The sequence below is a fragment of the Carettochelys insculpta genome, chromosome 22 (genome assembly GCF_033958435.1).
Source record: "Carettochelys insculpta isolate YL-2023 chromosome 22, ASM3395843v1, whole genome shotgun sequence".
Lineage (NCBI taxonomy): Eukaryota > Metazoa > Chordata > Testudines > Carettochelyidae > Carettochelys > Carettochelys insculpta.
In genome coordinates, this window is record NC_134158.1 from 10928882 (window position 1) to 10989829 (window position 60948).

At 69.2% G+C, this 60948-nt stretch overlaps 6 protein-coding genes across 7 annotated transcripts in view; 4 read left to right on the forward strand and 2 right to left on the reverse strand.

Moving 5' to 3' along the window:
* Positions 1-5954, reverse strand: part of LOC142024702 (antigen-presenting glycoprotein CD1d1-like) — a 20819-nt gene extending 14865 nt beyond the window's left edge. Inside the window, exons 1-2 of the mRNA XM_075016853.1 lie at positions 5835-5954; positions 3051-3136 (exon numbers count right to left, since the gene is read on the reverse strand). Of these exons, the coding sequence (XP_074872954.1) occupies positions 3051-3136; positions 5835-5954 (206 nt within the window). The remainder of the gene's footprint in view (positions 1-3050; positions 3137-5834) is intronic.
* A 327-nt stretch (positions 5955-6281) lies between these two features.
* Positions 6282-13666, forward strand: LOC142024703 (major histocompatibility complex class I-related protein 1-like; the record flags this gene model as incomplete). Its single annotated transcript, XM_075016854.1, has 11 exons — positions 6282-6363; positions 8244-8504; positions 9462-9737; positions 10366-10626; positions 10779-10880; positions 10999-11025; positions 11282-11314; positions 11719-11757; positions 12362-12385; positions 13072-13104; positions 13434-13666. Coding segments are annotated over 11 exons (1248 nt in total), but the record flags the coding sequence as incomplete, so codon positions are not given.
* An 8516-nt stretch (positions 13667-22182) lies between these two features.
* Positions 22183-28924, reverse strand: PSMB9 (proteasome 20S subunit beta 9). 2 transcript variants are annotated; one of them, XM_075017701.1, is made up of 6 exons: positions 28863-28924; positions 26299-26366; positions 23964-24095; positions 23759-23888; positions 22876-23017; positions 22183-22362 (listed from the first exon to the last, which is right to left on the reverse strand). In XM_075017701.1, exons 1-6 carry the CDS (start codon positions 28899-28901, stop codon positions 22235-22237), a joined length of 639 nt encoding a protein of 212 aa, XP_074873802.1. In that variant the 5' UTR covers positions 28902-28924; the 3' UTR covers positions 22183-22234. The 2 variants fall into 2 exon arrangements, with proteins under 2 accessions (XP_074873802.1, XP_074873801.1); XM_075017700.1 differs by having other exon boundaries at positions 28851-28909.
* A 700-nt stretch (positions 28925-29624) lies between these two features.
* On the forward strand, positions 29625-41976 carry TAP1 (transporter 1, ATP binding cassette subfamily B member). The gene is made up of 11 exons (XM_075017725.1): positions 29625-30369; positions 31085-31199; positions 32386-32516; positions 33017-33222; positions 33354-33551; positions 35314-35442; positions 35718-35906; positions 36044-36217; positions 37197-37356; positions 39786-39922; positions 41047-41976. Exons 1-11 carry the CDS (start codon positions 29865-29867, stop codon positions 41287-41289), a joined length of 2187 nt encoding a protein of 728 aa, XP_074873826.1. The 5' UTR covers positions 29625-29864; the 3' UTR covers positions 41290-41976.
* Positions 41977-43905: 1929 nt separating this feature from the next.
* Positions 43906-47979, forward strand: PSMB8 (proteasome 20S subunit beta 8). Its single transcript, XM_075017689.1, has 6 exons — positions 43906-44105; positions 44433-44580; positions 44870-44981; positions 46702-46831; positions 47313-47517; positions 47793-47979. The coding sequence occupies exons 1-6, from the start codon at positions 43965-43967 to the stop codon at positions 47879-47881; spliced, it is 825 nt and encodes a 274-aa protein (XP_074873790.1). The 5' UTR covers positions 43906-43964; the 3' UTR covers positions 47882-47979.
* Positions 47980-49082: 1103 nt separating this feature from the next.
* On the forward strand, positions 49083-60734 carry TAP2 (transporter 2, ATP binding cassette subfamily B member). Its single transcript, XM_075017631.1, has 12 exons — positions 49083-49161; positions 49531-50061; positions 51238-51352; positions 52318-52448; positions 52682-52887; positions 54458-54655; positions 55144-55272; positions 56915-57103; positions 57790-57963; positions 58242-58401; positions 59449-59585; positions 59659-60734. Exons 2-12 carry the CDS (start codon positions 49551-49553, stop codon positions 59848-59850), a joined length of 2142 nt encoding a protein of 713 aa, XP_074873732.1. The 5' UTR covers positions 49083-49161; positions 49531-49550; the 3' UTR covers positions 59851-60734.
* The last annotated feature ends 214 nt before the right edge of the window (positions 60735-60948 follow it).

Sequence of the window (60948 nt, forward strand, 5' to 3'; positions counted from 1 at the left end):
GACCAGCCGAAACCTCCTGTCCCCGCCGCACGGGCAGGGGTGAAAACCCATCGCACCAAATCCGCACCGGTTCTTCCCGCCCCGGGGCGGCTCTTAGCACAGACCGAGCACGCTGCTGGCCTCGACCAGCCGAAACCTCCTGTCCCCGCCGCACGGGCAGGGGTGAAAACCCATCGCACCAAATCCGCACCGGTTCTTCCCGCCCCCGGGCGGCTCTTAGCACAGACCGAGCACGCTGCTGGCCTCGACCAGCCGAAACCTCCTGTCCCCACCGCACGGGCAGGGGTGAAAACCCATCGCACCAAATCCGCACCGGTTCTTCCCGCCCCGGGGCGGCGGTACCTCAGCCCCAACCCCCCGGGCAGCTCTTAGCACAGGCCGAGCACGCCGGCCTCGACCAGCCGAAACCTCCTGTGTGAGGCCGGGTCCTCGGCCTCCAGCCAGCTCGCAGCAGCGCCGGGGACGGAGCTGGAGGGACCCGAAAGGGAGCCTGTCTCGGGAGCAGGGCACCGGCCGCGGCCTCGTCAGGCTGCTGGGCTGACCATACCCAGCACCGTCTCTCGGATGTGGCTCAGCACCTGCCCAGGCCTTGTCTGGCTCCTCCGGCCTGGCCTGGCGCCCCCAGCGGGCTGCCCACCCACCCCCCGAGCTCCCAGAGGCAACATCTCAAACCCGCGCCGAGGCGATGCTCAGCCCTTGCAACGCAGACTGGGGACTGGGGAGCCGGCGCGATTCCCCGCTCTGGGCTCTGGCCGCACGGTCCCCCTACCGTCCCAGCTGGGCTCTGGCAGCCTTCAGGGGACCCCGCACTAGGCCGGGGCCCTATGGCCTCTGCTGTTGCTGTGGGACTTCCCTGGCCCCCCCAGGCCAGCAGCTGGCCACCCCCAGGCAGCTTGTGCTGCAGGAACACCAGGGACAACAGCCCCCATGCACAGGCTGAGGGGGAGCTGAGCAGAGATTAAACGACATGCCCCAGGGCGGGCAGCTGGTCAGTGGCAGAGGCGGGGACAGGCCCCTGCAGCGCCCTTCTGCCCACCGCCAGCTGCGGGTCCCCCCGCAGGCCCTGCTGTGGCATCTGGCGAGGGGCTGCGGGTGCCCAGGGGCCTGGTTTCCTGTCTCCGGAAGGAAGTGGGGTGTGGGGACAGCTGGGTGACATGTGGCATCAGGGGCTGGGCCCTGCACCCGGGGGCTATTCGGGGCTTTCCTGCCACTTGGTCTCCCGGCCCCAGAGCCCTCTGGCGGGGGCGGAGTCACACCAGAATTGCTCGTTAGGGGTTTCTTGGTGACACCGCGTCACCGCTTGCTCCTGTGACCCCGGCAGCCTGGGGGTGGCTGTGCTTGGCACCCCCCCACTGCCCCCAGCCCCCTGCGTAAGGGCCCGCGGTGAAGTCAGAGGGTCTCTGTGTTTTACGGAGCCACGTTTCTTCACGTCGGTGTTACTCTCCCACCCCGCCAGAGTCAGTGTTTCTCAATGACAGGAAAAAAGCACACACGCTTGTGCACGTCCCCTCCTGTGCACACCCACACTCGTGCACGCTCACCCCCCACGCACATGTAGGCATGCCCCCCACTTGTGCACATATCCTTGTGCACACAGACTTGTGCATGCTCACCCCCGCTCATGCACAGGTAGGCATGCCCATGCACACACACTTGTGCACGTACCCTTGTCCACACACACTCGTGCACACACAGACTTGTGCACGCTCACTCCCGCTCATGCACAGGTAGGCATGCCCACGCACACACACTCGTGCACATACCCTTGTGCACACACTCATGCACACACAGACTTGTGCATGCTCACCCCCGCTCATGCACAGGTAGGCATGCCCATGCACACACACTTGTGCACACACAGACTTGTGCATGCTCTTCCCCGCTCATGCACAGGTAGGCATGCCCACACACACACACTTGTGCACACAGACTTGTGCACACTCACCCCTGCTCATGCACAGGTAGGCATGCCCACACACACACACTCGTGCACGTACCCTTGTGCACACACAGATTTGTGCATGCTCACTCTTGCTCATGCACAGGTAGGCATGCCCACACACACACACTTGTGCACACACAGACTTGTGCACACTCACCCCTGCTCATGCACAGGTAGGCATGCCCACACACACACACTTGTGCACGTACCCTTGTGCACACAAAGACTTGTGCATGCTCACTCTCGCTCATGCACAGGTAGGCATGCTCATGCACACACGTGTGCATGTACCCTTGTGCACACACACATGCACACACAGACTTGTGCACGCTCACTCTCGCTCACGCACAGGTAGGCTTGCCCACGCGCGCACACTCGTGCACACACACTCGTGCACACACAGACTTGTGCATGCTCACCGCTGCTCATGCACAGGTAGGCATGCCCACGCACACACACGTGTGCATATACCCTCGTGTACACAGACGTGCACGCACAGCCCCGCCCACGCGCAGGCCCGTGCACACACGCAGCCCTGCCGCGCTGTTTCCCTCGGGAGAGCCGGGCTCAGGGACTGCGCAGCCGGGGTCTCCGCGGGGGTCACTGACGGGGCCGGGGCGGGGGAACCGGCCCTAGCGCGTCTCACCCCAGGCCCGGCTGCGAGGCCCGGGACGCGGGGCCGAAACTCCGCCCGGCAGGGGCGGGCCCGGGGGCGGGATCGGGGCCTGGGTTTGCCCTTCCTGGGTCAGCGCCGCCCGCAGCCGCGCCCGTGGGGCCGGCGGGGGAGCCGCCGAGCCAGGGCCGCAGGTGCGGGGGGGGCGGGACGAGCCGAGCCGGGCCGGGCCGGGCGCCGCGAGGCAGCGTCAGGCGGGGGGGGGGTGACTAAGGTCTGGGGGTTCCCCCTTCCCAGAGCCCCCTGCCCCTCCGCCCTGGTACCCCCGGGGGTGTCCTGCCCCCCGGCTCAGCCTCCCTGCCCCCCAGGCCAGCCGCCCTGCTTCGCTCCTTCCACCCCCCACTTTCAGCCCCACTGCTCCCCAGGGCCGCGTTAAAGCCTCTGCTGCGGTACCCCCCTGACCCCACCTGTCCCTTCCCCCTGCAAGTTCCTCACCCCGTCCCGCCGCTCTCCGGGATGGAGCCAGGGGCGGAGCCATGTGGGTCAGACCTCCGGGGCCAGGGGAAGGCCCCACCGGACACCTGCCCAGGTGAGGGTCGAGGACACTGAGTTGTAGGAACACAGCCCTGCCCCACAGCGCCCCCTGGCTGTGTCCGGCGCTGTACAAACACACAGCCCTGCCCCACAGCGCCCCCTGGCTGTGTCTGGCGCTGTACGAACACACAGGCCTGCCCCAGGGCGCTTTCTGGCTGTGTCCGGCGCTGTACGAACACACAGCCCTGCCCCACAGCGCCCCCTGGCTGTGTCCGCCGCTGTACGAACACACAGCCCTGCCCCACGGTGCCTCCTGGCTGTGTCCGGCGCTGTACGAACACACAGCCCTGCCCCACGGCGCCTCCTGGCTGTGTCTGGCGCTGTATGAACACACAGCCCTGCCCCACAGCGCCCCCTGGCTGTGTCTGGTGCTGTACGAACACACAGCCCTGCCCCACATGCCCCCTGGCTGTGTCTGGTGCTGTACGAACACACAGCCCTGCCCCACAGCGCCCCCTGGCTGTGTCCAGCGCTGTACAAACACACAGGCCTGCCCCACATGCCCCCTGGCTGTGTCCGGCGCTGTACAAACACACAGCCCTGCTCCACATGCCCCCTGGCTGTGTCCAGCGCTGTACAAACACACAGCCCTGCCCCACATGCCCCCTGGCTGTGTCTGGTGCTGTACGAACACACAGCCCTGCCCCACAGCGCCCCCTGGCTGTGTCCGGCGCTGTATGAACACACAGCCCTGCCCCACAGCGCCCCCTGGCTGTGTCCGGCGCTGTATGAACACACAGCCCTGCCCCACAGCGCCCCCTGGCTGTGTCTGGTGCTGTACGAACACACAGCCCTGCCCCACATGCCCCCTGGCTGTGTCTGGTCCTGTACGAACACACAGCCCTGCCCCACAGCGCCCCCTGGCTGTGTCCAGCGCTGTACAAACACACAGGCCTGCCCCACATGCCCCCTGGCTGTGTCCGGCGCTGTACAAACACACAGCCCTGCTCCACATGCCCCCTGGCTGTGTCCAGCGCTGTACAAACACACAGCCCTGCCCCACATGCCCCCTGGCTGTGTCCAGCGCTGTAGGAACACACAGCCCTGCCCCACATGCCCCCTGGCTGTGTCCGGCGCTGTACGAACACACAGCCCTGCCCCACAGCGCCCCCGGCTGTGTCTGGCGCTGTACGAACACACAGCTCTGCCCCACATGCACCCTGGCTGTGTCCGGCGCTGTACGAACACACAGCCCTGCCCCACATGCCCCCTGGCTGTGTCTGGCGCTGTACGAACACACAGCCCTGCCCCACATGCCCCCTGGCTGTGTCTGGCTCTGTACGAACACACAGCCCTGCCCCACGGCGCCCCCTGGCTGTGTCCAGCGCTGTACGAACACACAGCCCTGCCCCACATGCCCCCTGGCTGTGTCCGGCGCTGACTAGGCCGGATGGACTCGGTGGGTGGGAGAAATGGGCCCAGGGAGGGGACGCGGCTGGCACAGGGTCACCCTGCAGCGAAGTGTTAATTTCCCAACATCTGTGGAAAGCTGCGCAGTGGGGGCCATGGGGCGGGGAAGGGCAGTAACACCCAATGGTGCCAGTGCCCGGCGCAGGGCCAGCAATGCCAGACGACGGGGGTGAGCTCTGGCTGGGGGTGCTCACAGAAGCAGCAGAACGTGGTACCACGGTTGCAGCCCATGGGGCGCAGGGCCGCAGCCTGACCCGTGGGGCGAAGGCTCCTCCCTCCCGTGGGTCGTTCCCAGCCCCGGCAGAGGCTGTGGGGCCAGACGGGACCCATCAGAGCACAGGCTGTCCGTGTGAATTCCCGGCGCCATCTGGCAGGAAACCCGCCGGCGGCGGCACCAGCCGTGCGGGTGGGAAATCGGCCCGGCCGTTGGCGCGGCCGCCGCTGTGGCACAAGCGTAGGCCGCTTCCCACGCTGACTCCCGGGGGGCTCGGCTGCGGGGGGAGGCCTGGGGCTGGGGCTCGGGCTGGGGGTTCGCGCCTGGCTCCAGGTCCCGCAAGCGTCGGGCTGTCCGGGGAGGGAAGAGCCCACCCCCGTGTGTGACTCGAAGGGCTCAGACCTTCGTGGGGTCCCGCTTGGGGCTCAGGGCACTGGGTGGTGTCGCCTGTGCCCCCAGGAGCACAAGCCCTCTGCGGGCCGGCGCCGGTCACGCGCTAATTCTCACGTCTGTCGCACGCGCTTGTGCAAGGCTGGCGCCGCCCCCCGTGCACACACCGAGGCCGGGGCACCGTACCCGACTAACACGGTTACCTCGGCCGCGGCCTTGCTGGGCTGGGCCCCCGCGCCAGAGAAGTGCCCGGCTGTGCGGTGCCCCGGGGCACCGTGGGGTTTGCTGAACCGGCCTCGCCGGTTCCCCAGTGAAACGTGCCCCGGCAGCGGGGGTGGGTGGGGGGCCCTGCCGCTGCAGTGCCTCAGTTTCCCCTCCCGCGCTTGCTGGCCTGCCTGGCTCCTTGGGGCCGGCGCCGACGTAACGGACACGAGGGGAGACGGTCGGGAACAGCCGCGTTCCCGGCGGCGAGGACCTGCCGAGAGGCCGGGTTTGTACCCCGAGAATAAAGGCTTGTCTGTCGCGGCGGCTCGTGGTTATTCAAACACCTCGTCCCCTGGGCCTAATCCTGCAGCTGGTCGCCCCCAGAGCTCCGAGGTCTTTGGGCGCTGTCTGGAGAAGGGAGCGAGCAGGGAGGTTTGCAGCTGTCGGAACTGTTCGGACGGACACACCCAGGCAGTGCGCAGAGAGCGGCCAAAGGCAAACAGCGTGTTAGGAAGTATCAACGAAGGGCTGGAAAGTGAGACAAGGGGCATCTTCCTGCCCCCGGAGCAATCTGTGGGACGCCCCATCTCGAGCTCTGTGCACGAGGGGGTTTCCTCGCCCCAGAGCACGTCCTGGCGCTGGAGAAGGTTCAGACCAGGGCCGAGCGGGGGCTTGGAACGGGTCCCCTGGGAGGAGAGGCTGAGAAGAGTGGGACTTTTCAGCTGAGAAAAGAGGAGGCCGAGGGGGGACGTGATAGAGGGGTAGAAAATGACGACAGGTGTGGAGAGGGTGAATCAGCAGACGTGATTTACTTGTGCCCAGAACACGAGGACTAGAGGGCACCCAATGAAATTAACGGGCAGTAGGATTAAAGCTAATCAAAGGGAGTTTTTCTTCCTGCAGCGCGCAGTTAACCTGCGGAACTCCTGGCCGCAGGCGGCTGTGAAGGGCGGCACTCGAGCAGAACGGGAGAAAGCGCGGGGTACATTCCTGGAGGTGAGGAACAGCCATCGGTGGCTGTGAGCCGGGGGTAGGACGGGTGTCCCTGGGCTCTGTTTGTCAGAGGCTGGAGGTGGACGGCAGGAGACAAATGGCTTGATCGTCGTCTTTGGTCCCGTCCCCCCCGGGACACCTGGCATTGGCCACTGTCGGCGGACGGGACGCTGGGCTGGATGGGCCTTTGGTCTGGCCCAGTGCAGCCGTTCTTATGTTGTGCTCCTCACGTGGGGGAAACTGAGGCACCGGGCGGGGCTAGCCCAGCTCCCTGGTGCAGGCGCCTCTCCCCGAGCTCTGGCAAGGCTGTTTATGTGGCTCCCCCGCTCTGCCCCCCAGCTTGCACGAGCCGGCCCCGCTAGGCTGCCTGCAGACATGGGGATGGGGCTGGGGTGTCCCAGTGGGAGGGACGACCCCGCCCTCGGCTGGTCCCTACGGGGGAGCCCCTGAAATACTTGCGGGTCTCTAGGGCTCAGGAGCTGCTGTGAGGGGTCTTCCCTCCACGGGTGTGCAGGGAGCTTGGGGGTGAGGACTGGGGCCCAGCAGGGAAGGTGCCCAGGGCCCCCTCCCTTTGGTGGGTCGGGGGCCAGGGAGCCGGAACCAGCTCTGCCCATTGGCCCCCACACTCCTGCAGCTGGGGAAAGAACCCAGGAGTCCTGGCTGCAGCCCCTCCCCCTCCCAGCCAGGTGTTTGCCCCCGGGGGGGGGTGCCAACCTCTGCTCTGCGTTCACTTTCCCGCTGGCGGGCGGCGCCAGTGCCGGGTGTGGGGCAGCCGCTCCCCGTGGGTGTCTCCGCCTGCGCCACCGGGAGCAAAGTCCCAGGGCAGCGCCCAGAGAGCAGGGCCCCGAGGGGCCTGATGCGGCTGACGAAGGGGGCGACCACGGGGCTCCGCATGGCTGTGCCCGTCCCCCTCCCCCTGCTCCTGCTGGGGGTCTTCGCCGGCTGCTGCGGTGAGTATCGGGGGAGGGGCAGGATCGGGCCCCTTCGGGGCAGGGTGACCCATGGTGGGGCTGGGCTGGCTGAGGGGCTTTGAAGCTGGAATCCAGACCCACCCCCCCCACTGGGCCCGATTCTGCCCTCAGCTGCCTGGTGAGGATCAGGCTGGGACGAGGGGACGTCGAGCTAGAGGGAGCCCAGAATCGGGCCCTGGCTGGACTGGCACCCCCTGTCCGCCACAGCCCGGTGCGTCTCCTGGGGCAGGCGGGGGGCGGGGAGCCCTGCTGGGCGTTAATGGGGGAGGAGGCGGAGGGCAGAGTCAGCCATTCAGGGTCAGCTCTGCCCCACGGCACTGGGCAGGGTCCGCCCTTGGTCTGCACCCCACAAAAGCCAGGCTGGGGCCCCGGTCACACCCAGTGCTGCACAGACCCCTGACCCCAGAGAGACTGAGCCCCATAAGCCCTGCAGTATGGGGTGGAGGGCTGGGGTGGACCCAAGGGGCGGCTGGCTGGTGGTGGGGGTGTCTCTCCCCTGCAGCGTTCATGGGGTCCTCGCCCCCCTGTGGCAGGGGCTGGGCGGAGGGGGGTGCTGGCTGATTTGGTGTCTCCCTTGGGGCTGGGGGTGGGCCTGGGGGGTGGCTGGCTGGTGGGGGGGTCTCTCCCCTGCAGTGTTGGGGGGGGTGGGCGTGGAGGGGTGGCTGATGGGGGGGGTCTCCCCCGGGGGGTGGCTGGCTAATGGGGGGGGTCACCCTGATGGGGGGGTGGTTGGCTGATGGGGGCATCTCCCCTGGACGGTGGGCACAGGGGTGGCTGGCTGACAGGGGGTCTCCCCTGGGCACGGGGGTGGCTGGCTGACGGGTGGTTTCCCCCGGGCACAGGGGTGGCTGGCTGACGGGGGTCTCCCCGGGCATGGGGGTACAGGGGCACCTGACGGGGTCTCCCCCCCAGGCTCGCACTCGCTGCGCTACTTCTACACGGCGGTGTCGGAGCCGGGCCCGGGGCTGCCCCGGTTCTCTGTGGCGGGGTACCTGGACGAGCAGCTCTTCCTGCAGTACGACAGTGGGGGGCAGACGGCCCAGCCCCGCGCCCCCTGGATCCGCAAAGAGGACCCTGAGTACTGGCAGCGCCAGACCTGGATCGCCCGGGGCTGGCAGGAGGCCTTCGGCGGCAACGTGCGCATCGCCATGGAGCGCCACAACCAGAGTGCGGGTGAGCGGGGGGGGACCCCGGCCCCGGGCACAGCGGGGTCACAGCGCTAGGCTGAGCAGCCGGGGGGGGCCTGGCTGGGCGGGGGGACCCCACCCCCATGGGAACCCCAGCCCTGGGCACAGCAGGGTCACAGGTCTCAGCTGAGCAGCTGGGGGGGGCCTGGCTGGGCAGGGGGACCCCACACCCATGGGGACCCCGGCCCCGGGACCCTGACCCCTAACCCCAGCACTGACTCCTAATCCTGGCACTGAGTTGTGACCCCAGCCCTGACCCCTAACCCCAGTGCTCAGCTGTGACCCCGGCATGGCTGTAACCCCAACCTTGACCCCTAACCCCGGCACTGAGCTGTGACCCCAGCACGGCCCTAACCCCGACCCTGCCCTGGCCCACTGAGACCCACCCCCCCGGAGTCCCATGCTACAGCGCCACAGGCAGCTGGCCTGGCGGTACCTGTGCCAGACAGGCCACGGGGGGTGGGGGTGGGGTCAGGGACACGGCCCAGCCAGGGCGAGGGGGTGGCCGCCAAGCCAGGTCTAATGAGTGGTGCTGGAGGGCTCAGGCGCCCCTGTTCCATCGGCGCCCCAGGCCTGCACACCCTCCGGTACAGTGCAGTGCAGTGCAGTGCAGTACAGTGCAGTACGCCTATGCCTGTGCGCGGGGGGCGGCTGCGGTGGCTGGGCTGTGGGGGGCCGTGGGGGGCCATGGGGGGGCCGTGGCTCAGGCGCCCGTTCCCCAGGCCTGCACACCTTCCAGTACGCCTACGGCTGCGCGCGGGGGGCGGCTGCGGTGGCTGGGCTGTGGGGGGCTGTGGGGGGGCCATGGGGGGCCGTGGCTCAGGCGCCCGTTCCCCAGGCCTGCACACCTTCCAGTACGCCTACGGCTGCGCGCGGGGGGCGGCTGCGGCGGCTGGGCTGTGGGGGGCCATGGGGGGCCGTGGCTCAGGCGCCCGTTCCCCAGGCCTGCACACCTTCCAGTACGCCTACGGCTGCGCGCGGGGGGCGGACGGCAGCGCCGAGGGCTTCCGGCGGTACGGCTACGACGGGCGCGACTTCCTCTCCTACGACACCCGCACCCACACCTGGGTGGCCCCCAGCCCAGCCGCCGCCCTCACCAGGGCCAAGATGGAGAGCGACTCCCACCTGCGCCGGCAGCAGAGCGACTACCTGGAGCACAAGTGTCTCCAGTGGCTGCACAAGTACCTGGGCTACAGGCAGGACGAGCCGCCGAGGACAGGTGTGGGGTGGGGCCCCGGGGGGGGCACCTGAGTGCCGAGGGGAGGTGTGGGGCGGGGCCCTGGGGGGAGCACCTCACTGCTGAGGACAGGTGTGGGGCAGGGCCCTGGGGGGGCACCTGAGTGCTGAGGGGAGGTGTGGGGCGGGGCCCTGGGGGGAGCACCTCACTGCTGAGGACAGGTGTGGGGCGGGGCCCAGTGGGGCAGGCAGCCCACTGCCAAGGGGAGGTGCGGGGCGGGGCCCCGGGGGGATGGGACACCCCACTGCAGGGTCACCCCCGGCCTGTGGGAGACACTCCCCTGCAGGTGTGGGGCAGGGCCCCGGGGGGGGGTCACCCCACTGGAAAGACCCCCCTGCAGAGGAGAGGTGCAGGAGTGGGGGTGGGGGGCCGGGATAGCCCCCTGCAAAGTCACCCCCTCCTGGAGAGTCACCCCCGGCCACCGACTCCATTGTCCCAGGCCCGGCTCCCGACGTTAGCGCCCCAGAGATCTCCTGAGCCGTCTGGGGGGCCCGGCTGTGCCATGAACCCCCAGCCGGGGCCCATCCCCACGGCCTCTGGGCGCCTGGGGGGCTGTGCTCTGGTCTCTCGCTCTCCGAGCCCTGACCCCGCAGCTCCCCTCTGCCCCCAGAGCGCCCCGCGGTGCGGGTCACCAGCAGAGACACCCCCGGCGGCCCCTCCACCCTCTGGTGCCGGGCCCACGGCTTCTACCCCCGGCACATCACCCTGAGCTGGCTGCCCAAGGGGGACACCGGGCAAGGGGGGGTCCTGCCCAACGGGGACGGGACCTACTACGCCTGGGCCACGGTGCAGGTCGACCCCCAGGAGAGAGGCCGGTACCGGTGCCGTGTGGAGCATGACAGCCTGGAGCAGCCGCTGGAGGCCGCGTGGGGTAAGGGGCTGGAACTGGGGCAGGGCCGGGGGTCGCGGGCGGCTGGTCCCAGGGTGGAGGAAGGGGCTTGGGCCCTGGCGCGGCCGGGAGTTCCCTGGCGTGGTGGGGTCCTTAACGCAGCCTCGGGGCGTCTCTCTCCTGCTCCCTTGCAGAGCCCCCGGCCTCCGCTGCCCTGGTGGGGACCCTGGCCACGCTGGGCACCGTCCTGCTGGCTGCCGTCGCTGGGGCCGTGCTGTGGTGGAGACGGCGTGCAGGTAACGGGGGCCCCCGATGCTGATTCCCCCTGAGCTCGGGTCTGCTCGGTGCTGAGACCGGGGCCCAGAGCCGGCCCCTGCCCCAGGCCGCTCACTGCAACCTGCCCTCTCTCCGCAGGGAGACCTGACTACGCGAAAGCTCAGGGTGAGTGGAGCCCCTCGGGCGTGGGGGGCACGGCCCAGCCTGGGGGCCTCCCTGGGGCCGAGTACCCCCAGTGCCTCCGATTGTGGGGTACAGCCCCCGGCTCTGAGCCGGGCCTGGCAGGGCCCAGCGCTGGCTGTGCCTGGGGCCGGTCCGGGGGTGCTGTTCCCAGGCCGGGTGGGCAGGGGGTGAGGGCGGCTCGGTTCCTAGGGGTGTCCGGCTGGTTTCGGAGACACTAACCCCCTTCTCCCCCCAACAGCCAGTGACGGGAGCTCCAGCGCCACACTGCCAGGTGAGGGGTTAATGCAGCCGCCCGTCAGCCCCTGCTCTGCCCCAGAGCCCCTGCGGGGACGGGACGCTGGGTGGTGGTGGGGGCTCTCCTGGGGGGGGGCTGTGCCGGGGGCTGGCAATTCACCCCACACGCTCCAGGGGTCACCTGTGAGCGGAGCCGGTACCTGGGCCCTGTTCTCCCTACACCAGGGTCTGGACCCCCTGGCAGAGCTGCCGCCTCGGCCCCCTCACGCAGCCAGGGGGTCAGAGCCCCCAGCCGTGGCCCGACTCCCAGGGCGCCCCCGGGCAAGGGCAGGTCTGTCGGGCCGGGTGGGTGGAACCCCTCCCTGGGGGGTGGGACCCCCGGAGCACACGGACCCCCCCGGGGCTCAGAGACGGTGACCCCCTCCCCTTCTCCCCCCACAGGCAGCGACAGCGACAAAGGATCCAGCTCTACGCTGCCAGGTGAGGGGTTAATGGAGCCGCCCCTCAGCCCCTGCCCTGCCCCAGAGCCCCTGCGGGGACAGGATGCCGGGTGGTGGGAGGGGCTCTCCTGGGGGGGTTGTGATGGGGTTCGGGGTCCCCAGGCTCTGCCCCTGTCCCCAGGCAGGAGAGTCTCTCACTCAGCAGGAGAACAGCGGGTTTATGAGCCGACAGGACACAGCGTCGTACAGAGGAGTCAGTACAGCCGGCAGAGACAGCCAGTCCCATCCATGCTGGGGAGAGGAGGCCCCGAGGGGCCCCCAGAGCTGGGGCCTGGCCCCCTCCTTTGTCTCTCTCCCACCCAGCCCAGACTAACTGCTCCCAACTCCCAGTTCCAGTTCAAACCCCTCCGGTACCTGGGCCCTGTTCTCCCCACGCGAGGGTCTGGACACCCCCCGGCAGAGCTGGGCGTGAGGGTCCCTTTGGGGACCTCCCACCTGGGCCCCCTCACCCAGCCTCGGGATCTGTCGGGCTGGGTGGGTGGAACCCCTCCCCGGGGGGTGGGACCCCCGGGGGGTGGGACCCCCGGAGCACATGGACCCCCTGGTCTCAGAGACGCTGACCCCCTCCCCTTCTCCCCCCACAGGCAGCAACAAAGGATCCAGCGAGAGTAAGTGCGGGGGGGCGACCAGCCCTGGGGCGTGGCTGTGGTCACAGAGACCTCAGCAGTGAGACCCCTGCTCCCCAGGCCCTGCCCTGGGAATGCTGCAGCTCCCCCCAGGGCAGGGGGTCCCAGGGCGCAGGGTTGTGGGTCCTGGGGCGCAGGGCTGGGGCTCCCTTCCGAGGGGCGCAGGGTTGTGGATCCCAGGAGCGCAGGGCTGGGGCTCCCTTCCGAGGGGCGCAGGGTTGTGGGTCCTGGGGCGCAGGGCCGGGGCTCCCTTCCGAGGGCGGCTCCAGGCAGTGGGACACTAGGTGTGTGGGGGGGGCAGGGTCTGTGTGGTATTTTGAGGGCTGTACAAACTGGGGGGGGCTGCATAGGACCCTCTAACCCCCCATATCTCAGCCTCCCCCTCCCCATAGCTGGGCCAGGACCCTGAGATCCCAGCCCCTCCCGCCCCATGGAGCCCTGAGCCCTGTAGCCCTGGGGGGGGTCATGGGGATTATCCCCCCGGAGCTGGTTCTGCCTGGCCCCACCCCGGCCCCCTCCGACTGGTCCCTGCCTGGGCTGGGCTGGGCCGTTTCTGGGCCTCCCGGCTGTTCCGCTCGGCCTGGTCTGAGCCCGGCTGCGGGTGGGGGTCGGCCCGGCTGCGGGTGGGGGTCGGCCCCGGCCCGGCACTAACCCCCCTGTCCCCGCAGGCAGCGACCCCGGCTACGACAGCGTCTCCCAAGGTAAGTGCGCCGTGTGCACTCAGGGCGGGGGGTCCCCGGGCCATGGACCCCGAGTCCCCCAGGCGCTGCCCCCCTGGCAGGCCGCCCTGGGGCAGTCTGAGCACCCAGGGGCCGGGGGTTCAGTGAACCAGCCGGGGGGCTCCCTCCTGTGCCCCCGACCCTGCCCCAGGCACCGCTGGGAGCCACCCTGTGGGATGGGGCGTCTCCCCTGGCTGCGGGAGGGGCTGGAGAAAGGCCTGGGGTGGGGGGAGCCCCCTCCGGTGTCGGCCCCGATCCCTGCGCACGTGCGAGGCCCTGACCCACCTGACTCCCCCCTTCCTCTCCCGCAGAGTCGGAGACCGGGCAGCTGCCGGCAGAGGAGGCAGAGACCGGCCACAACCCAGCAGCTGAGCAGCTCCTGCCGCAGCCCCCTGGGGACACCCGCCCGGAGGCCGTCTAGTCCGGAGGCCCTGCTGGGAGCTCGGCGGCTCCTGGCCCGAGTCCGCCCCGTCCCTCTGCCGCAGCCCCCTGGGGACACCCGCCCGGAGGCCCTGCTGGGAGCTCGGCGGCTCCTGGCCCGAGTCCGCCCCGTCCCTCTGCCGCAGCCCCTGGCCTGGGCTCCGGCGGGTGCGGTGCCTCTGCTCAGGTCGGCGCCGTGCGTCCTGTAGCGCCGTAGCTTGTCGTGTGGCCGCAGCTGGGTCCGTGGGGCGGCTTCGCCGTCGGCAGGACGTTCTCCGGAGCAGCAGGTCCCAAACTTCGGCACGACGCCCCCTTCCGATTTCTGAGAAACCCTCACGGCCCCACCTGCTCTTCGCCCTCACCCAGCCCCTTCCGCAAATCAACTGCTCGGTGCAAACCCCCATAAACCTTCTCTGGAACTGAAAACCAGCACAAAGAGCTTTTCTGGGCCCCTTGCGGGTGCCGGCTCCAGCCCCAGCTGCCTCAGACCTGCCCGCACCAGCTGCCCGTCTGCCTGAGCCCTGCGCCAGCCTCAGAGCTGCTCACACCAGCACCCTCCTGAGACTGGTGTCGCCAGAGCCACCCGCTCAAGCCCTGTGCCGCCAGGGCAGCCGCCCGAACCACCCCCCCTATCCCCCATGCTGCTGGGGCCAGCTGCCCGCCCACCATCCCCAGCCGCCTGAGCCCTGCGCTGCTGGGGCCAGACACCTGTGATGGGGTCTGGGGGTCCCCAAGCACAGCATCCCCCCCCCACAGGCAGGAGTGACTCTCACCCAGCAGGTAGCACAGGAGGTTGATGAGGCGACAGAGCCCAGCTCAGCACAGAGGGGTCAGTGCAGCCGGCAGAGACAGTCATTGCAACCCGTCCTGGGGAGAGGAGCCCGAGGGGGGCCCCTCTGGGGTGCAGCTTCCCCCCTCGCCAGGCTGGCTCCTTCCAGCTCCCTCTCCCCCCAGCTTCCAACTGCCGCCCCCGATTGCAACCCAGCTCGGCTCCTCCCTGCTCTGTGCTCAGGGCAGAGGTGTTACCTGCCAGCCCAGGTACAGCCCAGGGGTCATCCTTAGCCCTGGGAGCTGCTCTGCCCGTCACACACACCCAGCCTGAGTCTCACACGTGCACCCCCCTCGCTCCATCACACCACCCCCCTGAGCGCTGCGCTGCTGGGGCCAGCCACCCAAGCCCCATGAGTCCCACAAGCCAGCCGGCCGCCTGAGCCCCACAAGCTGGGCGAGCAGCCCCCTGAGCTCCTTCTCTCCCACAAACCCAGGCGCCCCAGCCCCACTTCTATCCCCATCCTCCCCCCTACTCACTCCCCTTCGCAGGAGGCAGCCAGCTCGGCTGCCTCCTTTTTACAGCAGCTGCAGCGGGTCGCCCAGTAAAAGGGCCGGGCTGAGAGCTGGAAGCGAGGGTCGGCTTTCCTGGGGTGGGGGAATCACGGGGGGCTGGGTCGCCTCGCGCCCCCCCTGGAATTTCTTCACGCCCCTCCAGAGGGGCCCGCCCCCGGGTTGGGAACCCGCCGGCGACCCGTCTGCCCCACCGTGGGAGGAATGGCTCGCCCCGGGGCGCCCCGTCTGCGTGGGAAGGGTGACTGGGCGTGGGTGCGTTGGAATCAGCCCTGCAGCCGGCCTAGCTGGGTGACCAGCTGCCGGCAGCGCCTGGGTGGCTGGAGAATAACGAGCTGAGCCCTGCAAAAGAACCCACCCGAGCCGGAGCCGGAGCCGGAGCCGGAGCCGGAGCCGGAGCCGGAGCCCCCCGCGGAGATCAGAACCCCACCTGCTGGCAGCTGATGACTGCCGGGCCGCGGGACAGGCCCAGAGCTACGGCCTGGCGCGGGAAACGGGGGCCGAGCTACAGGGGTCGAGCCCTTGCCATCCCCACACTCGGCTCGGCCCCGGGGGTCGTGCGCTCAGCTCCCGGCCCGCAGCGGTGACTGCAGCCAGACCCCCGGGGTTCCCCCCGTCCCGGTGCAGCGTGAGCCCGTCTGTGCGTGGGCGAGCGCAGGCGGGTGTACGCTCGGAGGCCAGTGCCCCCCGGCGCTGGGGGCAGTCCCCCGGTGTACGTCGATGTCCGTGGGACAGGCCGGGCAGCGCCGAGGGCCGTCGGGGTGTGATGGGGTTCTGGGGTCCCCCAAGCTCTGCACCCTGTCCGCAGGCAGGAGAGGCTCTCACTCAGCAGGAAAATAGCAGGTTTATTAGCCGACAGGACACATCATCGTACAGAGGAGTCAGTGCAGCCGGCAGAGACAGCCAGTCCCATCCATGTCGGGGAGAGGAGGCCCCGAGGGGCCCCCAGAGCTGGGGCCTGGCCCCCTCCTTTGTCTCGCTCTCCCTCAGCCCAGACTCACTGCTTCCAACTCCCAGTTCCAATTCAAACCCCTCAGGCTCCACCTCCTCCTTTGTCTGCAGTACAAAGGTGTTACCTGGTCGTCAGGGTTACCCTCAGCAGGAGCCCCACACCCTCTGTGAGCCCCTCACACACACACAGGTATTCCCCACTTCATCACACGGGGTCAGCGCACATGGGCGGGGGGAACTAGTCACCGCCCTGTGCGGCGAGCGACGGGCCCGAAAGGCGCCGTTCTGCTGCAGGGGGTCTTACCCCACCGGGGAGACGGCTCAGCCGCGCTTCCTTTGCCGTTTCACATCTCTGCTCTGGCCTGAGCCTCGGGGGTCGTAAGGGTCCATCTGCCGCCTGCGCCAGCCGCTGCGAGCCGGCACCCCGCAGTGCCAGGTGCGCCCGAGGCAGCAGGGCTTTGCCCACCAACGCTCATGCCCCAAAACCCCCGGGGGCCCAGACGGTCCGAGTTCCCCCAGCCGGGCTCCCGCCCACCCGCCACGGCTCCCACTTGCGTTCTCCAGCCACGCACGGAATAAATGTCCTGCACCTCGGGGGCTGAGCCGTGTGCACCACCAGCCTGCGGCCCTGGGCGCTCTGCCAGCCAGCTGGGCGGCGTTTGGCTCTGCCCTGGCCGGCCGCCCAGGAGCCCAGCCTAGAGGGAACACAGCCCCCCGGTGGTGCCGCTCTGTCTCTGGCTGTGTGGCACAGGCCCAGCATCCAGCCCCCCAGGTTCCAGCCAGGTGTGGACCTCACCCGCCAGCGAGCACAGCCCCCCGGCTTGGAACGCACCCACTCAGCATTGGGGGGACCCCTGGAGTGCAATGGGCTGGGCTGGCCATGTTGCACCCACGGGCTGGATTCCAGCTCCCCGCCCCGCCCCGCCCCGCCCTGCCCCCCACATCTGCACCCCCAACTTCCGCCAGCCACAGCGGCTGGGCCTCCCAGCACCCGGACAGGTGAGCCCAGGCCTGCAGGAGGGGGCAAAGCCCTTTCTGGCCAAGGGGCAGAGCTGCCCCCCCACCCCACAGCCCATGACAGCACCTCCAGCACTCTGCAGCCAGCCTAGCGCCTGCTGGGGGACTGGGGGTCAGACCAGGGCAGGGCAGGGCAGGGCTGCCCCCCTCCCCGCCCATGGCAGCGCTCTGCAGCCAGCCTAGCGCCTGCTGGGGCCAGGGGCACTGGGGGTCAGACCAGGGCAGGGCAGGGGAGAGCTGGGTGCACGCGCTGCTCCGAATCGCTCTGCACCCCGCATGCAGCTAATCCAGATCAGCGCCGCGTTCACACCTGGCTCGTGGTCGTCACCCGGCTCCAGGGTGGCTCGGCCCAGCCGCTGGCACAGCCCTAGCCAGCCTGGGGGGCGGGGGCAAGGGGGTCAGTGGGTCTGGCCAGCCTGGGCCAGGCCGCAGGTCCTTGTGGCCTCAGCCCGAGGGTGCGTTCCCCTGCCAGGGCCCAGGCCAGCTGCGCAGACACCTGCCGGCCGGGCAGCGAGGGCAGCTGTGGGCCTTGGGTGCCTGCCAGGGGAATTCACCACCCGTGGCCCCAGCAAACGCCCCGCCCTGCGGAGCCGGAACAGTCGCCACTTCTCGGGAGTCAGGCGGGTTCCGGGAAACCACCGGGCAGGGGCGATCCCCGCGCCCGGCTGCAGAGGGGGCTGGTGACGCGCCGAGCCCGGCCCGGGCACTCGGCCAGCGGGAGGGAGGGAGCTGGGCGCTGGCAGAGCTGCCCTGTGCTGGGCACGGCCCATGGGACCCGCCTGGGCCCCTCCGCCCCCTGCGGCCCTGTGCCGTGAGCCCTGGCAGCCTGGGGGGCACAGCCAGGCCTGGCACTCGCTGGGCACAGCCCGTGCAACCCGCCTGGGCCTCCTCCTCCTCTACCCCTGCGGCCCTGTGCCGTGAGCCCTGGCAGCCTGGGGGGCACAGCCAGGCCTGGCACTCGCTGGGCACAGCCCGTGCAACCCGCCTGGGCCTCCTCCTCCTCTACCCCTGCGGCCCTGTGCCGTGAGCCCTGGCAGCCCTGGGGGCACAGCCAGGCCTGGCACTTGCTGGGCACAGCCCGTGCAACCCGCCTGGGCCCCTCCGCCCCCTGCAGCCCTGTGCCGTGAGCCCTGGCAGCCTGGGGGGCACAGCCAGGCCTGGCACTTGCTGGGCACAGCCCGTGCAACCCGGCTGGGCCTCCTCCTCCTCTACCCCTGCGGCCCTGTGCCGTGAGCCCTGGCAGCCTGGGGGGCACAGCCAGGCCTGGCATTCGCTGGGCACAGCCCGTGCAACCCGCCTGGGCCTCCTCCTCCTCTACCCCTGCGGCCCTGTGCCGTGAGCCCTGGCAGCCTGGGGGGCACAGCCAGGCCTGGCATTCGCTGGGCACGGCCCCTGGGACCCGCCTGGGCCTCCTCCTCCTCTACCCCTGCGGCCCTGTGCCGTGAGCCCTGGCAGCGCTGGGGGCACAGCCAGGCCTGGCACTCGCTGGGCACGGCCCCTGGGACCCGCCTGGGCCTCCTCCTCCTCTACCCCTGCGGCCCTGTGCCGTGAGCCCTGGCAGCGCTGGGGGCACAGCCAGGCCTGGCACTTGCTGGGCACAGCCCCTGGGACCTGCCTGGGCCCCTCTGCCCCCTGCAGCCCTGTGCCGTGAGCCCTGGCAGCGCTGGGGGCACAGCCAGGCCTGGCACTCGCTGGGCACGGCCCCTGCGACCCGCCTGGGCCCCTCCGCCCCCTGCGGCCCCGGGAGACAGGCCTGGCTGGACGGTGCCGGCTGCGCTGACGCCTCCGCGCTGTGCCCCTAACCCCGTTGGCGCTGCTGAGTCGGGTCTGGGGCCGGGCCAGGGACCCCCACTGCCTGCCGGGGAAGGGGCAGGAACCGACCAGCTCCCGCCCGGGGCAAACGCTGCTGAAGGGCCGGGGTCGATGGGCTCTAACGGGCCCCGGGCAGGGGAGCCCCGCAGCCTGGGACCGCCGGGGGAGGTCGGCCCGGCTGGGCCTGTTCAGGGGGAGGAGCTGCGGGGGGGCGGCGGGGGCCGAGACAGGGGGCGGGGGAGCAGCGGCGGCGGGGGGGGGCCGAGACAGGGAGCGGGGGAGAAGCGGCGGCGGGGGGGGGGGCCGAGACAGGGAGCGGGGGAGCAGCGGCGGCGGGGGGGGGCCCGAGACGGGGGGGCCCGAGACAGGGAGCGGGGGAGAAGCGGCGGCGGGGGGGGGGGCCCGAGACAGGGAGCGGGGGAGAAGCGGCGGCGGGGGGGGGGGCCCGAGACGGGGGGGCCCGAGACAGGGAGCGGGGGAGAGGCGGCGGCGGGGGGGGGGGCCCGAGACGGGGGGGCCCGAGACAGGGAGCGGGGGAGAAGCGGCGGGGGGGGGCCCGACTGCGGCAGACGCGCTCAGTGGTTGGATCTGGGCCCAGCGCCGGGCCCGGCGGGGGGGTGGGGGGCCCCAGGCACGGCCGGGGGGGCGGTAACTCCCCGCGCGGCTGGAGGCGCTTTGCCGGCGGGGCGGGGGGTGCCGGGGCCGGAGCTGCGGGGGGAGGTGCTGGGGGCCGGGCCGGGCCGGGCCGGGGGGGGCGCAGCTGTTAGTTCCTCGCCCCGCCCCGCCCGAGCCGCCGCCGCTTCTCGGGAGTCAGGCGGGTTCCGGGAAATCACCGGCCGGGGCGATCCCCGCGCCCGGCTGCAGAGGGGGCTGGTGCCGCGGCGAGCCCGGCCCGGGCGCTCGGCCAGCGGGAGGGAGGGAGCTGGGCGCTGGCGGAGCTGCCCTGTGCTGGGCACGGCCCGTGGGACCCGCCTGGGCCCCTCCGCCCCCTGCAGCCCTGTGCCGTGAGCCCTGCGGGCACAGCCCTGGCACTGGCTGGGCACAGCCCGTGGGACCCGCCTGGGCCCCTCCGCCCCCTGCCGTGAGCCCTGGCAGCGCTGCGGGCACAGCCCTGGCACTCGCTGGGCACAGCCCGTGGGACCCGCCTGGGCCCCTCCGCCCCCTGCCGTGAGCCCTGGCAGCGCTGGGCACAGCCCTGGCACTCGCTGGGCACATCCTGTGGGACCCGCCTGGGCCCCTCCGCCCCCTGCAGCCCTGTGCCGTGAGCCCTGCGGGCACAGCCCTGGCACTCGCTGGGCACGGCCCGTGGGACCCGCCTGGGCCTCTCCGCCCCCTGCCATGAGCCCTGGCAGCGCTGCGGGCACAGCCCTGGCACTCGCTGGGCACAGCCCGTGGGACCCGCCTGGGCCTCTCCGCCCCCTGCCGTGAGCCCTGGCAGCGCTGGGCACGGCCCGGCCGGGAGCAGGACACGGGCTGAGCTGGGCCCGTGGGGAGCCTCCACGGGTGTCGGGAAAAAGCCCCTCCGGAAGCCGCGTGAGCCCGGCGAGGGGGGCTGAGCTTCCCCCAGCTGACACAGGGTCTCGCTGACCTCAGGGGCTCCCGGGGACAGGGGCAGAGCTGGGCAGAGCAGCCCCTGGCCCAGCAGCCGAGCTCCCAGCCTGGCGGAGAGGAGGGCTGCTCGGACGGGGCTGGACCCAGGCAGCCCAGGCTGGTTGCTTTCACCACCCACAGCCCCTCCCGAGGCTGCCCCCCAGCTCGGTGTGGGGGTCCCTGGACGGGACCTGGCCTGGATCTTACAGGCCCCGGCGGGGGCTTTCTGCAGGAGCAGGGCTGGGCCCCTGTCCGTGGCCAGGGGCTGCCTGGCTGCTGAGCTCCTCCCCAGAGGTGGCCGCATCTCCCCAGGGCGGCGTGCGCTGTTTTCCTGCAGGGCCCTTTGGGACGTGAGAGGCGCTGGGAACGTGAGCGACCGCTGCTCCTCTGAGCCCCACGGGGCGTTACCCCAAAAGGGCAGAGCCCCGTGCAGGGCCGGGGGCTGGACACAGGCCCAGGTGGGAGCTGGCAGCCCAGCCCTGCGAGCTGCACGCTGAGGGGGAGCAGCAGAGGAAATGCAGCCCTGGGTCACGCCGTTAGCACAAGTCTGGTGCCATGTGGGGGTTGTGGAAAGCCCCAGCTCCCGGAGTCCCGGGATTACAGGAGAACGTCCGTCTTTTCTTAAAAGGCGCATCCTCCCTTACGTGCAGCTGGTGATTTTTCAGCCCGTCTGGTGCTGTTAGGGGTCCCAGCCACCAGCGTTCAACCCTGGGCCTGGGCTCCAGGGCAGCACCTGCCCACCCAGGCAGCTGGTGCGGAGGGGCCTGTCGCAGATGTGGGGTTCTGGGGAAGGGCGGATAAAGGGCAGGATTTTCCCATGGCCGGGAGCTCCCTGCTGGAACACCGGCTGCCCCACAGGCTGTGCCTGGGCCCCACATGGAGCAGGGCGGCCACCTGGCGGCGCAGGGACTGAGCCGATCTCGGCGGGTCACTGACCTAGAGCCTGATGTGGGGCAGTGTCCGGAGGAGCCCCTGCGGGCTCTGCCCAGCTGGTCCTGGTCCCTGGAACAGAGGGGAGGTGCTGAATGCCAGCCCCTCCCCATTGCCCTCTCAGCTGGAGCCAAGAGCTGGGCTGTGTATGGGGGGCGGTACCTGGACTGGGCTCTGGGGCCAGGCTGGGGTCACAGACACAGGCGGGGGCTGGGCTGGGCTGTGCAGGGTGGGGTACCTGGACCAGGCTCTGGGGCCAGGCTGGGATCACAGACGCAGGCGGGGACTGGGCTGTGTATGGGGTGCGGGACCTGGACCGGGCTCTGGGGCCAGGCTGGCGTCACAGACGCAGGCGGGGGCTGGGCTGTGTATCGGGGGGCGGGGGGGACCTGGACCAGGCTCTGAGGCCAGGCTGGGGTCACAGGCGCAGGCAGGGGCTGGGCTGTGTATTGGTGCGGGGGGGGGGGGGGAGGGACCTGGACCGGGCTCTGGGGCCAGGCTGGGGTCACAGACGGGGGTGGAGCTGGGCTGTGTATGGGAGTGTGATGGGGGCGGGGGGGTTGCATGTGGGAGACAAGCAGAGCAGCTCCCAGTGGCTAAGGATGACCCTGGGGCTACAACTGGCAGGTAACACCTCTGCCTGAACAAAGAGGAGGGAGGAGCCGAGCTGGGTTTGAATCGGGGGCGGCAGTTAGAGGCTAGGGGAAGAGGGAGCTGGAAGGAGCCAGCCGGAGGAGGGGGAAGCTGCACCCCAGAGGGGCCCCCCTCGGGCTCCTCTCCCCAGGACGGGTTGGAAGGACTGTCTCTGGCTGCTGCACTGTCGCTTCTGTGAGAAACTGGGCATCTGTTGCCTAATAAACCTCCTGTTGTACCTGCTGAGTGAGAGTCACTCCTGCCAGCGGACGGGGTGCAGTGCAGGGGGACCCCTGAACCCCATCACAGGGAGAAGTCGGGACAGCCGGGGCCGGCCAGGGAAGCACCAGGGACTCGGGCGGGCGGCTGTGCCGCAGGGGACGGTTTATTGGTACCACGAGGGGCCGGCGGGCGACCGTCACTCGTCGTAGAACTTGGGGATCTCGTCCCCCAGGATCACCTGCTCCACGGCGCCCACCTGGCTGATGGTGACGAGATAAATGACCCCCCCGCTGGAGCCATCGCGGCTCATGGCCAGGGCGATCGCTGTGGGGGACAAGGGTTAGTCACCTTGGGCTGCTGGATGGGCCCCGTGTCCTCCCCCACCCAGCCCCGTTCCCTGCCCCTGCCCCTGAGCCAGCCTGTCCTGTCCTGCGCCCAGGGGAGCCACCACCCCCAAGAGGGGCCAGGCCCTGCCCCATCCCCTGACCCCTGACCCAGCCTGTCCTGTCCTGCGCCCAGGGGAGCCAGCACCCCCCAGAGGGGCCAGGCCCTGCCCCATCCCCTGACCCCTGACCCAGCCTGTCCTGTCCTGCGCCCAGGGGAGCCAGCACCCCCCAGAGGGGCCAGGCCCTGCCCCATCCCCTGCCCCTGCCCCAGCCTGGCCTGTCCTGTGCCCAGGGGAGCCACCACCCCCCAGAGGGGCCAGGCCCTGCCCCATCCCCTGACCCCCGACCCAGCCTGGCCTGCCCTGTGCCCAGGGGAGCCGGCGCCCCGCAGAGGGGCCAGGCCCTGCCCATTCCCAGCCCTGGCGCTGAGTGATGCCGGCGGGGGCCGTACCGTTCTTGGTGAACTGGCGACACTCCTCCGGCGTCATGCCCGGCTTGTAGGCCGCGTCCACGTAGCCGTAAATGTAGGCGCTGCCGGAGCCGCCGATGGCGAAGGGGTGGCGGGTGAGCATCCCGCCCAGCGTCCCGTACACCTGCGGGGGGGGCGCTGCCTGTCACGGCCCGGCTGGGGCCAGGGTGGTGACTGACCCAGACAGGCCCAGCACTGACGCCTTCCCCACCAGCTCCCTCCCTCCCGGGGGCCCAGGTGGGCGTCTCCTCCCTGCGCGGCCTGGCCCCCGCCTGGGCTGGGAGTGGCCGTGGGGCAGCGGGGGGGGAGGGGTGTTTCCCAGCCCCAGCAGCTGCTGATCTGCCACACAAGGGCCGGTGGGAGGCGTTTGCCAAGCCCAGGTGTAGGGGAGCCGTGGGGCCAGAGGAAGTGACAGGACGGCCCCAGGGACAAGCCCCCTTGAAGAGTTGGGAGGGGAGACGTGGGGCTCTGCCCTGCTGGGCTGGGGTGTGGGCCATGGGGCAGACAGAGTCAGGGCAGGATGGGATGGGGGGGTCTGACTAGTGGATGCAGTGGGGGGCAGCTGGATCCCCCCCTCCCTTGAGCTGCCCCAGCCTCACCTGCCCCCCCACCTCACCCTTCCTCCCCACCTGGCCCCTCCCACCTCAACCCCACCCAGCCTCACCTGCTCCCTCCCACATCACCCTCCACCCAGCCTCACCTGCCCCCCCACCTCACCCGTCCTCCCCACCTGGCCCCTCCCACCTAAACGCCACCCAGCCTCACCTGCCCCCTCCCACCTCACCCTCCACCCAGCCTCACCTGCCCCCCACCTCACCCGTCCCCCCCACCTGCCCCCTCCCACCTCAACCCCACCCAGCCTCACCTGCCCCCCCTTCTTGCGGTCCCAGCCGGCCACCATGAGGTGCGCCGAGAGCTCCTCCTTGTACTTGTAGCTGATGCCCTTCACCAGGTTGGCGGCCGCCAGCACCAGCGGGGGCTCCTCCATGTCCAGGCTGGGGGCAGAAGGGGGGTCAGTGAGGACAGGGGGGGCAGCCCCAGCCCCCCCCCAGCCAGCCCACCCCTCCCACCTGTGCAGCTGGAGCTGGTAGTGCACCATGTCGGCGATGGCCTGGGCGTCGGCGGCGGAGCCGGACAGGGCGCAGTAGATCCGCTCGTGCAGGGGGGCCAGCTTGTCGAAGACCCGGTTCACCACGGCCTCCCTGCGGCAGAGAACCCGGTGCCCGCCGGCGCCTGAGCGGCTGGCGGAGGCAGGCAGAGCCCCGGCCCCAGGGAGGAGACGCACACCCCTGCGGCGGGCTCAGGCCGGGAAGGGGTTAACGCCCTCGGGCCGCACCGGGGGCCTGGGGCTGGGGAGAGGCCACCTGCCCCGTCCCAGCCCCCTCGGCCTGCCCCTTTCTGAGCCGATTCCCCCGTGCGGCCCCGTCCCACCCCCGGCACTGGTGTGGCCCGTCTGAGACCCTTCCCTGCTGCCCAGGCACCGCAGGGGAGACCAGGGCCGCGGTGCTGTGGCTTTACGCCGGCACCAGGAAACGCTCCGCCCCTTCGCGGTGATTCCCAGCCCCAGCTCTGCCTGGCCGACTGCCCCTGCCCCCAGTGGGTGTTCCCCAGGCGCCCGCCCCAGGGACGCCAGGCTCGCCCGTGGGAGCGGTACCCGCTCACTGAGAGCCTCGCTGCCCCCAGCAGGCATCTCCCGGTGCTCGCGGGAGCGGTACCCGCTCACTGAGAGCCTCGCTGCCCCCAGTGGGCATCTCCCGGCGCCCGTGGGAGCGGTACCCGCTCACTGAGAGCCTCGCTGCCCCCAGTGGGCATTTCCCGGCGCCCGCCGGAGCGGTACCCGCTCACTGAGAGCCTCGCTGCCCCCAGTGGGCATCTCCCGGCGCCCGCCGGAGCGGTACCCGCTCACTGAGAGCCTCGCTGCCCCCAGTGGGCATTTCCCGGCGCCCGCGGGAGCGGTACCCGCTCACTGAGAGCCTCGCTGCCCCCAGCGGGCATCTCCCGGCGCTCGCGGGAGCGGTACCCGCTCACTGACAGCCTCGCTGCCCCCAGTGGGCATCTCCCGGCGCCCGCCGGAGCGGTACCCGCTCACTGAGAGCCTCGCTGCCCCCAGTGGGCATTTCCCGGCGCCCGCGGGAGCGGTACCCGCTCACTGAGAGCCTCGCTGCCCCCAGTGGGCATTTCCCGGCGCTCGTCGGAGCGGTACCCGCTCACTGAGAGCCTCGCTGCCCCCAGTGGGCATTTCCCGGCGCCCGCCGGAGCGGTACCCGCTCACTGAGAGCCTCGCTGCCCCCAGTGGGCATTTCCCGGCGCCCGCCGGAGCGGTACCCGCTCACTGAGAGCCTCGCTGCCCCCAGTGGGCATCTCCCGGCGCCCGCTGGAGCGGTACCCGCTCACTGAGAGCCTTGCTGCCCCTAGTGGGCATCTCCCGGTGCCCGCGGGAGTGGTACCCGCTCACTGAGAGCCTCACTGCCCCCAGTGGGCATTTCCCGGCGCCCACGGGAGCGGTACCCGCTCACTGAGAGCCTCGCTGCCCCCAGTGGGCATCTCCCGGCGCCCGCCAGAGCGGTACCCGCTTACTGAGAGCCTTGCTGCCCCCAGTGGGCATCTCCCGGCGCCCGCGGGAGTGGTACCCGCTCACTGAGAGCCTCGCTGCCCCCAGTGGGTGTTCCCCAGGCGCCCGCCCCAAGGACGTGGGAGCACTTTCCCGCGCTCGTCCCCATCGGCTTTGCTCTGACCTGTCCGGAGCAGGTTAGTTCCGACCCCTCCCTCCCCTGCCCCGTTTACCCCTCTCTGCAGGTGGGTGACCGGGAGGTCGGCCCTGCAGAGAGCAGGGGGGTGATGGAGGACAGGCCGGACTCAGGCTCCATGGGGCAGGGGGTGGGGGGAGATTCCCTCAGCTGGGGGAGGCACAGCAGGCGTCTCATGGTAAAGCTATGCCCACCCCAGCAGAGCCCACCCCCCTCTGCAGAGACACCTCCCACAGGATTGGGGCTCATCCCCCCCCCCAGCAGAGCCCACCCCCGCACGGCAGAGCCCACCCCCCTCTGCAGAGACACCTCCCACAGGATTGGGGCTCAGCCCCCCCAGCAGAGCCCACCCCCGCACGGCAGAGCCCACCCCCCCCTGCAGAGACACCACCCACAGGATTGGGGCTCAGCCCCCCCCAGCAGAGCCCACCCCCGCATGGCAGAGCCCACCCCCCTCTGCAGAGACACCTCCCACAGGATTGGGGCTCAGCCCTCCCAGCAGAGCCCACCCCCCCTGCAGAGCCCACCTCCCCCAGGATTGGGGCTCAGTCCCCCAACACCAGGTGTGATGGACACTGGAGGACCAGCCCTGCCCCCTCCCCCGGGATGAGTGGCTGTCTCCCCCCCAAACCCTCCGCACCGGGGCCCCGGCACTCACCCCGCAGACACCCGGGAGTCGGAGCCCACCACGACCCCGCCGTCAAACTCCACCGCCATGATGGTGGTCTGGGAAGGGAGCAGGGGGTCAGCGCGGGGGTCCCTGCCAGGAGGGCTCGGGGGACGCCCAGGCAGTCAGCAGAGCCCCACAGCCGGCAGCGGACGCCTATTGGCAGTGCCCGTCCGCACACAGCTCAGTGCAGGTAACAAGCTGTACTGCGCCCCGGCATGGCGGGGCCCTGCTGGGGGTCACCCCAGGCCCGGCAGGAGCAGGCGCGGGAACTGTGGGGGTCCCAGGGCTCCCCCAAGCCTTAGCCCAGAGTCCAGCCGCACTGTGTCCTGGGGAGCTCTGTGCTGAGCCCTCCGGGTCACTGGGCGGGAGGCAGGAATCTTGGCATGGGAACCCCACAGCAGACCCCCAGCGGGGCAGGGGCGGGGGGCTGCAGGCAGAGCACACCTCGCATGGGCACCACCACTCTACTGGAGAGAATGGGGGTGCGGGAGGCTGGGAGCCAGGACTCCTGGTTCTCTCCCCAGTGCTGGGGGGGGCAGTGGGGGCTGGTGGCTAGAGCAGGGGCTGGGAGCCGGGACTCCTGGGTTCGCTCTGGTGCTGGGGGGCAGTGGGGGTGGGTGGTTGGGGTTGGTAGCCAGGACTCCTGGGTTCTCTCCAGTGCTGGGAGGGCAGTGGGGGCTGGTGGCTAGAGCAGGAGCTGGGAGCCAGGACTCCTGGGTTCTCCGCCAGCTGTCTGTGTGTGAAGTCAGCGCCCTAGCAGCAGAAGCCCCTCCTGGTGGGTGCCATCTAGCCCACGGCTCCATGGGCTGGGCAGGGTGGCTGTGGCATGGCTCTCAGCGGGCAAAGGGCTTGGGGCGAGGTGTGAGAAAGGGCTGGTGGCTGGTGCAGAGCCCGGGGGTGGGGGGCGGTTCCTGCCCCTGCTGCCTGGAACGGCAGGTGCAAAGGGCGGTGGCTGCGTTCCCGACCAGGCAGTGCCTGGCAGCGGTGCCAGGTTCAGGGCACGGGGGGGGAGCACATGGCACCTCCCAGCCGGAGCGGCCCATCCCCAGGCCATGGCATGAAATGAGTCACTGGGGGGTAGACTAGGACTGGCAGCCCAGTGGTCAGGGCCCCCGCCCCACAGCTGAGACCTTGGGCCAGGCCCCATTCGTAACACAAGCTGGGGGAGCCCCCCCAACAGCCCATTTCCCCCTGGTTAGAGCACCCGGGGGGCCGTTCCCAGCCCCCCAGCAGAGGTGGGAACTGAACTAGGTTCCCCACACCCCAGCGTGTCTTAGTTCTGCTCTAACCTGAGCAGAAAGGCTGCGCCCAGCCCAGCGCCCCCGCTAACCGCCACCGGGGGGGCTTCAGCGTGGGGGGGGCACAGGCTGCTGATTGGACTGGGTCCCTTTCCAAACCCAGCCCCAGGCCTGCCCCCGCCCCCGCAGTGCAGGGAGACACAGGTGCCAGGGGGTTCAGCGCCAGCTGGGTCAGGGGAGATCGGGGGTCACAGAGGGGCCAGTCTGGAGCTGAGGCAGAGAAGGGCTCCGGTGGGGAACCCCCGGGGGGGGGTTCTGCCATCTCTACCCTTCCTGGGGCCCCTCTAACCCTCCTCCAGCAATCCAGCCCTGTCCCACCTGGGCCAACTCCAGGGGGAAATCCCTGCCCCAGCAAAACGGGATTCCCCCCTTGCTTCCACCACAGCAAGGCCTGGGGAACCCCGAAGCCACCAGAGCTCCCCACCCTCAGAGCACCTTCATTAATTAACCCACCGCCGCTCTGCCTCCCTGCACAGGAGTATTGCAGGGTACAGGGGAGGAACAGAAACGCTGCCAGGGAGAGAGCCCAGGAGTCCTGGCTGCCAGCCCCCTGCTCTGACCACCAGCCCCCACTGCCCTCCCAGAGCCGGGAGAACCCAGGAGTCCTGGCTCCCAGCCCCAACCACCAGCACCCACTGCCCTCCCAGTGCCAGGGAGAGAACCCAGGAGTCCTGGCTCCCAGCCCCTGCTCTAACCACCAGCCCCCACTGCCCTCCCAGTGCCAGGGAGAGAACCCAGGAGTCCTGGCTCCCACCCCTGCTCTAACCACCAGCCCCCACTACCCTCCCAGAGCCGGGAGAGAACCCAGGAGTCCTGGCTCCCAGACTCTGCTCTAACCACCAGCCCCCACTGCCCTCCCAGAGCAAAGCCAGAAGAAGGGGTTTCGGGGGTACAGCAAGGGGAGCGGGTTACCGGGAGGAGAAGGGGGCTATGGGTGGCAGAAGGGGAGGGGTTACCGGGGGGCAGCAGGGCCCCCACCCGCCGCCAGCAGGGCTCAGGGACCGCGCAGCCGCGGCACACGGAAAGCGAAAGCGGCTCCGGCCCGGCCGGGGGGAGCACGTGTGCGGGGGGAGCAGGGGGGTTCAGCCGCCCGGATCCCGCCGCCCCGGGGCCCGAGCCGGGCAATGCTGGGGGGAGGGGGCTGAGCCAGGCAGCGGGTGGGGCAATTCCTAGGGCAGTTACCGGGGCGCCCCCACGCCCCCCGGAACCCCCCCGCGCTGCCCCCCGCGGATCCCCACTTACCCCCGTGCGGACCTCCCCCTCCGCCGAGCCGGGCGCCCCCCAGCCCGCCATCCTGGACCCACCGCACCGCAGCACTAGCGCCCAGGACAGCTCCGGCCCCGCCCGCCTCCCTGCAGCGCCGCCCACCGCCGCCAGGGGCCGCGCCGCGGGCAACCTGCCCGGCCCCGCTCTGCCTGGCAACAGGTGACGCGCCCGCGTCCCAAGCCGCGTCCCCTGTCCCTCAGGGCTGGGGGGCAGCTGCGGGACCCCAGAAACGCTGTGAGCCCCGCGGGGGGCGGAGTGAACAGACCCCCTAGAGCAGGCGGGGCTCGGGCGCGTCCACCGGGGGATAAGAGCGCCCCAGGGGTGGCCGGGGGCTGCGGCCCCTCATATCCGTGAGCCGCGTCCCGCCACACCCCCGCCCGCAGCCCCATTGCAAACGGGGGGGGGCTCCCGAATTTGTTGCATGTGCAGAACCCCGGGAACGCGCCCTCGGGGGGCTCCGCCCACCAGCCGGGGGGCGCCGGCACCGCCTGGAGCCCGGGGAGGGCCGGTTCGCGCCGCTCTAACGCCCCCCCCCCCAGGGCAGGTGGGGAGAGGTGCGGGGGGGAGGGGGCTCGGACCCCCAGCCCAGCTGTCGGGGAGCAGAGTCGGGAGATTATTTGCATCCCCCCCGCGCCAGTCTATGGGGCGCGTCCCCTCCCCCCCAGCAGGGCGGGGCTCCCCCGCGGAGCAGCCCCCTCCCCCCCGCGCTGCGCATCCCGTTTCGCTTTCGCTTTCGGGCCGCCGCCTTTCCCGGAAGCGGAGCTGCCCGGCGCGGAGCGGCCGGGACTTCCCGGGGCGGGCGGCGAACCCGCGGCTGGTCCCGCCCCGCCCGAGCCGCCTCCAGCCGCCGGCGCAGGGCCCGAGCCGCAGCGGAGCGGCGCCGCGTTCACACGGCCACTCCGGCGCCGGGAGCCGGGCGCTGCCAGAGGGCGCCCCCTGCGGGGGGACTCGGAGCCGGAGGCCGGGCTGGGAGCAGCCCCCGCCGGCGGGATGAAGCTGCCCCTGGCCTGGGGGTACCTGCCCCTGGCGGCGCTGCTCGACCTGCTGACCCTGCGCCTGGCCCAGCTGCTCTGCCCCCTGCTGCAGCCCTGGCCCCCCCTGGCCCTGGCCTGGGCGCTGGCCCTGCCGCGCTGGGCCCTGCTGAGCCTCGGCGCCCAGGCTGCCCGTGCCCAGGGCCTCCCCGGGGGGCTGCGGGACGCGCTGCTGCCCCTGGCCGCCCTGCTTGGCCTGCTGCTGCCCTGCTGTGGGACCCTGCAGGCGCTGGCCCGGCCCCGGGGCCCCCCCTGGGAGCTGCTGCTGGCCTGGGGACGCTGGGACGTCTGGGGCCTGACCTATGGCACAGCGGGGCTGGCGGCCGTGCTCTGGCACCAGCTGTGGCCCGGCGGCACGGGGGAGCCGGGGTCCTCGGCCGCGCTGGGCCGGCTGCTGGCCTGCGTGTGGCCCGACCGGCTGCGCTTCGGGGCCGTGGCTGTGTTCCTGGTGCTGTCCTCGCTCGGTGAGTGGGGGGCTGCGGGCGCGAGGGGGAGGGACCTGGGTCCTGCTGGCAGCTCCCCGAGCCAGCCCATCCCACCCCTGGGGTCTGATCACACAGAAACCCGCCTGTGCCCGCGTATAAACTCACTTCCGGTTTGTGCAGCACCCGGCGCGGCAGGGTCTTGAGCTCAGCCAGGCTCTGGGCAGCGCCTGTCACGACAGGGCCCTGAGCTTGCCTGGGGCAGTCACAGAAGGGAGGCTGCACAAGTGTAGGCAGTGACTGGTGATGGCTCGGAGGCATGAGACAGTCTCTGGATCCTAACCGCTAGGTGCCACTGCCCTCCCAGCGCCACGGAGAGAACCCAGGAGTCCGGGCTCCCAGCCCTGCTCTAACCACCAGCCCCCACTGCCCTCCCAGCGCCAGGGAGAGAACCCAGGAGTCCGGGCTCCCAGCCCCTGCTCTAACCACCAGCCCCCACTGCCCTCCCTGAGCCAGGGAGAACCCAGGAGTCCGGGCTCCCAGCCCTGCTCTAACCACCAGCCCCCACTGCCTTCCCAGCGCTGGGGAGAACCCAGGAGTCCTGGCTCCCAGCCCTCCTCTAACCACCAGCCCCCACTGCCCTCCCAGTGCTGGGGAGAACCCAGGAGTCCTGGCTCCCAGCCCTGCTCTAACCACCAGCCCCTACTGCCCTCCTGGGGAGCCCCACAGTCCTGACCCCCTGTGCTGTCGGCTGCAGGGGAGATGGCGATCCCCTACTACACGGGGCGCATGACTGACTGGATTGTGAGCGAGGACGACCCCTCGGCCTTTAGCCGGGCCATCTGGGCCATGTCACTCATCACCATCGGCAGGTAGGGCTGGGGGGCCGGGCGCATGGGCTGGGATCAGTGGGCACTGGGGGCGGGCCGGGAGCATGGGCTGGGATCAGTGGGCACTGGGGGCGGAGCTGGGGCCGTGGGGTGGAGGGTCAGTGGGCACTGGGGGGGGGAGCTGGGGCTGTGGGGTGAAGAGTTGGTGCAGGAAGGTCTCTGAGGGAATTTAGGGGCAGTTGTGGGGAGATTGCGGCTGGGGGTGAGTGGGTTTGGGGCAGGATGGGGGGGGTACAGCCGTGCTGGGGGAAGGAGCGTGACTGCGTTTGGGGGCTCAGGGGAGGTCGGGGGGGCTATGGCCGTGCTGGGGGAAGGAGCGTGGCTGCATTTGGGGGTTTGGGGCAGGTCGGGGGGGCTATGGCCATGCTGGAGGTAGGTCTGGAAGGAGCGTGGCTGCGTTTGGGGTAGGTCGGGGGGGCTATGGCCGCGCTGGGGGAAGGAGCGTAGCTGCGTTTGGGGGCTCAGGGCAGGTTGGGGGGGGCTACGGCCATGCTGGGGGAAGGTCTGGGAGGAGCGTGGCTGTGTTTGGGGGCTCAGAGCAGGTCGGGGGGGGCTACGGCTGTGCTGGGGGAAGGTCTGGGAGGAGCATGGCTGCATTGGGGCTCAGAGCAGTTCGGGGGGGCTATGGCCGTGCTGGGGGAAGGAGTGTGGCTGCGTTTGGGGGTTCGGGGCAGGTTGGGGGGCTACGTCCGTGCTGGAGAAAGGAGCGTGGCTGTGTTTGGGGGCTCAGGGCAGGTCGGGGGGGGGCTACGGCTGTGCTGGGGGAAGGTCTGGGAGGAGCATGGCTGCATTGGGGCTCAGAGCAGTTCGGGGGGGCTACATCCGTGCTGGAGAAAGGAGCGTGGCTGTGTTTGGGGGCTCAGGGCAGGTCGGGGGGGCTATGGCCGCGCTGGAGAAAGGAGCGTGGCTGTGTTTGGGGGCTCAGAGCAGGTCGGGGGATACGGCCGCGCTGGGGGAAGGAACGTGGCTGTGTTTGGGGGCTCGGGGCAGGTTGGGGGGCTACGTCCGCGCTGGAGAAAGGAGCGTGGCTGTGTTTGGGGGCTCAGAGCAGGTCGGGGGGGGCTACGGCCGTGCTGGGGGAAGGTCTGGGAGGAGCGTGGCTGCGTTTGGGGGTTCGGGGCAGGCGGGAGCCCCAGCACTGACCCTGCGCCTCCCCCACGGCCGGCAGCGCCGTGACCGAGTTTGTGAGCGACTGTGTCTATAACGGCACCATGAACCGGATCCACACCCGTCTGCAGAGCCAGGTGTTCGGCTCCGTCCTGCGCCAGGAGATCGCCTTCTTCCACACCAACCGCACCGGTGCGCACAGCCCGCCCCACAGGGGCCCGGGGGTCGCGGAAGGGCGGGGGAAGCTGGACGCGTGGAGGGGGCGTGGGTGGGTGGGAGGGAGGGAGCCCGGGGATGGGGGATGGGCGGGGGAAGCTGGGGGTGTGGATAGGGCGTGAGTGGGGGGCAGGGAGGGAGCCCGGGGGTGGGGGCTGGGCGGGGGAAGCTGGGGGTGTGGAGGGGGCGTGAGTGGGGGGCAGGGAGGGAGCCCGGGGATGGGGGATGGGCGGGGGAAGCTGGGGGTGTGGAGGGGGCGTGGGTGGGTGGGGAGGAGGGAGCCCGGGGATGGGGGATGGGCGGGGGAAGCTGGGGGTGTGGAGGGGGCGTGGCGGGGGGCAGGGAGGGAGCCCGGGGGTGGGGGATGGGCGGGGGAAGCTGGGGGTGTGGAGGGGGCGTGGCGGGGGGCAGAGTGGGGTGCCGTGGAATCCATGCAGGACCCCCCCCACCGCCCACACTAACCCCTCCTCCCGCAGGGGACATCACCTCGCGGGTGACGGCCGACACGGAGGCCATGAGCGAGGCGCTGAGCGAGAGGCTGAACCTGCTGCTGTGGTACGGGGTGCGGGGACTCTTCCTCTTCGGCCTCATGGTGCGGGTGTCGCTGCGCCTGGTGCTCTTCACCGCCGTGGGGCTGCCCCTCATCCTGCTGGTGCCCAAGCTCTCCGGGAGGTTCCACCAGGTACCGCGCCCCCTTCCCGCCCCACAGCCTGTCCCCAGGCCCCCTCACAGCCTGCCCCCGCCCTGCTCAGACCCCTTCCTGCCCCACAACTTGCCCTGCCCCACACCCTGACCCCTGTTGACTCCCCGCAGCGCCTAGCACAGCAGGTGCAGGAGTCCCTGGCCAAGGCCAGCGAGGTGGCGGTGGAGACCTTCCAGGCCATGCCCACGGTGCGCAGCTTCGCCAACGAGGAGGGGGCGGCCCGGCGCTACGGCCAGCGCCTGCAGGAGACCTACCAGCTCAACAAGCGGGAGGCAGCCACCTACGCCGCCTCCATGTGGACCAACAGCGTAAGGGGGTGCTGCAGCAACGGAGGGGGGCGTCATGGCAACCAGGCGGGACGTATTGTGGCAACAGAGAAGGGGCGCAGTGGCAAAGGGGGACTGTGGTGGGTTGAATCACAGGAGTCCCCTTAGAGTTGTTCCCCGGAGGGGTGATCACTCTGTGACACTTGTCTTCCTCCCCTCTGGGGCTCCCCACCCCCTTGTCTTGCTCCACCAGATCTTCTGGTCACCCCCCAGGCCAGGACACAGAGATGGGGTAACCCCCCCAGCAGAGCAGCGCAGACACTGAGATCAGATCAGCTCCAAGACGGCTCAGCTCTAAGGGCTCAGCACCCCCCAAAAGGGACCAAATCCCCCCAAATCTGCCATACCCTGTGGAAAAGTGTTACACAGAGAGCGCTCACAAGGTCAGCTCCCTTTATCAATGAGCAAGAGATACACACCATGGTCGCTACCTCCCCTCTCCTGTCCCGGAACAATTGTTTACACCAGGCCAGATAGTGAACAGAAGCGCAAGCAGGAGGGTGTCAGTGGCTGCAAGTGTGAACAGGCCAAGCAAAGCAAGGTACTAAGTTAAAATAAACAAAAAACTCTCCGTGGGTTCTAATCCACGAAGAAGCTTATTATGTGCACATTCATACCCTAAGCCAGTGTTCCTCGACCTTTCCTTAGAAAGTGCCCTTTAAAAGAAATAAAAGTACCCCCCAGTCCCTTCAGTTTTCAGATGCAGTTTTTTTATAACCATGGCAACACATTCATTTAAAGTGAATCGTAACTGGTGGCTTGGAAGAAGTGGCCTGTTGGCCATAAACTTGCTGTTGTACGTACGATAGTGTAAAAAGGATAAAAAAAAATTAGATGACCATAAAATAAGTTCAGTTTTTTTATTCATAAAAGGTTGAGGAACCTGGAGTTAATGAACCCTCTGGAGACCTCGATGTGCCCCCTGCCTCCCCCTCCCCGGGCTACAGGGACCCCTGGATGAGAACCACTGCTCTAAACAGCTCCAGTCAAAGCTTCCAGTCAGAAAAAAGACTGGTTGCTTCCCTTTGCTTAAACAGCCTTTTCCCAGGGCGGGAATCTGCTGTTCTGCACCCCCATCCCCAGGGAGAAATACAAGGTGGGAGATGGTTCCCCTTCCAGGTAGCACAGCCAGGTGTCTTTCTAGGGCCAACCACAGTTTGGGCTTATGAGACAAACTGACCCATTCCCTGAGCCATTAGCTACCAGCAGTCTCACTTAACAGGCTCATCAGCGCCTTCAGAATTAGGAACAGACTGACGCATTGGGCGTCTGACTTCACACACACACACACACACACACACACACCAATGGGATCTACAGACACAGCCGAGCGTAGCTGGAACATTGCCGGGTTACGTGACTGGTTGTGCGTACGCAGCTTTACATTACGAATGTTTATAGCTGTTAGCCAACTTCCACGAGGCATTGGTGGAGTGGTGGGGGTGTGACAAGGACCCCAGGGCAAGGAGGGAGCAGAGCCAGGGGACAGCCTAGGGGAAGTGCTGGAAGGTTGTACCAAGGGGGCAGGGGAACGCAGTAACCCTCAGGGCAGGGGGTGGACGGGGGCTGGGACATGGTATCCCATGGGGGGTATCTCAGGGTGGGGGGAGCAGAGGGGGTGGGGCATGGTGGGGTCCCCCAGCTGGAACCAGCTCTGAGCCCCCATCCCACTCTGTAGGGTGGGGGCCGCCAGAGTGCCCTGTGGGGGGAGCAGAGCCCCGTTAATGCCCTGTCACCCCCCCAGCTATCGGGACTGGCACTTAAGGTGGGGATCCTGTACTACGGGGGGCAGCTGGTCACCGCAGGGGCCGTCAGCGCTGGGGACCTGGTCACCTTCGTCCTGTATGAGATGCAGTTCACCACGGCTGTGGAGGTGAGTGTGGGGAGTTCTCCGTGCTGTGGGGCTGTGGCCCAGGGGGAACTATGTGGGGGAGCACCCAGCCCTGAGCTTCTATTCCTCCCACATACAGCTCCCAAGCTGCCCCAGGAATGGAGGGGGGCCAAGGTGGGGCATCGGAGCTGTGTGCTGAGGGCTATGGGGGGCAGTGGAGCTGTGTGGTGGGTGGGGGGCTGGGGGCCATCGGAGCTGTGTGATGGGTGGGGGGCTATGGCGGGAGCTCAGCTGGCTCTGTCTCCCCCCACCCCTAGGTGCTGCTTTCCACATTCCCCAGCGTGCAGAAGGCTGTGGGCTCCTCGAAGAAGATCTTTGAGTACATGGAGCGGACGCCCCAGATCAGCCCCCCTGGGACGCTGGCTCCCCCCACGCTGCGCGGCCACCTGCAGGTGCAGGACGTCTGGTTCACCTACCCTGGCCGGGACGACGCCCCTGTGCTCAAGGTACCGTGGGGGTGGCGCTAGAGCAGGGACAAGGATTCTGTGGGGGGGGGCTGCAGGGGAGATGGGGGTGGAGCTGGGGGGCCCAGGGCTGGGGGAGGGTGTCCCGTTGTCTAACCGCTGCTTTCCCCGCTCTCCAGGGGGTGACCCTGGAGCTGCGCCCTGGGGAGGTGACGGCGCTGGTGGGCCCGTCGGGCGCAGGGAAGACGGCGCTGGTGGCCCTGCTGGAGCGCTTCTATGAGCCCCAGCGTGGGCGGCTGCTGCTGGACGGGCGTGAGCTGCGGGAGTACGACCCCCGCTACCTGCACCGCCAGGTACCAGCTGCATCGCTTTTCTCTCTAGGGTTTAACTGCCACTTTCGAAACAAAGGCTCTTATCTCCCACTGCTTCTTTTACCTGGTTGTTATGCCAGGGTGGCGTTGATTTTTTTGTTTCTCTTCCTCTGTGTGTGTGTGTGTGTGTGTGTGTGTTAATTTGGGACATACATTTAAGTTACGTTACATGCCCCACTATTGGGCTGCTGGGGTGTTTTCCCCGCCACAGGATGTTAAATTTAATTACGTTATAGTCGTTATTACCAAGCGCTCCAGCTACACTCACCTCTGGAACTAAAGCAAGAGCTGCCTTTCCTCCCCCACGTCACTGCTCGCACAGCTGGTAACTCTGGGGTCCCCAGGTGTCAATGTCTGGACACTCCTCCAGTGTGATGGGGTTCGGGGTCCCCCAGGCTCTGCCCCTGTCCCCAGGCAGGAGTGACTCTCACTGGCAGGAGAACAGCGGGTTTATTAGCCGACAGGACGCAGCGTCGTACAGAGGGGTCAGCGCAGCCGGCAGAGACAGCCAGTCCCAGCCATGCTGGGGAGAGGAGGCCCCGAGGGGCCCCCAGAGCCGGGGCCTGGCCCCCTCCTTTGTCTCTCTCCCCCCCAGCCCAGACTCACTGCTCCCAACTCCCAGTTCCAATTCAAACTGCTCAGGCTCCACCTGCCCCTTTGTCTGCAGCCCAGAGGTGTCACCTGGGCGTCAGGTTACCCCCAGCAGGAGCCCCCCACCCTCTGTGAGACACACGCACACACACACACGTACCCCCCACTCCATCACACCCCTGCCCTCCCTCGCCCCGCTTGGGGCAGGATTCCAGATGCTGCAGAGGGGGTGCTCCTGGCAGCACGACCTTCTTGGGGTTCTGCTCCCACCAGCCCCACTCTGGGCCCCCCTGCACCTGTCAGGGTTCATTGGGTGCAGTGAGCTTGTGCGTTCTCAGCCCCCAATCCTCTGGCTTCACTGCACCCCCAGGTGGCGCTGGTGAGCCAGAAACCAGTGCTGTTCGCCCGCTCGCTGCACGAGAACATCGCCTACGGGCTGGGGGGGCGCAGCCGCCAGGAGGTGACAGAGGCTGCCCGGCGGGCCAACGCCCACGGCTTCATCGCCCAGCTGAGCCAGGGCTACGACACAGGTACTAGCCCTGCTCCCCTGGGGTCCCTGTACCCCTCTCACAGCGCCCCTGTACCCCTCCCCCAGCACCCCAACACCCTGACCCCCCCCCACCATTGCCCAGCTGAGCCAGGGCTACGACACAGGTACCGGCCCTGCTCCCCTGGGGTCCCTGTACCCCTCTCACAGCGCCCCTGTATCCCTCCCCCAGCACCCCTGTACCTCTTCTCCCGCACCCCTGTACCCCTCCCCCAGCACCCTGACCCCCACTCCACCATTGCCCAGCTCAGCCAGGGCTACGACACAGGTACCGGCCCTGCTCCCCTGGGGTCCCTGTACCCCTCCTCCAGCACCCCTGTACCCCTCCCCCAGCACCCTGACCCCCACCCCACCATTGCCCAGCTCAGCCAGGGCTACGACACAGGTACTGGCCCTGCTCCCCTGGGGTCCCAGTACCCCTCTCACAGCGCCCCTGTATCCCTCCCCCAGCACCCCAACACCCTGACCCCCCCACCATTGCCCAGCTGAGCCAGGGCTACGACACAGGTACTGGCCCTGCTCCCCTGGGGTCCCTGTACCCCTTCCCCCGCACCCCTGTACCCCTCCCCCAGCACCCTGACCCCCACCCCACCATTGCCCAGCTCAGCCAGGGCTACGACACAGGTACCAGCCCTGCTCCCCTGGGGTCCCTGTACCCCTCCTCCAGCACCCCTGTACCCCTTCCCCCGCACCCCTGTACCCCTCCCCCAGCACCCTGACCCCCACCCCACCATTGCCCAGCTCAGCCAGGGCTACGACACAGGTACCGGCCCCCTGCTCCCCTGGGGTTCCCCAACCCCCTTGGACTACTGTACCCCTCCCCCTGCACCCCAGTACCCTGACCGCCACCCCACCATTGCCTGGCTGTGCCAGGGCTATGACACAGGTACCGGCCCCCGGCTGCTGCCCTCTGACCCCTCCCCCAGTACCCCGATACTCCATCCCCACCCCATCATTGCCTGGCTGTGCCAGGGCTATGACACAGGTACCGGCCCCCCCACTGCTGCCCTCTGACCCCTCCCCCAGTACCCCGATGCTCCATCCCCACCCCAGCATTGCCTGGCTGTGCCAGGGCTGCGACACTGCTCCCTCTAGGGCTCCAACCCTCTTGGGAATCTAAACCCCAGGGGCCCCAAACTCCCCTGAGACCCCCCAAGCCTCCTGGGGCCTTCCCACCCGCTGGGATTCTAACCCCTTGGGACCCCTGACCCCCACCCAATCATCGCCCAGCTGAGCCAGGGCTACCGCACAGTTACTGCCCCCCCCAAGCTCCCCCGAGGGCCCCAGACTCTGCTGAGACCCCTTCCCCCCGGCACCCCGACAGCCTGACCTGACCCCCTCCCTGTCATTGCCTCAGTGAGCCAGGGCTGTGACACAGGCGCTGAGCCCTACACCCCCGACTGCTCCTGGTACCCCGAGCCTTCTCCCTGGGATCCCAGGACCCCCAGCTGCCAGGAACCGCTATATCCTCTCTCAGGGCTCCCGGCCGCCACAGGATGAAGCTGTAGGAGGCGGGGAGTGATTGATCACAGGCTGAACTGCAGGGCAGCACCCCAATACCCTCCGGTCCCCCCAGGCCCAGGGAGCCATAGCCCCCCATGGCTATGGGCTGGGTGACCATCACTGGGCTCCCAGGAACCTCCCCCGTACACACAGGAACAGCCACGCAGTGTCGCCCCTCCTGGCTCAGGTCTCCCCCCGACGGGACCTCAATATCCCACTCCCCAGGGCTACAATACAGGAATCAGCGCCTGGCCTCCCTTCCCTTCCCCCGACTGCAGCACACGTACCAGGCCCGGTCCCTCCCTGTGACCCCCAAGTACCCCCAGAGCCCCCGGCCCCCTTCCCTTCCCCCGACTGCAGCTCACGTACCAGGCCCGGTCCCTCCCTGTGACCCCCAAGTACCCCCAGAGCCCCCGGCCCCCTTCCCTTCCCCCGACTGCAGCTCACGTACCTGGCCCGGTCCCTCCCTGTGACCCCCAAGTACCCCCAGAGTCCCCGGCCCCCTTCCCTTCCCCCAGCTGCAGCACACGTACCAGGCCCGGTCCCTCCCTGTGACCCGCAAGTACCCCCAGAGCCCCCGGCCCCCTTCCCTTCCCCCCAGCTGCAGCACATGTACCAGGCCCGGTCCCTCCCTGTGAGCCCCAAGTACCCCCAGAGCCCCTGGCCCCCTTCCCTTCCCCCGGCTGCAGCTCACGTACCACTCCCGGTCCCTCCCTGTTACCCACAAGTACTCCCAGAGCCCCCAGCCCCCTTTCCTTCCCCCAGCTGCAGCACACGTACCAGGCCCGGTCCCTCCCTGTGACCCCCAAGTACCCCCAGAGCCCCCACCCCCCAGCCTTGCCCCAGGGTGTATGCTGGGTGGGGCCCCTTGCACCCCCTACTGGGCACTGACCTCCGCTCTCCCCCCAGACGTCGGGGAGATGGGGGGGCAGATCTCGGGGGGCCAGAGGCAGGGGGTGGCCATCGCCCGCGCCCTGCTCCGGGACCCTCGCGTGCTGATCCTGGACGACGCCACCAGCGCCCTGGACACAGAGAGTCAGCTGCGGGTGAGCGAGGCGGGGGGCTGTGGGTTGGGAGTCGGGGGGGCTGTCAGGGCGACGGGGGGAGAGCCCAGGGGAGATGCAGGCGCCCCCAGGGGACTGGCGGAGGGGTCAGAGCTGGCAGCCTGAGCTGCTGGTGCTGGTGCAGTTCTTACCCGCCCCGGTGCGCTTAGGGCTGGTTCTGCATTTGGATGGAAGGAATGAGGGACCCCAGTACGGGGGGGGGGCACTGGCGGAGTCTCCACTGGGGGTTTGCTTGGGGGAGGGTGGCGCTTGGGGGGTGCCCCCCATAACCCCCCTGAGGCCTGGTGTGACCCCGGTGCCTGTCCCCGCAGGTCGAGAAGGGGGTGTACGAGGGTTCCCCACAGAACCCCCCCAAGGCCTGGTGTGACCCCGGCACCTGTCCCCGCAAGTGGAGAAAGGGATTTACGAGGGTTCCTCACAGAACCCCCCCAAGGCCTGGTGTGACCCCGGCACCTGTCCCCGCGGGTGGAGAAGGGGATTTACGAGGGTGCATAACCCCAAGGCCCGGTGTGACTCCAGCGTCTGTCCCCGCAGGTGGAGAAGGGGGTGTACGAGGGTTCCCCACAGAACCCCAAGGCCCGGTGTGACTCCAGTGTCTGTCCCCGCAGGTGGAGAAGGGGGTGTACGAGGGTTCCCCACAGAACCCCAAGGCCTGGTGTGACCCCGGCGCCTGTCCCCGCAGGTGGAGAAGGGGATTTACGAGGGTGCATAACCCCAAGGCCCGGTGTGACTCCAGCGTCTGTCCCCGCAGGTGGAGAAGGGGGCGTACGAGGGTTCCGCACAGAACCCCAAGGCCTGGTGTGACCCCAGCGTCTGTCCCCGCGGGTGGAGAAGGGGGCGTACGAGGGTTCCCCACAGAACCCCAAGGCCTGGTGTGACCCCAGCGCCTGTCCCCGCGGGTGGAGAAGGGGATTTACGAGGGTGCATAACCCCAAGGCCCGGTGTGACCCCAGCGCCTGTCCCCGCAGGTGGAGAAGGGGATTTACGAGGGTGCATAACCCCAAGGCCCGGTGTGACCCCAGCGTCTGTCCCCGCAGGTGGAGAAGGGGATTTACGAGGGTACATAACCCCAAGGCCCGGTGTGACCCCAGTGTCTGTCCCCGCAGGTGGAGAAGGAGATCTACGAGGGCGCGCGGGCCGGGCGCTCGGTGCTGCTCATCGCTCATCGCTTGAGCACTGTGGAGCGAGCTGACCGCATCCTGGTGCTGGAGGACGGGCAGGTCCGGGAGCAGGGCTCCCACGCGGAGCTGCTGGCGCGCCGGGGCTGCTACTGGCGCCTGGTGCAGACACAGCTGGACAGCGCTGAGGGGGGCGGTGCTGGGGATGGGCAGGGGGCCGGAGGGCCGTGAGGTTGTGTGATGGGGTTCAGGGGTCCCCAGGCGCTGCACCCTGGCTGCAGGCAGGAGTGACTCCCACCCAGCAGGTAGCACAGGAGGTTGATGAGGTGACAGAGTCCAGCTCAGCACAGAGGGGTCAGTGCAGCCGGCAGAGACAGTCATTGCAGCCCGTCCTGGGGAGAGGAGCCCGAGGGGGGCCCCTCTGGGGTGCAGCTTCCCCCCTCGCCAGGCTGGCTCCTTCCAGCTCCTCTTCCCCAGCTTCCAACTGCCGCCTCCAATTCCAACCCAGCTCGGCTCCTCCCTGCTCTGTGCTCAGGGCAGAGGTGTTACCTGCCAGCCCAGGTACAGCCCAGGGTCATCCTTAGCCCTGGGAGCTGCTCTGCCCCTCACACACACACACAGACTGAGTCTCACACATGCACCCCCCCCAACTCCATCACAGGTTGGTGCTGTGGGGCATCTGCTGGGGGCGTTTCTCAGCCTCCCAGGTGCTTCTCTGCCTCTGCTGCAGGTCTGGCTCCTCCCCAGTGCTGGGGCCTTTGGGTCCCTGCCCCGGCACAGGACACAGGACCGGTCGGCATGCAGGGGCCTCGGTCTCTGCACAGAGCCGAGCGCTGAGCGTGGAGGTGGGGGCGGCGAGGGGCGTGTGTCCGGCTGCGGCTGTTTGTCCGGCTTGCGTTTCATAATACAGAGTGGTTTTTGGTACGTTTCCTGTGTGTTCCTTGGTGTCGGCTCCCACCCCCAGGGACCGATTCCCCCAGCCCAGCCCCACGTGCAGAGGCCTGGGCCCACCTGTTAGGAAGGTCCGGCTGTCTCTCCCCGTGCCCCTGCCTGGGAGTCGGGGAACCCGCACTGCCAGCCATGGGGGGAAGTTGGGGTGCGGAGGGTTGTGTTGTACCCCCAGCTTCCCCACCCCCAGGGGCTGGCCCCACTGCTGACCCCCAGTGGCTCTGCCAGTGCTGGGTCCCGGCCTGTGGGTGACCCCACTGGGGTCCTGGCGTTCACCGCCTGCCAGGTTCCTGCTGCCCGTCCCGCAGGCAGGGACCAGACACTGAGAGCACTGAGGAGCGAGGGGGGACCCAGCCTGGTGCAATGACGGGGTGAAAAGGTTTTGGGAGGGGTGCAGCTCAGACCCCCCCCCAACCTAGAACTACTCCCAGTGCTACTGGTGCCAGCCAGCCCTGCTGAGTCTGAGCCTGGCACGGCTCTGGCTGGGGCAAGGACGAGGTGGGTGGGGGCAGTGAGCTGCGCGTGGGGCAGAGCTGGGCCAAGATGGGGCAGGGGGGCATGTGAACGCCCCGGGGCTGTGCCAGAGGGGAGCAGGGAGCCGCGAATGCCCTGGGCTGTGCTGGGAAGGGGGGCGGGGGGCACGTGAACGTCCCGGGGCTGTGCCAGAGGGGAGCAGGGAGCCGCGAATGCCCTGGGCTGTGGTGGGAAGGGGGGCGGGGGGCATGTGAACGTCCCGGGGCTGTGCCAGAGGGGAGCAGGGAGCCGCGAATGCCCTGGGCTGTGGTGGGAAGGGGGGCGGGGGGCACGTGAACGTCCCGGGGCTGTGCCAGAGGGGAGCAGGGAGCCGCGAATGCCCTGGGCTGTGGTGGGAAGGGGGGCGGGGGGCATGTGAACGTCCCGGGGCTGTGCCAGAGGGGAGCAGGGAGCTGCGAATGCCCCGGGCCGTTCTGAGAAGGGGGGTGGGGGGAGCTGTGAACGCCCCGGGACAGTGCCGGAGAGAGGGCGGGGTCATTATCAAGCCCTGCTTGGAGGTGTGAGGCACGTCAGCAGTTGCCAGGCAGATCGGGCTGCTCCAGGTTCTCGCGGCCCGGCCCAGCCCCGCCCCGCCCCGCCCCGCCCCACCTGCGAGCCCGGCGCCCGAGCAGCGCCCCTGGTGGCGGATGGGGGCACCGCAGGAGGGTGACCGAGTCTCCCCCCGCTGCTGGGTCCAGGCTGCCCCATTCCCGCTCCCTGCGCCCCTTGTGGGGGGTCCCTGCGCCCTTCACGGCCTTATTCCCCCGTTGGCTGCCCGGCCAAGGGCTCCCCCGCCTGCCTCTATGCACCCCGGGCTCCCCCTTCGCCCTCTCCCCGTGGGCGTTCCTTCCCTGTGCTCCCCATGTGTCCCCGGGCCCCCCCGCGCCGTCTTGCCAGGACTCCCCAAATGTCGCCTTCTCCAGAATTCCCCTGTTCCCCTCCCCCCCCCGCGCCCTCAGCTCCTCCTCCTGCGCCCCTGTACCCCGGAGCAGGATGGCCCCGCTGCGCCCGTCCGAGGCCAAATGTTCCCCTTTCCCGGGGTGCCGCTTCCTCTGAGCCCGCCGGTCTCCCCTCGCAGGTCCCCATGGCCCCCTCCTCTAGAGCCCCCTGCGCGCTCACCCCTTCCCGTGGGCCTCTCCCCAGGTCTCCCCGTGCGCGCCTCCTCTAGAGCCCCCTGCGCGCTCACCCCTTCCCGTGGGCCTCTCCCCAGGTCTGCCCGTGCGCGCCCCGTGCGCGCCTCCTCTAGAGCCCCCTGCGCGCTCAGCCCCTTCCCGTGCGCTCTCCGTGCGCCCCCATGACGGCCCTTGCGCCCCGTTTCCCTGGGGCGCCCCTCCCCAGCGCCCTTGGCCCGGCCGAGCCGCTCCCTTCCCGCGCCAGCTGCCGCTTTCGGTTTCCCTTCCCCCGGCGCCGCCGCTCAGAGCCGGGCTGGAGGCGCGGGGAGGCGGATGGCCTTGTTTGAAGTCTGCGGGGCCCCCCGGGGGGGCTGGGACTGGTCCCCTCCCGGAGCCACCGCTGCGACCCCGGGACCCGATCACTACAGCTTCGGCCTGCGGGCGCCCCAGCTGGCCCTGCCCCGCGGGGAGCAGGTCAGTGCGGCGGAGGGAGGGTAAAGTCAGAGTCATGTGGGGGACGGGGCAGTGCTGGGGGGAGCGGCACTGCGAGGTCGGGGGGCTGGGGAGGGGCAGTGCCAGGGGGCAGGGGCAGCACTGTGGGGGGCTGAGTAAAGTCGGTGAAAGGGGTGCAGAGTAAAATCAGCTCCATGGGGGGGAGGGCTCAGTGCCTTGGGCCTGGAGGGCAAGGTGAGGCCATGCCCTGGGGGTGGGCAGAAGAGGCCATGGCATGGGAAGTGGGGGGGGTCGGGTTTAGGATCTGGGGGGGCAGGGCTGTAGCACCTCACTCACTACCCCGCCCAGCCGGCCCAGTTCCTGCAGACCTACTCCGCGGAGGGCCGGGACCAGGTGCGGATCCACCTGGCCCACGGCACCACCACCCTGGCCTTCAAGTTCCAGCACGGCGTGGTCGTGGCTGTTGACTCCCGGGCGTCGGCTGGCAAATACATTGGTGAGTCCAAGGCCCTCCAGCTCCACACGCCTGCCCCACCATCCCTGGGCTCCCTCGGCCCCCTCCCTCAGGCTGGACTGTGGCCAGGAACCTGCCGGGGAGAGCCGGTGTCTAGAGGCTGGATAGCTCCAGAGCCCCACCCCACCCCGATCTCTCTGCCTGGCGCCTGACCCCTGCTTTGGCGTGGCCTTGACCTGGTCATGACCCCAAAGGCAGGTGGGGGATCGGACCAGGGCCCCTCCCCCACTGCCTACCCTCTCACTCAGGGTCTGTCTCTCCGTCCCCACAGCCACCCTAGAGGCCAACAAGGTGATCGAGATCAACCCCTACCTGCTGGGCACCATGTCGGGCAGCGCCGCCGACTGCCAGTACTGGGAACGCCTGCTCGCCAAGCACTGCAGGTGTGTGTGTGTGTGTGTGTTGTGGGGGGCCTGCTTGCCAAGCACTGCAGGGGTGTGTGTGTGTGTGTGTGTGTTGTGGGGGGCCTGCTCGCCAAGCACTGCAGGTGTGTGTGTGTGTGTGTGTTGTGGGGGGCCTGCTTGCCAAGCACTGCAGGGGTGTGTGTGTGTTGGGGGGGTCTGTTCGCCAAGCACTGCAGGTGTGTGTGTGCGCGCGTGCGTGCGTGTATTGGGGGTCTGCTCGCCAAGCACTGCAGGTGTGTGTGTGTGTGCGTGCGTGTGTATTGGGGGTCTGCTCGCCAAGCACTGCAGGTGTGTGTGTGTGTGTGTGCGTGCGCGTGCATGCATGTGTATTGGGGGTCTGCTCGCCAAGCACTGCAGGTGTGTGTGTGTGCGTGTGCGTGCGTGTGTATTGGGGGTCTGCTCGCCAAGCACTGCAGGGGTGTGTGTGTGTGTTTTGGGGGGCCTGCTCGCCAAGCACTGCAGGTGTGTGTGTGTGTTGTGGGGGGCCTGCTCACCAAGCACTGCTGGTGTGTGTGTGTGTGTGTGTGTGTGTGTGTGTGTGTAGTGGGGGGCCTGCTCGCCAAGCGCTGCAGGTGTGTGTGTCTGTGTGTGTGGGGAGGGTGTGTGATGGGGTTCAGGGGTCCCCAAGCTCCCCCCCCCCCGCAGGCAGGAGTGACTCTCACCCAGCAGGTAGTACAGGAGGTTGATGAGGCGACAGAGCCCAGCTCAGCACAGAGGGGTCAGTGCAGCCGGCAGAGACAGTCATTGCAACCCGTCCTGGGGAGAGGAGCCTGAGGGGGGCCCCTCTGGGGTGCAGCTTCCCCCCTCTCCAGGCTGGCGCCTTCCAGCTCCCTCTCCCCCAGCTTCTAACTGCCACCTCTGATTCCAACCCAGCTCGGCTCCTCCCTGCTCTGTGCTCAGGGCAGACTTGTTACCTGCCAGCCCAGGTACAGCCCAGGAGTCATCCTTAGCCCTGGGAGCTGCTCTGCCCCTCACACACACACACCTCCAGCCTGACACTCTGTGATGGGGTTCAGGGGTCCCCCAGGCTCTGCCCCTGTCCCCAGGCAGGAGTGACGCTCACTGGCAGGAGAACAGCGGGTTTATGAGCCGACAGGACACAGCGTCGTACAGAGGAGTCAGCGCAGCCGGCAGAGACAGCCAGTCTCATCCATGCTGGGGAGAGGAGGCCCCGAGGGGCCCCCGGAGCCGGGGCCTGGCCCCCTCCTTTGTCTCTCTCCCACCCAGCCCAGACTCACTGCTCCCAACTCCCAGTTCCAATTCAAACCCCTCAGGCTCCACCTCCCCCTTTGTCTGCAGCCCAGAGGTGTCACCTGGGTGCCAGGTTACCCCCAGCAGGAGCCCCACACCCTGTGTCACACACACACACACACACACACACACACACACACACACACACACACACACACACACACACACACACACACACACCCCTCCCACTCCATCACACCTCCTCACCGAGCACTGCGGGGGTGTGTGTGTGTGCGCAGGTGTGTTTCTCTGTGGGTGTGCACACATGTCCTTGTCAAGCATTGCAGGTGCCCCCCGCCTGCGGAAGGAGCAGGGAACGGGTGTCCCTGGGTTTGGGGGGCTCTGGTGGGCAGGGTTGGGCACTTGTGCAGGAGAGGGGGTTGTGGTGGAGAGCTGGGGCTGGGATCTCAGACTCTCCCCTGGTGGGGTTTGCCCCCCTGGCCCCCAGGCTGTACCAGCTGCGCAACAAGGAGCGGATCAGCGTCTCGGCCGCCTCCAAGCTGCTGTCCAACATGCTGTGCGAGTACCGGGGCATGGGGCTCTCCGTGGGCAGCATGATCTGCGGCTGGGACAAGAAGGTAGCGGCTGGGCCCCGCTGCCCTTCTCCTCCATGAGTGCCCAACCCTGCCCGCCAGAGCCCCCGTCCCCTGCTCCTTCCCCAGGCAGGTGCGGGGCCGGCCCCTGAGAAACCCCCCTGCCCTCCCCACAGGCTCTCCCTGACCTGCCTCTGCTGCACCCCCACCCCACTCCTCCCTTTGAGCCTCACCTTTGCTCTGCCCCTGCACCCAAAACAGTGTGGGGGCCTGGGGTAGTTGTCCTGTGGATGGGACAGCTCTACCCAAGGCTGTCACTCAGGGTCCCAGCTAGGCCCCCCCACAGCCACCTTCCTTTGGCCCTGAGAACCCCTGACTCCAGAGTCCACAATCTCCCTGTTGGGGCCCCCAGCCCTTTGAAGTTCAGGCCCCATAGACAGCCCCCCCACATCTGACCCCAGCAGTCCCACCCCCTGAACCACCACACTGGGCCCAGCCACATCTCAGCGCTGCCCCACACCCGCAGGGCCCCGGCCTGTACTACGTGGACGATAACGGCGCCCGCCTCTCCGGGCCCATGTTCTCCACGGGCTGCGGGAACAGCTACGCCTACGGGGTGATGGACAGCGGGTACCGGCCCGACCTGAGCGTGGAGGAGGCCTACGACCTGGGGCGCCGCGCCATCGCCTACGCCACCCACCGCGACGCCTACTCCGGGGGCGTCGTCAACAGTAAGGGCAGTGGCTGGGGGTCGGGGCCTGGGGGCGAGCACCCCAGCCTGAAGCGGTTTTCAGGCTACCTCCGGGGGCTACAGTCCGGCTTAGTGACTCTCAGCCCCCGCCCCGCACATGTACCCACTCTTCCAGCATGCCTGCACCCAGAGCAGGGTCACAAAATCCCCAGGCCAGGGAATCTCTCCAGCATGGCAGGGCCCCTCCCGGCCCTTTGAGACACCCGGGCCCCTGGTGAGCCTGCGCTTCACCCTCCTGCGTCCTTCTCCCCACAGTGTATCACATGAAGGAAGATGGCTGGATCAAGGTGGAGAAAACAGACGTCAGCCAATTGATCCACCAGTACCTGGAGGCCAGGAAGTGAGAGGGGCCAGCCACCGGATGGAGGGGTGCAGGGGACTCAGGGCCAGGGGATGTGGTTAAGGGGCTTCTGTGCAGAGGCAATAAAAAGAAAAGTGGAAACTCCCATCTGTGGTGTGGATTTAAAGGGAACACGTAAGAACACACGCCGCCAGCTGTGGGTGCTCCGCCGGTCAGCTGACAGGGAAGAGAGGCCAGGGGTACGGGGGTGGGAGGGAGCAGATGTTCTCAGGACGCACAGACATCCCCAGGGGTTCATACAGCGCCCAGACAAGCAGCAACTGTTTGCCCAGCTCCATTGGGTGCCCCCCGGCCCCCTTCCCACACAGCTGCCAGGGCCCCTCAGCCGGGCCTCTCCCCTGCTAGTCCAGCCTGGGGTCTCCTCCCCACAGCTCTGCCCAAACCCACCTGTCGCTGGGGCCACTGCCCCTCAGCGTGGACAAGCAGCTCCCCGCTGAGCCTGGCTATGCACTCGGCAAAGGGCCAGGCTGGGATGAGAACAGCGGGGCGGGGGCGCTGCCTGGGGCACTGGGGGGCAGGGCTGGAAGCTGGGGGGGAGCAGTGGGGGGGCAGGGCAGGAGCAGTGGGGGGTAGGGCCGGGAGGAGGGGGGAGCAGCGGGGAGCAGGGCCTGGAGAAGGTAGGGAGCTGGGGGGCAAGTAGTGGGGGGCAGAGCCGGGAGCTAGGAGGGAGTAGTGGGGGGTGGGGCAGGGCTGGGAGCTGGGGGGAGTAGTGGGGGTCAGGGCTGGGAGCTGGGGGGCAAGTAGTGGGGGGCAGAGCCGGGAGCTAGGGGGCAGTAGTGGGGGGCAGGGCTGGGAGGGGGGAGCGGGGGGGGGCAGGGCCTGGAGAAGGGAGGGAGCTTGGGGGAGCCGGGCCGGGAGCAGCGGGGACCCTGGCGATGGGGTTCCCATTGCGCAGTCCGTGCACCGGCGCTGGTTCCCACTGCGAGCCGAGAGCTGAAGCCGCCGCAGGGGCCGGAGGCCGAGCCCAGCCCGGGGCACAGGTGCCGGCTCCGGGGGGCTCCCATCACACCAGGCCTTGTAGCGGGGCTCAGGGGCTCCCCCCAGCTGGCGCTGCAGGGGCGGGGCGGGCCCGGTCCCCCCAGCCGGAGGGGGCCCCGCGATCGGCGCAGCCCGGGTGCCCCCTGGTGGCCGCGGGCGCAGCTGCAGCGGGCTGGGCGGGGCGGGCCCGGGAATCCCCCAGAAAGCGAAAGCGAAAAGCAGCCGCGCTGCAGCCCCGGAGCTGAGCAGGTCGGGGGGTGCCGGGTGCGGAGCGGAGCAGAGCAGGTCAGGGGGGCGCTGCCCGGGCACTGGGGGCTGGATGGTGGGGAGCCGGGGGGGGGCACGGAGAGGAAGCGCGCAGAGGCACTTGGGGGGCAGCGCCGGGAGCGCGGGAGGCGGACAGGCATGGGGGTGAGAGGCCCGCAGGCCCCTGGGGGGCAGGACTGGGAGCAGCGGGGCACCGGGGGTCAGGGACGCCCCCCCGAGTGCGGCTTTGCTGGGGGGCTGATGGGGAGGGGCAGTGAGGGGGCACAGGGCGGAGGTGGCGCTAGTGGGGGCAGATTGTGATTGGGGCGGGGGCAGGACGTCAGGAGCAGCCCAGTGCTGAGGGCCCCCGGGCCCCCACCACCTAACCCCCCCGCTTTCTTTCTGCAGTCTGCGCTGTTGCCTCCAGCATGCGGCTGCCCCACACCCTGCGCCGGGCCTGCCCCCTGCTGCTCTGCGACCTGGCCCTGCGGGCCCTGCTGGGCTGGGGCGCCCCCTGGCTGGCCCCCCGGGGGCTGCCGGCCGCCTGGCTGGAGGCCGCTGTGCGCTTCCTGGGGCTCGGGGGGGCCTGGAGGCTGCTGGCGCCGGACGGGCCGGGCCTGGCCCCCCCCGGGGCCCTCGCTGCCCTGTGCCTCCTGCCCCCCCTGTACCTCTCCCTGCGGAGCTGCCTGCCCCTGCCCGACGCGCCCCCCGCCCTGCTGGCCGGCGCCCCCCGGGCCTGGCTGCTGCTGAGCTACGGGGCCGCGGGGCTGGCCCAGCTCACCTGGGGGGCCCTGGGGCAGCGGGGCCGGGAGGCGGGGCCCGGCGCTGAGGACGCGGAGCGGGAGTCCAGGGCCACCCTGCGCCGGCTGGTGGGGCTGTCCCGGCCCGACCTGCCCGTCCTGTCCGGGGCCTTCGTCTTCCTCGCGCTGGCCGTGATCGGTGAGTGGGGCGCTGGGCAGCGTCACTCGCAGAGCCGGGCAAAACCCTCTAGCCAGAGCCGTGCAAGCGAGGCCCTGCGGTTCCCGTGCTCAGCGGTGAATCAGGAACCCTGGGTCAGTTCTAGCCCCGCCACTGACTGCCTGGGTGACTCGGGCCCTGTCACCCACTCCCTCTGAGCCAGCGCTTCACGCACTGGGAGGCAGGAGTAGGGTTCTCACTGCCCCCTGCCTGCAGCGTTAGGCACCTAAATCCCTTGGGAAATCTGGTCGGTGAGGGGTGAAGCCGCTGTTGGAAGTGGGCCTCCAGCTCCTGGCTAAGGGTAATTTGGGAAGTGGAACTGGTACCCAGTGGCTGTGGGCCCTGCAGAGTCTGTGTACGTGGAACTTTGCCCCACTGTGGGGTTCCCTGAGTCCCAGACCCCAGGCAGGAGCAGCAGGGAGTCTCCACAGGGCAGAGGAGAGGGGTGCAGGAGGACACAGGGATGGGTTGTAAGAGGTGTGTGTGTGTGTGTGTGCGTGTGCACGCGCGCATGTGTGGAGGGAGACGCAGGGATGGGCGGAGGGTGTGTGTGTGGAGGGGGACCAGGGCTGGACGGAGGTGTGTGTGTGTGTGTGTGTGTGTGTGTGAGAGAGAAGGGGGACCAGGAATGGGTGGAGGGTGTGTGTGTGTGTGTGTGTGTGTGTGAGAGAGAAGGGGGACCAGGAATGGGCGGAGGGGGTGTGTGTGTGAGAGAGAAGGGGGACCAGGAATGGGCGGAGGGTGTGTGTGTGTGTGTGTGTGTGTGTGAGAGAGAAGGGGGACCAGGAATGGGCGGAGGGTGTGTGTGCGTGTGTGTGTGAGTGAGAAGGGGGACCAGGAATGGGCGGAGGGTGTGTGTGTGTGTGTGTGTGTGTGTGAGAGAGAAGGGGGACCAGGAATGGGCGGAGGGTGTGTGTGTGTGAGAGAGAAGGGGGACCAGGAATGGGCGGAGGGTGTGTGTGTGTGTGAGAGAAGGGGGACCAGAAATGGGCGGAGGGTGTGTGTGTGTGTGTGTGTGTGTGAGAGAAGGGGGACCAGGAATGGGCGGAGGGTGTGTCGGCGGGATGAAGGCCAGCAGAGTTAGCGAAGGGTCGTGGGTCCGGGGTGGGTGTCTCCCCTCCACAGAGCGTCCCCCGGCTCAGCCCGTGTCCTCTCCAGGTGAGACGTTCATCCCCTACTACACGGGTCGGGTCATCGACATCCTGGGCAGCGGCTACGCCCCCGATGCCTTCGCCGCCGCCATTGGCCTCATGTGCCTGGCCTCCTTGGGCAGGTGAGCCCCCCATGGGACCCCACTGCCCCAGGCCGAACCCCCCACAACCCCATTGGGACCCCAGTCCTGCCCTCTGTGATGGGGTTCTGGGGTCCCCCAAGCTCTGCACCCCGTCCGCAGGCAGGAGAGTCTCTCACTTAGCAGGAAAACAGCAGGTTTATTAGCCGACAGGACACAGCATTGTACAGAGGAGTCAGTACAGCCGGCAGAGACAGCCAGTCCCATCCATGTTGGGGAGAGGAGGCCCCGAGGGGCCCCCAGAGCCGGGGCCTGGCCCCCTCCTTTGTCTTTCTCTCCCTCAGCCCAGACTAACTGCTTCCAACTCCCAGTTCCAATTCAAACCCCTCAGGCTCCACCTCCTCCTTTGTCTCCCGTACAAAGGTGTTACCTGGTCATCAGGGTTACCCTCAGCAGGACCCCACACCCTCTGTGAGCCACTCACATACACACAGGTATCCCCCACTCCATCACACCCTCCTTTGGCAGGTGAGCCCCCCATGGGACCCCACTGCCCCAGGCCGAACCCCAACAACCCCATTGGGACCCCAGCCCTGCCCTCCTTCGGCAGGTGAGCTCCTTCCACCGCAGGGCCCCACAGGGACCTCAACCCTCAGGAGAGCCTCTGTAACCCCATGAAATCCCCCCTCACCTTTCCGCTGCCACCTTGAATCCCCCCTTGGAGGATACCCCTCACCCTGCCGCTGCTCCCCAGCCCTGGGGAGACTTTCTGAGCCCCCCAACGTCACCCATGAAATCCCAGCCCTGGGGAGACCCCGGCTGCTCCCAAGCCCCAGTCTCCCTATCTCCCATGCTCCCCCCCACTGGAACACAGCACTGCTATGGGGTTCCTCTGCCCCTGTGGGGTGGAGCGGGGCTGGGTGGGGCATGTCGGCAACAGGCTGCATAGGAGGTGCTGGTTCCAGCGGTGGGATCAGTCTCCCCACTGCCTGTCTGCTCCCCTCCAGCTCGCTGGCCGCCGGCTGCCGCGGGGGCCTCTTCATGTTCACGTTCTCCCGCCTCAACATCCGCACCCGGTGCCAGCTCTTCTCCGCCCTGGTGCGCCAGGACCTGGCCTTCTTCCAGCAGGTCAAAACAGGTGGGGCCCTCCTGCTTCCCTTCCCTTCCCCCAAGCAAGCCCAGCCTCTGCCCCACTGGCCTCTACTCCCCCGTACCCTGGCCTCTGCTGCGCCCTGCTACAGCCCAGCACCCACATCCCCTCTATTGGCAGCACCTTCCCCTTGCTACTGTCCCCAGCGCTCCCCTGCCTGCCTTGCTCCCTCATCCCCAGCATCGTCCTGTGTCACACCGTGTCTCTCCCCTCCCACGCAGGGGACCTGGCCTCGCGCCTCTCCAAGGACACCAGCATGATGAGCCGCTCGGTGCCGGCCAACGCCAACATCTTCCTGCGCAGCCTGGTGAAGGCGCTGGGGCTGTACGGGTTCATGCTGGGGCTGTCCTGGCGCCTGACGCTGCTCACGCTCGTCGAGCTGCCCCTCACCATGGCCGCCCAGAACCTCTACGACATTCGCCACCAGGTGCGGCTCTGGGGAGGCGCTGCGGGGTCCCTGACCCACGGCTGGGGTTGCAGACCCTGACCGGAGCTCCCCGCAACGATCCCACAGGGAGCTGCCCTCCAAGGGTGCGTGTCACAGAGTGGGGGGTCCCCGGGCCCTGCCCCCCGACTCCCAGCTGCCAGGGAGAATGGGGGTTTTCGGGCAACAGGGGCACCACGCAAAACTGACCGGTCAGCACAGGGACCAGCAGCCACCAGCACAGCCCAGCTGGGGGAGAGGGGCCCAGAGGGGTCCCCGAGTGAGTCCCTGGTCCCCTTCCGCCCTCCCCAGCCCAGCTCCAGTTCCTCCAGCCCGGCCCCTCCTTCCGCCTCTGTCCTGTCCCGGGGAAGGAAGGGGTGGCCTGGGTTACAAAGAGCAGAGGGAGCCATTGCCTTCGGGTGAGATGTGATCACAACCAAACCCCCTCACTCCTGTGCGCTGACACTGGGCTTGGGGAAACTGAGGCACCACCCGGGGTTACGACAGGACCTAACCAGGGGAATCAAACCCTCCCACCCCGCACTTTGCCAGCGGGTGTTTCCTGGGAGACCTGCAGGGCTGTTCTCAGGCTGGTGCTGCTCAGTGTTATTACTAGTGAGCTGGGCGGAAAGTTAATCCCCAGCAAGTCTGCAGGAGACACGAGCCTGGTGGGTGGCAGGAATGGGTCAGTTACTCTCACTGTGCTGGATTGCTTAATGCACAGCCCCTGGGAGAGTCTCCCCCGGCTCACAGACATGCAGGCTCCCGGCTCTGGCTGGGGGCAGAGATGTCCCCGGCTCACAGCCCCACGGCCCCCGGGAGAGTCTCCCCCGGCTCACAGACATCCAGGCTCCCGGCTCTGGCTGGGGGCAGAGACGTCCCCGTCTCACGGCCCCTGGGAGAGTATCCGCCGGCTCACAGACATCCAGGCTCCCGGCTCTGGCTGGGGGCAGAGACGTCCCCGTCTCACAGCCCCACGGCCCCCGGGAGAGTCTCCCCCGGCTCACAGACATCCAGGCTCCCGGCTCTGGCTGGGGGCAGAGATGTCCCCGGCTCACAGCCTCACAGCCCCTGGGAGAGTCTCCCCCGGCTCAGGGACATGCAGGCTCCCGGCTCTGGCTGGGGGCAGAGATGTCCCCGGCTCACAGCCCCACGGCCCCCGGGAGAGTCTCCCCCGGCTCACAGACATCCAGGCTCCCGGCTCTGGCTGGGGGCAGAGACATCCCCGGCTCACAGCCTCAGGGAGCTGGTGCTCGGTCCCAGGTGGGCTTGGACATCTGCGAGATGCCTGGGGGAAGTGTATCTACAGAACGTGCCTAGTGGCCGGCCGAGCAGCGAGACGAACGTGTGCTAGAACTGGGGGGGTTGTTCACCCGAGTAGCCATGGAGGCCGCAGGCCTGGGGATGGGCGAGTCCCCCAGCGCTCGGGGGATCGGGTGTGACTATCTCCCCAGAGAGCCCCAGTGGCAGGGTACCAGCTGGAAGCTGGGGTCCTGGGTACGATTCGCTGGCCCAGGGCTGTGCTGGAGCCCGGACTCGGGCCCTTCTGGCTGTGACGTCTGCGCCCCCCCAGGCCGTGCTGCAGGCCATCCAGGACGCCCTGGCGCGCGCCGGGGAGGTGGTGCGCGAGTCCGTCTCCTCCATAGAGACCGTGCGCAGCTTCGCCACCGAGGAGGAGGAGGCCCGGCGCTACGACGCGGCGCTGGCCGACACCCGCCGGCTGAAGAACCGCCGCGACCTGGAGCGGGCGCTCTACCTGCTCTTCCGCCGGGTGAGCTGTGGCGGGGACCCAGGCGTCCGGGGCGGGCAGCTGGGGTGTGGGGGGAAGAGACTGTTCTGGATCTGATGGGGAGCCGGGGAGGGGACCCAGGAGTCCGAGGAGAGGGCACGATTGGCTGAGAGGGGATCCAAGCCCCAGGGGTCGGCAGCTGTTAGTCAGTGGGTGAGCTGGGGGCAGGGGACCCCACCATCCATGGAAGGGAGCTTTCTGTCTGCCAGGAGAGCCAGTGAGAGGGGACCCAGGCGTCCGGCCATGGCGGTTCCTGAGCCTGTGGCTTAGCAGAGGAAGAAGGGACCCAGGCGTCCGGGGAAGGCTGTTTATGGTGTGACGTGGGAGCTGGGGCTGGGCATTTTGCGAGCTGACAGTGGGGTGGGAGGAACCAGGCGTCTGGGGAGCTGCCTCGTTACCGCCCCACGGCTGGCGGCAGGGCTGAGGGTGCTGATTTCGGGCCGCGCCTGGGCCCCGACTGTCTCCCGCAGGCGCTGCAGCTGGCAGTGCAGGTGCTGATGCTGTGCTGCGGCCACCAGCAGATCCGTGCCGGGCTCCTGACCAAGGGCGGCCTCGTCTCCTTCCTCCTCTACCAGGGGGACGTGGGGGGCCACGTGCAGGTGAGGGGCCGACGCAGGGTCACGGCCGCTCTGCTGCCTCCTCTGTACGGCTGCCCGGCCCCCGACCAACCCCCGTCCGACCCCCGTCCCCGACCCCCGTCCGACCCCGTCCCTCCATCCACCGCCACGTGCTCCTAACGCCCATATCCATGTCCCCTCCCGCCCCGTCCGACCCTCGTCCGACCCCCATCCCTCCATCCACCGCCACGTGCTCCTAACGCCCATATCCATGTCCCCACCTGCCCTCCCGCCCCCCCACAGCCCCCGACCCCCGTCCGACCCCGTCCCTCCATCCACCTCCACGTGCTCCTAACGCCCATATCCATGTCCCCACCTGCCCTCCCGCCCCCCCACGGCCCCCGACCCCCGTCCGACCCCGTCCCTCCATCCACCTCCACGTACTCCTAACATCCATATCCATGTCCCCTCCTGCCCCCACAGCCCCTGACCCCCATCCGACCCCCATCCCTCCATCTACCTCCACGTGCTCCTAACACCCATATCCATGTCCCGTCCCTCCCCCACAGCCCCCGACCCCCGTCCCTCCATCCACCTCCACATGCTCCGAACACCCATATCCATGTCCCCTCCCGCCCCCACAGCCCCCCCACGGCCCCCGACCCCCGTCCGACCCCCATCCGACCCCGTCCCTCCATCCACCGCCACGTGCTCCTAACGCCCATATCCATGTCCCCACCTGCCCTCCTGCCCCCCACAGCCCCCGACCCCCGTCCGACCCCGTCCCTCCATCCACCTCCATGTGCTCCTAACGTCCATATCCATGTCCCCTCCTGCCCCTCCACAGCCCCCGACCCCCGTCTGACCCCATCCCTCCATCCACCTCCACGTGCTCCTAACACCCATATCCATGTCCCCGCCCGCCCACCCGTCCTTCCCCATAGAGCCCCAACCCCCATCCGACCCCATTCCCCCACGCACCTCCTGCCTCCTTCTGCCCCCCATCACCACATGTCCCTGAGACCCACCCACCCACTCGTCTGTCTGTCTGTCTGTCCGTCCGTCCGTCCGTCCGTCCATCTCCCCACCCACCCACCCATGCCCATGGAGCCCCAACCCCCAGCTGTCCCCCATCCCCCATCCCCCCCCCCGCACCTCCTGGCTCCCTCTGCCCCCCATCACCACATGTCTCTGAGACTCACCCACCCGTCTGTCTGTCCATCCCCCCCACCCCCATCTATTCATCTATCCATCCATCTCCACACTCACTGTCCTGACCCTTACATCCCTCCGCACCCATCTATCTCCCCACCCACCCATTGCATCCCTCCAGCCACCCTCCGATGCCCCTCACACCCAGCCAGCCATCCCACCCCCCAACCACTCCCGGCACGTGGCTCTGGCCCCAGCCCCATGCTCAGGGGTCTCTCTGTCCGTCTGCGTGGGGCTGCACGGCAGCGACCCGGCTGGCGGAAACAGGGCGCTGTGGCCGTGCCAGAACAGCCGGTGGCGTGGGCACGGCCTGGGCTCCCTACGGGCTGGCGGATGCGTGGGCAGAGCAGCGTGCGAGGGTGGGGCTGGGCGTGCGCCAGGGCGGGGGGCGGTTCTCACGCCCCACCAGCTGGGCACAGCCACGGCCACGGGGGGCTGACTGGGCGGTGCCCGCGGCCGACGCTCTCCCCAGACCCTGGTGTACATGTACGGCGACCTGCTGAGCAACGTGGGGGCGGCGCAGAAGGTGTTCGAGTACCTGGACCGGGCGCCGGCCGTGCGCACTGACGGGACGCGGGCACCGGCGGCGCTGCAGGGGCGCGTCTGCTTCCGAGGCGTCTCCTTCGCCTACCCCTCCCGCCCCGACCGCCAGGTCCTCAAGGTGCTGCAGCCGGGCCAGTCCGCCCCGCCCCGCCCCACGCCCGGGGCCTGAGCCCCTCGCCCCAGCCCCCCCCTCCACCCCAGGGCTCCTGTGTCTTCCGGCTCCTGGTCCCCCACCCCCACCTCCACCCCAGGGCTCCTGTGTCCCCCACCTCCACCTCCACCCCAGGGCTCCTGTGTCCTCCAGCTCCCGGTCCCCGACCTCCACCTCCACCCCAGGGCTCCTGTGTCCCCCACCTCCACCTCCACCCCAGGGCTCCTGTGTCCTCCAGCTCCCGGTCCCCCACCTCCACCTCCACCCCAGGGCTCCTGTGTCCCCCACCCCCACCTCCACCCCAGGGCTCCTGTGTCCTCCAGCTCCCGGTCCCCCACCTCCACCTCCACCCCAGGGCTCCTGTGTCCTCCAGCTCCCAGCCCCCCACCTCCACCCCAGGGCCGTCCCCAGGGACGGGATCTCCCAGCTTATAGCTCCCCCCAGCCCCAGGGCACATCCCCCCACACTCCCAGCCCATCCCACCAGAGAAGACCTTCTGGCTTCCAGCCCCAGAGCACCTGGCCCCTCAGTCCCAGCCCCGCATCTCAGGGCTCCAAGTGTTGGCCATTCCCCAGGCTCGTGCCCCCCCAGCCCTGAGGGTCCCAGGAAGACCTGTACCCCTGGGTGTGCTGATGCCCTGGCTGTGGCTGCAGGACGTGTCCTTTGAGCTGCGCCCTGGGGAGGTGACGGCGCTGGTGGGGCTGAACGGCAGCGGGAAGAGCACCTGCGTGGGGCTGCTGGAGCGGTTCTACGAGCCCCAGGCCGGGCAGATCCTGCTGGATGGGGCCCCCCTGGGGGAGTACGACCACCACTACCTGCACCGCCAGGTGAGAGCAGTGTGGGGGAAGGGCGCCGCTACCTGCACCGCCAGGTGAGAGCAGCGGGGGGGAGGGGTGCCGCTACCTGCACCTCCAGGTGAGAGCAGCGTGGGGGAAGGGCGCTGCTACCTGCACCGCCAGGTGAGAGCAGCGTGGGGGAGGGGCGCTGCCAGGTGAGAGCAGTGGGGGGGAGGGGGGCTGCCAGGGCGGAGCTGCTGCCACTCCCTGGGTGTGACGAGCAGGGCAGGTCTCAGCCCCTCACACTGCCCCCACACCCCTGCCGGCAGGTGGCCCTGGTGGGGCAGGAGCCCGTCCTCTTCTCAGGCTCCATCCGGGAGAACATCGCCTACGGGCTGGAGGGCTGCAGGGAGGAGCAGGTCCTCATGGCGGCCAGAGCCGCACACGCCGCCGGGTTCATCGCCCAGCTGGACAGCGGCTTTGAGACGGGTGAGTCGCCCCCACCCCACCACGCTGCAGGGGCTTGTGGGAAATGCTCCCCGCTCCCCTCTCCCCCAGAGCCGGGAAAGAACCCTGGAGTCCTGGCTCCCAGCCCCCCCTGCTCTAACCACCAGCCCCCACTGGCCTCCCAGTGCCAGGAGAACCCAGGAGTCCTGGCTCCCAGCCCTGCTCTAACCACCAGCCCCCACTGCCCTCCCAGCGCTGGGGAGAGAACCCAGGAGTCCTGGCTCCCAGCCCCTGCTCTAACCACCAGCCCCCACTGCCCCCCAGCACCAGGAGAACCCAGGAGTCCTGGCTCCCAGCCCCTGCTCTACCCACCAGCCCCCACTGCCCTCCCAGCGCCAGGGAGAACCCAGGAGTCCTGGCTCCCAGCCCCCACTGCCCTCCCAGCACCGGGGGGCAGAACCCAGGAGTCCTGGCTCCCAGCCCCTGCTCTAACCACCAGCCCCCACTGCCCTCCCAGCGCTGGGGAGAGAACCCAGGAGTCCTGGCTCCCAGCCCCTGCTCTAACCACCAGCCCCCACTGCCCCCCAGCACCAGGAGAACCCAGGAGTCCTGGCTCCCAGCCCCTGCTCTACCCACCAGCCCCCACTGCCCTCCCAGCGCCAGGGAGAACCCAGGAGTCCTGGCTCCCAGCCCCCACTGCCCTCCCAGCACCGGGGGGCAGAACCCAGGAGTCCTGGCTCCCAGCCCCTGCTCTAACCACCAGCCCCCACTGCCCTCCCAGCGCTGGGGAGAGAACCCAGGAGTCCTGGCTCCCAGCCCCTGCTCTAACCACCAGCCCCCACTGCCCCCCAGCACCAGGAGAACCCAGGAGTCCTGGCTCCCAGCCCCTGCTCTACCCACCAGCCCCCACTGCCCTCCCAGCGCCAGGGAGAACCCAGGAGTCCTGGCTCCCAGCCCCCACTGCCCTCCCAGCACCGGGGGGCAGAACCCAGGAGTCCTGGCTCCCAGCCCCTGCTCTAACCACCAGCCCCCACTGCCCTCCCCTCGCTGAGCGGGAACCCGGAGTCCTGACCCGGTGCTGCCCTGCAGACGTGGGCGAGAGGGGCGGGCAGCTCTCGGCGGGGCAGAGGCAGCTGATCGCCATCGCCCGGGCGCTGATCCGCCAGCCGGCCGTGCTGATCCTGGACGAGGCCACCAGCGCCCTGGACATGGAGAGCGAGTGCGGGGTGAGTGGGGGCTGTGGGGCCGGGGGGGGCTGCGCTGTGTGCGACTGGCTGCTAATGCCCCTGCTCCCCCCAGATCCGCCAGGCGGTGCTGAGCCGGGGGTGCCGCACGGTGCTGGTGATCGCGCACCGCATGGCCACGGTGCAGGGTGCCGACAGGGTCATGGTGCTGGAGGACGGGGCCGTGGCCGAGCAGGGGACGCACGCCGAGCTGATGGGGCGCAAGGGGCCCTACTACAGACTGGTGCAGAGAGACCTGGATGAGTAACCCGCCGCCCGGGAAATAGTCCCTCGCCGGCTGGCACCTCTGCCCCCCGCCTGCTGCCGGCCCAGCGCCCCACAGACACCCCGAACGGCCGGGACTGGTTTCTCCTTTGGGTCACTGGTATCCTGCTGCCTGGCAAATAGTCCCTCGTGGGCCGGCGCCTCTGCCCCCCGCCTGCTCCCAGCCCAGCACCCCACAGACACCCCGAACGGCCGGGACTGGTTTCTCTTTGGGGTGGGGTGGGGGGTGTCACTGGCTGGCTGGTCTGTGTTCAGGTGTCGGTTCTGCGGTTACCGTATATAACGAGGCCGCCCCCGCGAGCGAGCGACCGACCGGTAGCGGCATGTGGCAGTGTCCTGTGCCGGGGCAGTAACACAGCGCTGGTGCGTAGGGCTGGTACAGCCGCCCTCCCTCTCCGCGGGGCGCTCCTTTCGGAAGGCTCAGGCCTGGGAGCCCCGGTGCTGCCGGGGCGCCGGAGGGGACAGCCGAGCGCAGGGCTTGGTGCAGGGCCCCGGGGTAAAGCCGCTCGGGGGCAGGGAAGGTCTGGGATGCTCCTGGGGGAAACGTTCTTGCCGGTCTGTGGCCCCAGCTCAGGGCAGCCACGTTTGCTGAATTCGCTCAGCCTGTGGCTACCGCCGCCCCCCCCACCCCCATCGCTGGAAATTTAACCCAGTCGTGTGCAAGGGAGAACGCCCCCCCCCCACCCCTCCCTGGTCCCGGCTGGCTTTGAATGGCGGGTGGGAGCCGTAATGGACGTTATCGTTTAGAATAAATTGGAAGGCAGATGTGATGTGCACCTTGATTTCATTAGGGACCTGTTGCTCTCTCCAGGGTGGCCGTCCCTGGGTCCCTGACTGACAGATAACGGACATGGGGGGTCCCACAGAGCGGGGGCCAGGGAAGGGTGAGCGCACACCGGGGTGTGAGGTGGGGGATTAAGGCTTCTTTATGGCCCCGTTTTACCTCTTGTTGAAGCTAAAGGGGGGGGATAGCACAGCCCCACCCTTACTACACCCCCCAGCCCCGCGACCCCGACGTGCACCTCGCTCTGCAATCGGCTTTCCCAAACGGGCCAGCGGTGGCACCGGCCTGCTGGGAACA

Coding starts and splice junctions, on each gene's coding strand:
- PSMB9 (XM_075017700.1), bottom strand. CDS start 28,901: ATGGCGGGCTGGGGGGCGCCCGGCTCGGCGGAGGGGGAGGTCCGCACG. Junction 26,367..28,850: donor AGGGGGAGGTCCGCACGGGG/GTAAGTGGGGAT, acceptor CTCCCTTCCCAG/ACCACCATCATGGCGGTGGA. Junction 23,018..23,758: donor ACCGCAAGAAGGGGGGGCAG/GTGAGGCTGGGT, acceptor CCCCCCCCGCAG/GTGTACGGGACGCTGGGCGG.
- TAP1 (XM_075017725.1), top strand. CDS start 29,865: ATGAAGCTGCCCCTGGCCTGGGGGTACCTGCCCCTGGCGGCGCTGCTC. Junction 36,218..37,196: donor CCCGCTACCTGCACCGCCAG/GTACCAGCTGCA, acceptor CTGCACCCCCAG/GTGGCGCTGGTGAGCCAGAA. Junction 39,923..41,046: donor ACACAGAGAGTCAGCTGCGG/GTGAGCGAGGCG, acceptor CTGTCCCCGCAG/GTGGAGAAGGAGATCTACGA.
- PSMB8 (XM_075017689.1), top strand. CDS start 43,965: ATGGCCTTGTTTGAAGTCTGCGGGGCCCCCCGGGGGGGCTGGGACTGG. Junction 44,982..46,701: donor CTGCTCGCCAAGCACTGCAG/GTGTGTGTGTGT, acceptor CCTGGCCCCCAG/GCTGTACCAGCTGCGCAACA. Junction 47,518..47,792: donor CTCCGGGGGCGTCGTCAACA/GTAAGGGCAGTG, acceptor TTCTCCCCACAG/TGTATCACATGAAGGAAGAT.
- TAP2 (XM_075017631.1), top strand. CDS start 49,551: ATGCGGCTGCCCCACACCCTGCGCCGGGCCTGCCCCCTGCTGCTCTGC. Junction 52,449..52,681: donor CTTCCAGCAGGTCAAAACAG/GTGGGGCCCTCC, acceptor CCTCCCACGCAG/GGGACCTGGCCTCGCGCCTC. Junction 57,104..57,789: donor CCGACCGCCAGGTCCTCAAG/GTGCTGCAGCCG, acceptor CTGTGGCTGCAG/GACGTGTCCTTTGAGCTGCG.